The following is a 72,089-nucleotide window of genomic DNA, read 5'->3' on the forward strand; positions in this document are numbered from 1 at the left end:
CCTCGTGTGGTCGGTTCATCCGGATGGGTTGGGCTCAAAGTGTGCGCCAGCGGGTAAGGACGTAAGTGAAGCATATAAGCAAGAAACGTCCTGACCGCAAGTGTTCAGTGCCCTGAGAAAAAGTGGGGCAAGCAGAGGCCGTAAGGCCCTCAATTGACCCTGGATGTGTATGGTGACTCATAATTAACTATTGGGTTGCCCAAAAAGTAATTGCGGATTTTTTAAAAGAAAGTAAATACATTTTTAATAAAACTTAGAATGAACTTTAATCAAATATACATTTTTTACACTTTTTTTCTAAAGCACGCTAAAAGTAACAGCTGATAACTGACAGAAGAAAGAATGCAATTACAGAGTCACAAGCTGTGAAAAAATTTGTCAACACCGACTATATGAAAAAGCCGCAATTACTTTTTGGGCAACCCAATAGATCGAACGAATCTTGTATGGGTGAACTCCTGGTGAATACACTCAGAAGACGAGTCTAACTCTACAGTGTTGGAAATGCTGAACCCTGCTTATGATCCGGTTTCTGCAGTTAAATCTCTACCATTGCAAACCCGCTTCGGCGGCACTTAGGTTCTTCTGATGGTAGGAGGAATTGATGTTGTTCTTATTCAGTTACCATGCGTGTGTGGAGGATTGGGTCGGGGGCTAAGAATTCCTTGATTAAAACGGCTAAAGTTTACGGGGTGTGCGAGCCACAGAGCATGTATTCTTGCAAAGAATACTCTACAGTAGTAACCAGCCTTGAAATTAATAAGTCTCATAACTTGCTGGCTTTCCTATATATGGCACACGATTCAGAGATGTTGGTTAAAGCCACTTTGCTGCGAAAAAAAACATCATTTGAAAGGTGATTCTAATGCATCTCACCAGACATAGGTTAGGCTAGGTTTTAGTGGCAGTCATATGCGTAGAAAGTCCTCTGGGAGGTGGGCTAAGCACCCACCCCAGAAAAATAATAAAATTTTAAAAAATGTCATTGTTTTGGGCAAAATTTGCTCATTTTATTGCTATTCAAGGAGTTTTAGCCACCTCCGCGCAGAAAGCTGGATTGGCTTCGCTTAAAGTTTTCGTCCTTTGTGGTACCACAGGAAAAGGAGAAGGAAGCTACCTTCTACATAGCTTTAAAAAGGCCAACAACTTGCGAATGTTCACATCCGCTAAATCAGATATGTTATCAAAGAAATGAGAACTTAAAGAGAAACTCCTTCTGACAACCAGTGCGGGTCTCACCCACAGCAGATGTCCTATGGACACTTTTTCTTCGACGTCCTCACAGCTTCGGCAAAAGTCGTTATTGACAACCTTCAGTCTGACAGCATGTTTTCCGATCAGTCATACACCTGTCACGACGGACACAATGACTGAGATGTCTGTCTAGCCAGTGACAGCAAAGCAGTAGATCTATGCAAGTCTAGATTAGGCCACATAATTTTGAAATGTTTACAACCAACACTTTGTTTTATTGGTTGTCCTTCGTGCCTTATCCTGAACACAGAGAACTACAACCGGTGGGTTTTTTTTTACGTATATATGTGAGTCGTAAATGCAACAACAACACACACTACTAGTATTGGTGGTGATGAGTTGCGATGTTCAACCAGCCAACAATGCATGACCGCACGGTGTTCAAAAAAAACGAGTCTCGCCGAATACAAAGACCGGGTAAGATTGCAATCACAATCGAAAATATCAAAGCTGACAACACTCGTGTCTATAGGTGTATTTGGCGATTTATTTATACCAATGCACATTTTTAACTATTAAGGCAATATGGCTATTAATTGGAAGGGTGTAAAAGTAGAGTAAGATTTTGATGCAGAACTTTGTCCCTTGCATCAGGAGGGTCGCCCCACCTCCAAAAATACTTCCAAAACACATTTTTACCGCTTACGGCAATATGGATATCAAATGAAAGGTGTGTAAAAGAAGAGTAAGATTCTGACAGATACAGTGGCTCCAAGTGTGGTGGTTGCCCCACTCCCAAAAGTACCCCCCCAAACCCCATTTTTACCGACCAGGACAATAAGGGTATCAAATGAAAGGTGTGCTAACGTAGAGTAAAATTTGTAGGCCCCTATCGTCGGGGGTGTCGCCCCACCCCCAAATCAATTTCTACCGTGCACAATCTAAACATTTGGAAAGCGTTGCCATAGAAACCTAAAATTTAAAAAGCGTTGCCATAGAAACCTGTGCCGGAAATTGTTTATTTTAATTGTCCACCTCCTTCATTACTCTGTGTGCCTGGTATCTTAAAAATTCTCGCGACAACAATTGCGCCTGGAATTGTCGCGAGAATTTTTAGATACCAGGCGCACAGAATCACAATGTAAAAATTTGAAAAGCGTTGCCATAGAAACCTAAAATTTGGAAGGCGTTGCAATAGAAACCTTAAATTTTAAATGTTTAGCTGTGGAAACCTGCAATTTGAAAAGCGTTGCCATAGAAACCTAAAATTTGAAAAGCGTTGCTATGGAAACCTGTGCCGGAATTTTTTTTATTTTAATTGTCCACCTCCTTTATGATTCTGTGCGCCTAGTATCTAAAAATTCTCGCAACATTTCCGGGCGCAATTGTTGTCGCGAGAATGTTTTTTTTTTTAACGGCCAACGATCCACATCAATAAGAAGTATCAATGAAAAATTTCATGCGGATAGCCTTATACGTTCGAACGCTATCTTGATTTCGGCTATTGAACGGATGCACGAATATGGATGAACTGATTTATGCCATTAACTTCGAATGGGTAGAAAAATAACCTAGAATTCTAGTTCGGTTTAGGAAAGAGAAATTCTAATGAAATTTGGATAGCGTAAAGAAAGCGAACGAAATTAGTAACAAAAAAAAAATTATCCCATCATATAAGGTCATGTTTTTTTTTGGGGGAAAATTGGATTGTCGAAAGTCGGTAATCAATCAAACAAAAAATTTTCTCAAAATTCTTAGGAGTGAGATTTCTGGAAACCTTTTTAGAGTATTGTTGCATTTGATGGTTTCGGAATTAAAAAAATAAATTGATGACGATAAGCTTGCTACTTTTGAAAGTCGGAGCGGTTTTATGTCAAAGTCATAAAAATGCACTTCTCTTCGCTAAATGGTCAAAAATATTAAGAAAATATTTTTATACCCACCATCCTTCGGTGGTATAAAAAAATCATTCCGTTTGCTGCACATTGAAATATTCATTTCCAACCCTTTAAAGTATATATATTCTTGATCGTCGTAAAAATCTAAGACGATCTAGCCATATCCGTCCCTCTGTCTGATGAAATCACGCTACATTCTTTAAAAATAGAGATATTGAGCTGAAACTTGGCACATATTCTTTTTTTGCTCATGGGCAGGTTAAGTTCGAAGATGGGCTATATCGGACTTTATCTTGATATAGCCCCCATATAGACCAATCACTCCATTTAAGTTCTTGGGCCTATAGAAGGCGCACTTTTTGTCCAATTTTGCCTAAAATTGGGACAATGAGTTGTGTTAGTCGCCGTCACATATTTCTGCAATTTGGCGGAGATTGGTTCAGATTTGGATATAGCTGCCACACAGACCGATCTCTCAACTTAAGTCCATGGGCCATAAAAGGCGCATATATTGTCCGATTTTGTCGAATTGTGCGACAGTGAGTTGTGTCGGGCTATTCGACATTCTTCTTCAATTTGGCCCAGATCAATCCAGATTTAGATATAGCTTCAATATAGACCGTTCCTTCGATTTAAGGTCTTGGGACCATAAAAGGCGCATTTATTGTCCGATGCGGCCGCAATTTGGGACAGTGAGTTGCGTTAGGCCCTTCGACGTCCTTCTTCAATTTGACCCAGATTGTTCCAGATTTGAATATAGCTGTCATATAGACCGATGTCATACTGACCGATCTTTCGGGTTAAGGTCTTGGGCTCATACAAGGCGAATTTATTGTTCAATTTTGCCAAATTTTGAGACTGTGAGTTGTGCTAGGCCCTTCGATAGTCTTCTTCAAATTCACTCAGATCGGTCCAGATAGACCAATCTATCGATTTAAGGTCTGGCGCCCATAAAAGGCGCATTTATTGTCCGATGTCGCCGAAATTTGGGACAGGTAGTTAAGTTAGGCCCCTCGACATATTGCTGGAATATGGCACAGATCGGTCCAGATTAGGATATGGCTGCCAAATAGACCGATCTCTCGGTTTAAGTCCTTGGGGCCATAAAAGGCAAATTTATTGTCCGATGTGGCCGAAATTTGGGACAGTGAGTTGCGTTAGAAGTCCTTCTTCAATTTGATCCAAATCGGACCATATTTCGATGTAGCTGCTATGTGGGCATACATTTTGCATTTTTCACCAGATTATGATTGAAGAGTGGTTTACATAAATACCCGCGGTGGTGGGCATCCAAAGCTCGGCCCGGCCGAATTTAACGCCTTTTTGTCCGTCTGTATGTCTGTGTATCCGTCTGTCTGTCTGTCGGTCCGTCCGCCTGTCTGTCCGTCTGTCCATGGTAATTTGTGAACATACATAAATACCCGCGGTGGTGGGGATCCAAAGCTCGGCCCGGCCGAATTTAACGCCTTTTTACTTACCTGCATGTCTCTCCGTCTGTCTGTCCATCTATGTATCTGTCTGTTCGTCTGTATGTCTGTGTATCCGTCTGTCTGTCTGTCGGTCCGTCTGCCTGTCTGTCCCTCTGTCCATGGTAATTTGTAAACACAGTACAGGTCGCAATTTTCATCCTATCATTTTAAAATTTGGCACAGGCCTTTTTTTTAGCCAAGAGACGTAGCCTATTGAAATTGGGAAAAAATATGTGCAGATTTTGATATAGCTTCCATAGCTTCTTCCGATTTTCGTTTCTCTTGAAATTTGGCATATGACTCTCAGTATTACTCGTGAATTTCATAGAAATAGGTTCAGATTTGGATATAGCTCCCATATACATATATGTCGCCCGATTATGAATGCTTGAGTTACTGCAACGCATTCATTGAGCAATCATTCCAAAAATTGTGCACAAGGTTTTCCTTGACGTACCACAATGTGTTTGGAGTTTGATCGAAATCCGTCCATATATATGTTCGTCCGATTTTGAGAAATATTGCAATAAAGTTTGACATAGCTGCCATATGTGTATATCGCCCGATTTTCACTTCTAGAGCCACTGGAAGCCCATTTTCTTGACGAATCTTGCTAAAATTTTGTACAATGCTTTCCTCGACGGATTTAGATATAGCTCCAATATATATGTTGGTCCGATTTTGAGTAATTTGCAATAATGCTGTCATTTGTCAACCGATTATCACAAAAATTTGCATGTATTACATTTTTATTAGATTTTATTAAACCGCTTCCGATTGATTTTTAATTTCCAAATACGTACATGCAATTGCAAATTTGCCTATGAACATTCCATTAAGGAACAGGGACAAACTTCTCACATATCAATTGGTGCTGTCGGATTCAAGTTTAAAAACAATGATAAGGGACTCATTTTATATGCCCAGTTCGAATGGCGTGCTAAAGAGCGACACAAATGAGAACATATTTTTATTGATTTTTTTTTTTTTAATTTTACTTTTTTTTAAGTTTTGTTAAAAATATTTTAAAAATATTATGTGCTCGGAGTCGACTCCGGAGTCGGAGACAAGCAATATTACCGGAGCCGGAGTCGAGTCAAAATTGCTCGACACCGCAGCCCTGATGTAGTACATTATCTTTAATATATCTACGTTGGAAAAAAAAACCCTGTTGGTATCCAGAAAGGTACCCACGACCTACTCCTTCTATCGGTGAAACGCCTGGCCATTTCGAGTTGCAACTATAGTGAGGATATTGTGATGGTATCTTGAAAAATACATCTCGACCATAAATTCCATTAGGTCTTGGTTATTCTCGCTGAATGTTCTATTCTATTGGGTTGCCCAAAAAGTAATTGCGGATTTTTTAAAAGAAAGTAAATGCATTTTTAATAAGACTTAGAATGAACTTTAATCAAATATAAATTTTTTACACTTTTTTTTCTAAAGCAAGCTAAAAGTAACAGCTGATAACTGACAGAAGAAAGAATGCAGTTACAGAGTCACAAGCTGTGAAAAAATTTGTCAACGCCGACTATATAAAAAATCCGCAATTACTTTTTGGGCAATCCAATATATTCTTGTAGAGCTAGTATTACTGGGATCTTTAGACAGCAATTTTTACAACCCAGATGCTGCACTAGTGTCTACCATTTTCATTCTACATTGAATTTCTTCCAGGAACACCTCTTGCTTTTCTCGTCCCCGTTTCTCGCTCTCTCTCAGTCTCTAGCTTAGTAAAAAGTCAACTCTTCGTCCTGAGTACTTTCGGTTCCGGTTTCCCTGGACAAAATTCAAAGAAATTTAAATTTTTTTTTTTTAATCTTTTTATCTTTTCCTCTAATGTCAAACTGGCATTTCATTGATTTCTTATATTTAAAAATACATCTACCTAACCTATGTGTAGTTTAAATGTTTAAATTGCGAGAAACATCATAATTATAGAATTTCGCAAAAACACATCCACCAAACTGTTACCAAGTAATACATGGACAAACTTAAAAAATAAAGGAAACGGAAAAAAGGAATGTGTCACCATTACTACCAATGTTGTAATGTTGGAATCTCCTTATCCCCTTTCATTACTCACTCTCTGACTCGCTCTCCATCTCTCTTTTGCTATGATGGCCTGGTGTTTATTTAACAAGACTCGGTGAAAGGACTTTGCACGTCTTACCAATTCTATCAACAGCCACCACAAAATGTTAATTGTGTGGTTTGAGTTTGTTTACATTTTATCAACTGTTTCATAATACAACACTTGCTGGGATTAGTACTTGCACTGTACTTAATGCCACACTTTTAATAAAGGGTGATTTTTTTGAGGTTAGGATTTTCATGCATTAGTATTTGACAGATCACGTGGGATTTCAGACATGGTGTCAAAGAGAAAGATGCTCAGTATGCTTTGACATTTCATCATGAATAGACTTACTAACGAGCAACGCTTGCAAATCATTGAATTTTATTACCAAAATCAGTGTTCGGTTCGAAATGTGTTCATTCACCGTAACGTTGCGTCCAACAGCATCTTTGAAAAAATACGGTCCAATGATTCCACCAGCGTACAAACCACACCAAACAGTGCATTTTTCGGGATGCATGGGCAGTTCTTGAACGGCTTCTGGTTGCTCTTCACTCCAAATGCGGCAATTTTGCTTATTTACGTAGCCATTCAACCAGAAATGAGCCTCATCGCTGAACAAAATTTGTCAAAATTTGAACACATTTCGAACCGAACACTGATTTTGGTAATAAAATTCAATGATTTGCAAGCGTTGCTCGTTAGTAAGTCTATTCATGATGAAATGTCAAAGCATACTGAGCATCTTTCTCTTTGACACAATGTCTGAAATCCCACGTGATCTGTCAAATACTAATGCATGAAAATCCTAACCTCAAAAAAATCACCCTTTAGATTGAATGGCAGAGCCAATGAGAGTGAGTATAAAATTTTAAAAGCAAATAACATATGAGATATAACAAACACCTGTTATGTTGCTTGAAATGCTCTTAGCTCAACTGTTATTAAAATTTTTCTCTCTTGGATTGCATTAACATTCAGTTTCTAGTATGGCCCATGGTGCGCATGTGGAATATTAACAGTTCTGTTACTTATACGTCTCGTTGTACTCACCGACCATGGTATGCTGAGTACGGTTGCTTCCATTTATAACAGCTGTACCAAACGGCGTCATCCTATATGGGTGTAAACATCATTATATTTGTTATAAGGTGTGTGTGTGTGCGCGCGTTTATAAAAGGTGGGAAATGTGTTTGCGTGTGTACCATTTAAAAGGGAGCTTAGATCAAATCAAAGCATTGTCAGTAATGATGTTTATTTTATATATGAAAAAGCATTTGATTCACAGAAAATATTCTCATTAAGGAAATTTAATACAGCAACGGTAATTTTGGTTTAATCAAAAGTCATATGAGGCATAAAAAGAGAAAAAGGTGGTTTATAGACATTAAATTGTGTTTCAATTTAAAACGAATAATACTTCAAGTTGAGTCTTACAGTTAGCATTAAATGAGGTTTTTAGATAAATTATGTAATTTTCAAGGTTGTACTTATGTACATAGGATAGGGGGTATATTCATTTAGTCATTCCGTTTGCAACACATCGAAACATCCATTTCCGAACCTAAAAATTATATATTTTTCTGATCGTCGTAAAATTATAAGACGATTTAATGGTGCCCGTGTGTCTGTCCGCCTGTTGTAATCACACTACAGTCTTTGAAATTGAGATATTGAGTTGAAATTTTGCACAGTCTCGTTGGTGTTGTTGTTGTAGCCGCAATTGCATGTGGAGGTCGCGGTCCTCGTCAAGCTCTTGTAGGTGAGTAAGCTCGTTTCGGTCCCAAGGACCGATCGCCGCGGGATGAATGTGGCCATTGGTTATTTAAAGACGTCAACAACTCGTCTTGTCATATCGAGCATCATAGCCACTCAATATTTGTGCAAGAGCCGGTGCTGCTCGGCCTCTCACTGAGACCCTATCCGCAACCCATGGACACGCCCCGCAATGAACATACAGATTGGACCTTACGGTTCCAGTCTTTGTAGTGCTCGCAGCGATTCCGTGCTGGGATTTTGCTGTGAGCACTACTCGTATTTCTTATATACGCAGGTAAAGTTCTTGAATGGGGCAAATCGGATTATATTTGGATATAGCTCCCCTAAATACCGATCTGGTGATTTAGGATCTTTAGACCGCAAAAGCCTCATATTTTGTTCGATTTACCGTGCCGGGATTTCCCTGTGAGCACTACTCGTATTTCTTATATACGCAGATAAAGTTCATGAATGAGGCAAATCGGACTATATTTGGATATAGCTGCCCTAAAGACCGATCTGGCGATTTAGCATCTTAAGCCCGCAAAAGTCTCATATTTTGTTCGATTTCGCTGAAATTTGAAACAGGAAGTTGTACTAGGGGCCCCCATATTTAAACCGAATATGGCCCATATCGCATATACCGGTTTAGGGTCTTCAGTCCGTAACAGGCGCAAAAGCCTAATATTTTGTTCGATTTCGCTAAAATTTGAAACAGGAAGTTGTACTAGGGGGCCCCCATATTTAAACCGAATATGGCCCATATCGCATATACCGGTTTAGGGTCTTCAGTCCGTAACAGGCACATTTATTATCCGATTTCGATGAAATTAGAGACACTGAGTTGTATTAAGCCTCTCGATATCCGACTCAAATATGGTTCAGTTCGGACCATCTGCTGATTTAGGATCTTAAACCCACAAAAGCCTTAATTATTGAAATAGGGAGTCAATAAAAGCCTCCCGATATCCGACTCCAATGTATTCAGATATAGCTGACATATGGAACGATCTGTCGCTTAAGGATCTTGAGCCTATAAAAGCGGCATTTATAATGCGATTTTTAAGCCTTCTGTCATCACACCTAAATATTGTCCGATTTGGACCATGTTTAGATATAGCTGCCATATAGACCGATCTGGCGATTGAGGGTCTTAAGCCCACAAAAGACCCAATTATTATCCGATTTTATTAAGCATCCCGTCATCCAACCAGCATAAGGTTCAGATCAGACTATATTTAGATATAGTTGCCATATAGACCGACCTTCTGATTTATGGTCTTAATTTGTTGCCACATTTCTCTACGAATTTATGACTTGTATAAGAATTCTCGGTACCTGACGCAAATATGATCCAGATTAATCCCCTTTTGCATACTACTATGGATTTGGTAGTGGAGTTGGTTAATTTACCCATGATGGTGGGTATCCAAAGTATTTTTTTTTTATATTTAAATGACTTATCTGTTACATCCAAATTAATTTCAAAAAGACTTTTTTTTATACCCTCCACCATAGGATGGGGGTGTACCAATTTCGTCATTCTGTTTGTAACATCTCGAAATATGCGTCTGTCTGTCGAAAGCACGCTAACTTTCAAAGGAGTAAAGTTAGCCGCTTGAAATTTTACACAAATACTTCTTATTAGTGTAGGTCAGTTGGTATTGTAAATGGGCCAAATCGGTCCATGTTTTGATATAGCTGCCATATAAACCGATCTTGGGTCTTGACTTCTTGAGCCTCTAGAGAGCGCAATTCTTATCCAAATTTAATTAAAATTTTGCACGTAGTGTTTTGGTAGCACTTCCAACAACTACGCTAGGTATGGTTTACATCGGTCCATGTTTTGATATAGCTGACATATAAACCGATCTTGGGTCTTGACTTCTTGAGCCTCTAGAGGGCGCAATTCTCGTCCGATTTCACTGTGCACGTAGTGTTTTGGTATCACTTCCAACAACTGTGCTAAGTATGATTCAAATCGGTTCATAATCTTGTATAGCTGTCATATAAACCGATCTGGGATCTTGACTTCTTGAGCCAATAGAGGGCGCAATTCTCAACCGATTTGGCTGAAATTTTGCACGTAGTGTTTTGGTATCACTTCCAATAACTCTGCTGAGTTAGGCGTAAATCGGTATATAACCTGTTATAGCTGCCATACAAACCGATCTGGGTCTTGACTTCCTGAACCTCTAGAGGTTGCAATTTCCATCCGATTTGTCTGAAATTTTGTACATCGGATTCTCCCATGACCTTCAGCATACGTGTCAAATATTGTGTGAATCGGTCTACAACCTGATATAGCTCCTGTATAAACCGATATCCCAATTGACTGAAATTTTGTACATCGGCTTCTCCCATGACCTTCAGCACACGTGTCAAATATTGTGTGAATCGATCTATAACCTAATATAGCTCCTGTATAAACCGATTTCCCAATTGGCTGAAATTTTGTACATCGGCTTCTCCCATGACCTTCAGCATACGTATTAAATATGGTGAGAATTGGTCTATAACCTGATACAGCTCCCATATAAACCGATCTCCCAATTGGCTAAAATTTTGTACATCGGCTTCTTTCATGACCTTCAGCATATGTGTCAAACATTGTGTGAATCGGTCTATGACCTGATACAGCTCCCATATAAACCGATCTCCCAATTGGCTGAAATTTTGTACATCGGCTTCTCCCATGACCTTCAGCATACATATAAAATATGGTGTGAATCGGTCTATAACCTGTTACAGCTCCCATATAAATCGATCTCCCAATTGGCTGAAGTTTTACACAATGACTTCTACTACGGTCATGGCCTAGTAATTCTTATCCATATACCGGGCAAAAAATTCTACAAATGCGATACACAGTGGAGGGTATATAAGATTCGACCCGGCTGAACTTAGAACGCTTTTATTTGTTGCTTATTCATTTTGAATTATTGTTTGAGCTTCAACATCTATACCGAAATAAGCACAAAATGGTTCATAAAATGGTATTGCTTCTATAGAAACCGATCTCCCAGAATCTAGGAATCGCACATATCTCATTTGCCTAAAATTTTGCACATTGATGTCCGTTATGACTTTCATACTCTAGACCTTGTATGGCTTGAAGCGATCATATAGAAACCGTTCTTCAAGAATCTAGGGGTCGCACTTATCTCATTTGCCTTTACCTTTGCTCAGTGATTTCCGTTATGACCTTCAAAATCTTAACCCAGTATGAGTTGAAGCGATTCATAACCTGATATAGCTCCCATACATATGTAACCAATACGGTTCGCTTTCTTCAACCTAGGGTAATTAGACTTTGATATCTCTAGTGTTCGCAGCTTTCCGTTGTCCAACTTCTTGCAGTGTCATGTCGTACTTTTCTTCTTACCCCCAGCCAAGGCTGTAACAAGGTAATTATCTGAATCGATGTTCCCTTATCGTATTCAACGTTCGTCTAATACCCTGATTCAGTGCCTTTCATCTATTACAACGTGATGAATATGCTTTCTTTTTGATGATGTTGAAATCTGTTGCTACCAACTATCATTACTGAGGATTGGGACTTGTTTTTTCCTCAAAGATAATCCCAAACCTTTAAACAACAATTTCATTAGCACTTGAATTTTTTTTCTGAGAATTTTTTCTACCTTTATCACAGGTCTCACTTTACAGCAAAAAAAAAAAAAAAAATGTTAATTGAATTCAATAACAAGCTACTCACAAAAATATTTACGCAATAAACATTTCTTAGGAATTGCCCGTTTTCGTTTTTTTTTCTTTGGGTCTTATGAAATCAAATGAATCAATCATTGTTTGTATACGTAATAAATTTATAAGGATTCTTAAGTTCCAGCAATTTTTCAGATTTCATGCACACATACATCTGCTCTGTCTGGGTGCAAAGCAACAAGACAAGAGGTAAATTATGATGAAAGACATATGCGTATTATCACCACTCGTTTCGTTACGCACCTTTTCTACTTTCCTTTGCTTTCCTTGCCTTATCACAACTCATCACTTCCCACAGTTGTGTCCACCGTGCCATTACCTTTATTTACTTGGGGCTATCACTTTCAATATTGTGTTCGACATAAAGGTGACAACAAATCAATTAGAAGACATCCAATCTTGGCTATTGTTCGACAACAATACAACAATGTACAAATACAAGTATCATTCAGTCATCTATTCATGCACTCATTCGGTTTGATCATCGTCTTGCTCTTCTCGTCCTCCTCATCATCATCATCATCATTGTTCTGTTCTTCTTCTGAGAAAATGTAAGGTAGACATAGCATTTCTGGCAATCCTGCACATGGTGAATGAGTGAAAGACTAATTGAATTACATGACCAACATTTCTATTAAAATGCAAAAAGGGGTTTGATGGTTTTCCTGCATTATATCCCGCTTTGCAATGGGTATTGTGGTCTTATGTGGCTATGTGTATGGTCACAACAAGACATACATGGTGAAAATGAATTTTGAACTTTCTGGATTTATGTCCGATTTTGGAAGATGGAGACTTCTTAGATCAACCACCAATGAAAGGTCATAGTACTAGGCTTCATAGAAACCGATCCTCATCAGTTAATAATAATTTGCCAATATGACTCTTTGGGGTCATTCATTCTGTCATCCATTTTCTGAAAATTTTTAATATTTAAATTTTTTTCCGTGTACAAACTGTAGTCCTTGACCTAAAGCCTAGTGTCATATAACTTTGCCCACAAATTAGTTCGTGACAAATGCTTGCACACATTTACCCATAAATCAATATTTAATTGCATTTCTATGCAAAATCACTCAGATATTGATTACAATTTCAATTTCAAACGAATGACAATTTACAAAGGATTCGACAAGTAATTTACAAAGGATTTGAAAATGATGGCATTTAGAAGATATTTATCAAGAATCTTACCACTGATTTTACAATATAACCAATTTGCTTAAAGAGTGTAAAGAGGAGAAACATTAGAGAATACTAAATAAAAGAAAGCAACATTTACTATGAAAAATAAGTCTAACATGTGAACACCTGTAGGCAACAGGGTGTAAGTATGTATTTTAAAAGCAAAAGGGATTCTCAAAAATATTTGAAACCATTGTTTCAGTGAAACAGTTATTTTTAGATGCTTTTTGAACAATTTTGACAAAATACCCAAGAATAGAGCCGCCTTAGAAAAGTTCTAGCTCGAGTTAGAAAAAAGGTATTGTAATGCAATTTGGATTAGCGCAAAGAAGACGACTCAAGCTAGTCACAACAATTTTTCCCGCCATGTTTTGGGGAAATATTGGCTTGTCGAAAGTCGGCATTTTTTATATCCCAAAAAACAAACGGAAAAATGTATCAAACTTCCTGGAGGTGAGATTTCCAGGTTTCTTCGCTAAATAGTCATAGAATAGTAAGAAAATGATTTTCTGTTGTATTGGAATGGGAAATAAAAATTTTTAAATTCAAAATATTAAACAAATAAAAGCGTGCTAAGTTCGGCCGGGCCGAATCTTATATACCCTCCACCATGGATCCCATTTGTCGAGTTCTTTTCCCGGCATCTCTTCTTAGGCTAAAAAGGATATAAGAAAAGAGTTGCTCTGCTATTAAAACGATATCAGGATATGGTCCGGTTCGGACCACAATTAAATTATATGTTGGAGACCTGTGTAAAATTTCAGCCAATTCGTATAAGAATTGCGCCCATTGAGGCTCACGAAGTAAAATAGAGAGAACGATTTATATGGGATCTGTATCGGGCTATAGACCGATTCAGACCATTATAAACACGTTTGTTGATGGTCATGAGAGAACCCGTCGTACAAAATTTCAGGCATATCGGATAATAATTGCGACCTCTAGGGGTCAAGAAGTCAAGATCCCAGATCGGTTTATATGGCAGCTATATCAGGTTATGAACCGATTTGAACCTTATTTGATACAGTTGTTGGATATCATAACGAAATACTTCGTGCAAAAATTCATTCCATTCGGATAAGAATTGCGCCCTCTATAGGCTCAAGAAGTCAAGACCAAAGATCGGTTTATATGGCAGCTATATCAGGTTATGGACCGATTTAAACCATACTTGGCACAGTTGTTGGATATCATAACGAAATACTTCGTGCAAAAATTCATTCCATATGGATAAGAATTGCGCCCTCTAGAGGCTCAAGAAGTCAAGACCCAAGATCGGTTTATATGGCAGCTATATCAGGTTATGAACCGACTTATATTTTATTTGACATAGTGGTTGAAAGTAAAAATAAAATACGTCGTGCAAAATTTCAGCCAAATCGGATAGGAATTGCGCCCTCTAGAGGCTCAAGAAGTCAAGACCCAAGATCGGTTTATATTTCAGCTATATCAGGTTATGGACCGATTTGAACCATACTTAGCACAGTTGTTGGATATAATAACAAAACACGTCGTGCAAAATTTCATTTCAATCAGATAAGAATTGCGCACTCTAGAGGCTCAAGAAGTCAAGACCCAAGATCGGTTTATATGGCAGCTATATCAGGTTGTGGACCGAATTGAACCATACTTGGCACAGTTGTTGGATATAATAACAAAGCACGTCGTGCAAAATTTCATTCTGATCGGATAAGAATTGCGCACGCTAGAGGCTCAAGAAGTCAAGACCCAAGATCGGTTTATATGGCAGCTATATTAGGTTATGGACCGATTTAAACTATACTTGGCGCAGTTGTTGAATATCATAACAAAACACGTCGTGCAAAATTTCATTCCAATCGAATAAGAATTGCGCACTCTAGAGGCTCAAGAAGTCAAGACCCAAGATCGGTTTATATGGCAGCTATATCAAAACACGGACCGATATGGCCCATTTACAATACCAACCGACCTACACTAATAAGAAGTATTTGTGCAAAATTTCAAGCGGCTAGCTTTACTCCTTCGGAAGTTAGCGTGCTTTCGACAGACAGACGGACGGACGGACAGACGGACGGACATGGCGAGATCGACATAAAATGTCACGACGATCAATAATATATATACTTTATGGGGTCTCAGACGAATATTTCGAGTAGTTACAAACAGAATGACGAAATTAGTATACCCCCCATCTTATGGTGGAGGGTATAAAAAATGCTACGTCATATAAATTCTCTAAATTATGAATGTATAAAATGTAATCAAAATCGGACAGTGGAATTTATTGAAATTTGTCTATTAAACAAATTTTAGGAAAATGTTGTTTGGGACAGATAAGCATAATAAAAAGTCTTTAAAATGTTTATGCAAAATGTAGTGTCACAAAATGCAAAATTTTATGGAAATTTTGGCTTTAAAAAATAATCTTGAGGCGAGGTTGTCTCTAGAGAGATTTACGCTGAAATCTAGTCCCTAAAAAATTTCATTAAAATTTAATCTTTAGAAGAAATTTTTTTGAATTTTTTTTATATAAATTTTGTTTTTAGAATAAATTGTAATCAAATGTTGACTTTAGAAAAAAATTTAGAGAAATATTATCTTTAAAAAATAATTTCGAGGGGGTCCGGCCCATGCTGAAGTTTTGTCATTACAGAATGTTACGCCTCAACAAAATCAGTTTAAAAACAATTTCATTAAAATTTTGTTAAACACACCACCGAAGGATGGGGGTATATTCATTTTGTCATTCCGTTTGCAACACATCGAAATATCCATTTCCGACCCTATAAACTATATATATTCTTGATCAGCATAAAAATCTAAGTCAATCTAAAAATCTAGTCATGTCCGTCCGTCTGTCAGTTGAAATCACACTACAGTCTTTAAAAATAGAGATATTGAGCTGAAACTTTGCACAGATTCTGTTTTTTTTTGTCCATAAGCAGGTTAAGTTAGAAGATGGGCTATATCGGACTATATCTTGATATAGCCCCATATAGACCGATCCGCCGATTTAGGGTCTTAGGCCCATAAAAGCCACATTTTATCCGATTTCGCTGAAATTTGGGACAGTGAGTTGTGTTGGCCCATTCGAAATCCTTCGTTAATTTGGAACAGATGGGCTCAGAATTGGTTATAGCTGTCATATAGACGCATATCTCGGTTTTAGGTTTTGGGCCCATTTATTGTCCGATGTCGCTGAAATTTGAGACAGTGAGTTGTGTTAGGTCCTTCGACATATTTCTGCAATTTGGCCCAGATCGGTCCAGATTTCGATATAGCTGCCATATAGACCGATCCTCCGATTTGCGGTCTTAGGCCCATAAAAGCCACATTTATTATTCGATTTTGCCGAAATTTGGGACAGTGAGTTGTCTCAGGCCCTTCGACATCTTTCTTCAATTTGGCCCTGATCGATTCAGATTTGGATATAACTGCCATATAGACCGATTTCAGTGAGTTGTCTCAGGCCCTTCGACATATTTCTTCAATTTGGCCCTGATCGGTTCAGATTTGGATATAACTGCCATATAGACCGATTTCTCGATTTAAGGTTTTGAGTATTGTCCGATGTCGCCGAAATTTCGGGTCAGTGAGTTAAGTTAAGCCCCTTGACATACTTCTGCAATATGGCACAGATCGGTCCAGACTTGGATATAGACGCATCTCTCGGTTTTAGGTTTTCGGCCCATAAAAAAGACCCATTTATTGTCCGATGTCGCTGAAATTTGAGACAGTGAGTTAAGTTAGGCTCTTCGACGTCCTTCTTCAATTTGGCCCAAATCAGTCCAGATTTGGATATAGCTGCCATGTAGACTGATGTCTCGATTCAAAGTCTTGGCCCCATAAAAGCCGCATTTATAATCCGATTTCACTGAAATTTGACACAGTGACTTGTTAGGCTTTTCGACATCTGTGTCGTATATGGTTCAGATCGGTTTATTTTTAGATATGGCTACTGTACTTATTAATATTTGGTCCAAATCGGAACATATTTCGATATAACTGCTATGGGACATAAGGTATGCAATTTTCACCGGATTTTGAAGAAAGGTGGTTTACATATATACCCGAGGCGGTGGGTATTCAAAGTTCGGCCCGGCCAAACTTAACGCCTTTTCACTTGTTTTTACCAAAAATTTCATTAAAATTTCGTCCTTAAGAAAAATAATTTTTAGGCGTCCCTGGCCTCAATAAAATTTGGTTTTTGTAGAATATTATAAATATGAAATTTTCGCTTTTCGAAAACCTTTTCATATCTACATTGGAATGTCTACTTGAATCAAATTTCTATATAGTAAGAGAAACCTCAGGTGATATCGAGGGCTTCCAGGCTACGTCCCTGATGGGAGCTATATCTACATCTGAACCGATATGGCGCATTTGCAGTCCCCAAACAATGTCTTATATCTGTGCAAAATTTCAAGGTGCTAGCCTTACGCGTTCGACCACTATGGTGATTTCGACAGACGGACTGACATAGCTAGATCGATTCAGGATGTCGAGTCGATCAAGAATATATGGACAGATTTGGACCTTACTTGGCACAGTTGTTGAAAGTCATAATAAAACACTACATGCTCAATTTTGGCCAAATCGGACAAATATTGCGGCTTGTAAGGGCTCAAGATATCAAATCGGGAGATCGGTTTATATGGGACCTATATCTGGTTATAAGCCGATTCGGACCGTATTTGGCACAGTTGTTAGAAATCATAACGGAACACCACATGCAAATTCAGCCAAATCGGACGATAATTGCGGCTAATAAGGGCTCAAGAAGTCAAATCGGAAGTTCGGTTCAAACGGTAGCTATGTCAGGTTATAGACCGATTTAAACCATACTTGGCACACATGTTGGAAGTCATAACAGAACGGCGCATGTAAAAATGTCAGCCAAATCGGACAAAAATTGCAAATTTCAGGGGCTCAAGAATTCAAATCTTCAGATAGGTTGTGGTGGGTATAAAAATCAATAAAATTTGCTCAAAACGTGCATCTTAAAAATGAACATTTCTAAAAACAATTAAAAGTAAAATAAAATGTTTAATACACAAGTTTTTCAAGAATTTGTGACATGTTGAGTTAACAGTCTACATTTTACCATCTGAAAACAGCAAATCTCGGTGATGTTATAGCTAAAAATTACTGTTTCCCATTTCAATTTTTTTTAGCAAACATTTTTGCTGTTTTAACTAACAACAACAAATTTCTCTGAGTGTAGGAGCTGCATTTAAATGATTACGCATTATAGCTCACATATGAAGTATTTGCTCACTCATTTCTTCTTCTACTTCCTTTTATTTCAGAAAACTAATTTTTGCCGTACCTGAGTATTTGGCAGCTAATTGTAAGGTAAGTAGGAAAAGAAAATCTGATATTAATTAGGATAGAAGTTCTATTGTAATTAGTTCCAGAAATTCTAAAATTAAATAGCAATACAAAAATGAAAGGGCTTCCTAGCAATTAACAAAATTTTTCATGCTTTTCCCCTCAACGTTTAATGCCTGTTCAAAGGTTTTTATTGGGATTTACGATTGCCTTAGTGCATTGATTTATGCCAATATGGACGTGTTGTACGCATACAACGCATTGTGGTCTTCGCACAGCCCACAATAATTTGGTCAAGTATTCAAACTTTCATCGCAATCGTCTTATGGGAGGCGTTAACCTCAATTGCGTGTAAAGTTTTTCTGCTGACCACAATGCCAAGAGATTTAAAAACAAAAGCTGGAACTAAAGAGACGGGGAGTTTTGAGGCTATTTACTGAAAACACAATGACCATAAGCTTGCAATGCTATGATGAGGAGTGTTTTGGTTTTATTTTTGCGAAATGCATGTTTCGTTTGAAATGAGAAGGCTTTTTCATAAAGGCTTATTCATAATTCACTTTTTTTCTTTTTAAAATTTGTTTAAGCTTTTTTGTTGTTCCAAAAATGTAAGAATTTTCCAATTTTTTTGTATAACACTGCTGTGCCTGTGGCACCTGTTTTTGCAGTTTTTTTTTAGGGAAACCACAATACAGAATATTTGCAAGGATTTCGTGATAGCTTGGAAAGGCAAACATCACACAGTGAAACCAAACAAATTTTGAAATGATGAATGAATAATGCTGCTCGATTAGTTTACATCAATTCTGGGAAAAAAGCTATAACAATGTGTGTCGGTATGGCTGGAATGGGTCAGTTTGAGCAAGGTAATAGCAAACAGTGTTGCCATAGAAATAAATTTGTTTTCGTGTGATAGTTTTGTTTAAAAAAAGATGTGGAAGGTTCCGTGGGAACTTTAGTAGAAAGATCGGTGGGAGATTCCCGTTGAAGGATTAGTGTAGGGATCTGGTAGAGCTTCAGTGGAAGTATACGTGGGAGTTCTAGTGAAAGGATCCGTGAGATATTTAATGGAGAAATCGGTGGGAGCTGAAATGAAAGGATTCGTTGGAGCTTCAGTGGAAGATTCTTTGGAAACTTTAGTAGAAAGATCGGTGAGAGCATTAGAGCTCCAGGGAAATTCCGTGGAAGAATCGATGGGAGATTCAATGGATGGATCCGAGGGAGATTCAGTGAAAGCATCCGCGGGAGCTGCAGTGGAGAGATCCACAGCAGTTTTAGTGGAATCATTGGTGGAAGATTTCTGTGGAAGTATCCGCGGGAGCTTCAGTAGAAATATCCGTAGGAGCTTCAATGGAATTATCTGTGGGAGCGTTAGTGAAAGAATCAGTGGATGAATAACATCCGGAGGAACAATAGTGCGGCTTTAGTGAAAGGATCCGTGGAAGCTTCAGTAGAATGATACATGGGAATTTGAGTGGAATGTTCCATAGAAGCTCTTGTAAAAGGATCCGTGGGATATTCAGTGGAGAAATTGGTAGGAGTTGAAATGAAAGGATTCATAGAAGCGTCAGTGGAAGATTCCGTGGGAACTATAGTGGAAGGATTGGTGGAGATTTCAGTGTATAAGTATCTGTGGGAGCTCTAGTGAAAGGATCCGTGAGTGTTTCAATGGAAGGTTTCTTGGGAACTTTTCTAGAAGAATCGGTGGATGATTCTTGTTGAAGAATCGATGTAAGGATCTGCTGGTGCTTCAGTGGCAGTATACGTGGGAGCTTTAGTGAAAGGATCCGTGGGAGTTTCTGTGGGATAATCCATGGGAATTTCAGTGAAATTATTCGTTGGAGCTTCAGTGAAAGAATCCGTTGAATATTCATCGGAGAAATTGGTGGGAGCTGAAATGAAAGGATTCTTTAAAGCTTCAGTGAAAGATTCCGCGGGAACTATAGTGGAAGGATTGGTGGAGATTTCAGTGGAACGATCCGTGGGTTCTTCAGTACAAGAATCCGAGTGAGCTTCAGTGGAAGTATCTGTGGGAACATAAGTGAAATAATCAGAGGGAGAAGAACATCCGGAGGAATAGTTGAGCGGCTTTGGTGGAAGTATCCGTTAGAAAAAGTATCCGACAGTGGAATGATCCATGGAATTTCAGTGGAAGGATCTTAGGAGCTCCAGTTAAAGGATTCGTAAGATATTCAGTGGAGAAATTGGAAGGAGTTGAAATAAAATGATTCCTGGAAGCTTCAGTGAAAGATTCTGTGGGAATTATAGTTAAAGGATAGGTGGAGATTTCAGTGGAAGGATTCGTGGGTGCTTCAGTAGAAGGATCCGCGGGTGCTTCGGTGGAAGGATCCGCGGGTGCTTCAGTGTAAGGTTCCTTGGGAACTCTAGTAGAAGGATCGATGGGAGATTCTCGTTGAAGGATTGGTTGAAGGATCGGTGTAAGAATCTGGTGGAGCTTCAGTGGAAGTATACGTAGGAGCTCTAGTGAAAGGATCCGTGCGTTTTTTAATAGAGAAATCGGTGTGAGCTGAAATAAAAGGATTCGTGGGAGTATCAGTGGAGGATTCCTTGAAAACTTTAGTGGAAGGATCAGTGGGAGATTTCAGTGGAAGTATTTGTGGGAGCTTCTGTGGAAATATCTGTGGGATCTCTAATAAAAGATTCCTTGGAAGATTCAGTGGAAGGAAATATGGGAGATTCAATGGATGGTACCCAGAGAGATTCAGTGAAAGCATCGGTGAGAGCTGCAGGGGAGATATCCAAAGAAGCTTTAGTAGAAGTATTGATGGAAGATTCCAGTTTAAGTATCAGAAGGAGCTGCACTTGATATATCCGTGGAAGCTTCAGTGGAAGTATCTGGGAGAAGAACATCCGGAGGAACAAAAGTGCGGCTTTAGTGAAAGGATCCATGAGAGCTTCAGTTGAATGATCCATGGGAATTTCAGTGGAAGGATGGGATATTCAGTGGAAAAATTGGTGGGAGCTGAAATGATAGGATTCGTGGAAGCTTCAGTGGAAAATTCCGCGGGAACCATAGTGGAAGGATCGTTGGAGATATCAGTGGAAGGATCCGTGGGTGCTTCAGTGAAAGGTTGTTTGGGAACTTTAGGATTGGTTGAAGTATCAGTGTAAGGATCTGGTGGAGCTTCATACGAGGGAGCTTGAATAAAAGGATCCGTGGGAGCTTCAGTAGTATGACCAGTGCGAATATCGGTAGAAGGATCTTTCAGAGCTCTAGTGACAGGATCCGTAGGACAAGAAGAAAGAAGAAATCGGTGAGAGCTTAAATGAATGCATTCGTGGGAGCTTCAATGGAAGATTCCGTGGGAACTTTAGTGGAAAGATCGGTGGGAGATTTAAGGGGAAGGATATGTGAAAGCTGCAGTGGAAGTATCTGTTAGAGCTGTAATGAAAGGCTCCGTGAGAGATTCAGTGGAAGGATCGATGGGAGATACAATGGAAGGTTCCGAGGGAGATTCAGTAGAAGCATCTGCTGGGGCTGGAGTGAAAGGATCCACGGGAGCGTTAGTGGAAGCATCGGTGAAATATTTCGTTGTAAGTATCCATGGGAGGTTCAATCGAAATATCCGTGAGAGCTTCAGTGGAAGTGTCTGCGGGAGCTTTAGTGAAAGGATCAGTAGGAGATTCAGTAGAAGCATCGGGAAGAACAACAGTTGAATGATCCGTTGGAGATTTAGCGAAAGGATCTTTCAGAGATTTCAGTGTAAGGATATATGGAAATTTCAGTGGAAGTTTCCGTGGGAACTTTTCTGGAAGTATCAGTGGGAGATTTCAGTGAATTTATATGTGGAGGCTTCAGTGGTAGTATCTTTGGGAGCTCTAATAAAAGGCTCCTTGGGAGATTCAGTGGAGGGATCAATGGTGGGAGCTGATATGAAAGGATTCTTCGAAACTTCACTAGAAGATTCCTTAAAACTTTAGTAGAAGCTAGAAGGGTCAGTGGGAGATTTCCATTGAAGGTTTGGTTGAAGGATCGGTGGTAGGATCTGGTGGAGCTTCAGTGGAAGTAGCAGTGGGAGTTTTAGTGAATGGAGCATTGGGAGATTTCAGTGGAAAGATATGTGGAAGCTTCAGTGGAAGGGTCCGTTGGAACTTTTGTGGAAGGATCGGTGGAAGATTTTAGTGATAGCATTGAAGCAGCGGCAGTAGAGGAATTCGTTGGAACTCTAGTGGAAGATCAGAAAAATATGTGAAAACTTTATTAAAAGTTTCCGGTTGGAGTTTTAGTGGAAGGATCCGTAAAATCTTCTAGGGAATGATCCAGCTCCAATGGTAGGATCTGTGACAGCTACAGTGGAATGATCCATGAGCACTGCAGTATAAGAATCAAAATGGAGCTTTAATTGAAAATTCGTAGTGAGTTTCGATAGAAGGAATGATGATGGGAGACCAGTGTTAGGATCAGTGATAGCTTCAGTGGAATGATTTGTAGGAAATTCCACGATAGGATCGGTCGAAACTTGAGTGGCATAGTATGTAAAAATTTCAGTGGAAGATTAGTGGGAGCTTCTGGTAAGATCGGTAACAGTTTCAGTGGAAACATTCGTGGTAACTTCGGTGGAAAAATTAGAGGGACCTTCAGAGTAAGAAACATTGAGTTTCTGTAGAATGAACGGTGGGACACTGGAGCTCCCTATGGATCGGCAGTAGATTCGGTGGAAATAGCTGTGGGAGCTTAGGTAAGTGTGCTCATGAGTTTTGAGTAGTGGTGTCACCCGTGAGTCGCGTGATCCTTGAGTGAGATCCAAATGTAATCACGTGATCGTGCGTAAGCGTGATTGAATTCACATTTTTCGTGAATGAGCTTGAATCTCGACTCGACCCGATGAATTACGAGAAACTACAACTCATGAGAAAATCACGAATTAGTGTTGGTATTCTATTCAGCTTTCGGAAAAGTCACTAACATTTTTAATTGTTTCGCGAGCGAAATTTAACTGCAATGAAATGTGTTTGTTTTCATACCAAAACACGTTTTCCTTTAAATATTTAGTTTTTTTTCGAAAATAAATAAGGAGCAATGGTAGCCATAATGGTTTCAAGGGTTGCCACTAGAACTTTTTGCCATTTTTTTTCACTATAGCAGAATACTACTTGTTCGTTTATTTTGTTTATATCGTACCTGTGAGTGGAAAATTACTCACGTGAAAAATTTTAGCGGTGGTTAGCCCCTCCTAAAGCTGGGACATCTGTGAGGGACCATGCCATGCAAAGAAGCCATGTTAAAACTTCTTTCCAAAAAGTTTGCCTCTGTTCCTCTAAAGAATGTTCATGGGCAACTTTTTGCTTTAGTGGAAGAATCAATCTGAGCTTCAGTAATGGGTCACGTGGGCGATTCAGTGTAAGAATCATTGGGAGCTACCGAAGACATTTTTATATATTGGGATGATATGGGTATTAAATAAGAGGTGTTTATAAGTAGTGCGCGATTGTGATTTCAAAATTTGGTCCATCTACCAGGGGGCCACCCCAACTCCAAAAAAAACCCCCAAAAAGGATATGTAGGTCTATTGAGATAATATGAGACTCAAATGAAAGATCTAGGGGAGTAAAAATGAATCTGATATCCAATTTAGGGAAAATACCATTCCCTCAAAAATCCTAAAAGGACATGTAGGCTGTTTGGAAAACAAGGGTCTACAATTAAATAAAATAAAGGGATCCGAGGACCTTTCCCTCTGAATGTCTTGATACTCTGGGTGCAAAATATTTATGAACAATATAAAATGTAGAACATGTAGAAAAAACTTTAAACTTCTAAATCTTCTTTGCAAACAATGGCCTACAAGATTTTATAGTATTATTAAAATAAGGCAACCTTGACGCTTTTCAAATCCTTACTGATTAGAATGCAAATAGTTGATTTCAGCATTCACCACCAGTGGTGCAGTTGCCGCTGATGATACTGATACTCCTGCTGCATCATCCTTGCTAGACAAGGCCCACCTCAAATGAATCAGATTTTACCATACTATCAGAGCATAAACGCTAATGGGACGGACATGGAGGCAGCAGTTACATGATTGCCGTATGACCCAATTACATGCAAACAGTCAGCCCAACAGTCAGACAGGCGGGCAGTTAGTTGGCTTGGACTGTGGCCATGCAGCCTGCCAATTTAATTTAAAGCCAAATATATTAGCCAACATTACCGACTGCTCTCCATACATGTCTATCGAGTGCTGTTGAATAGACGAGAATTTTGTTATTGCTTTCCCCAAAATGTTAGCTTCCCTCAATTTTTGGGCAATGTTATGTTGTGCTACACAACAGCCTTTTGCAACGATTATTGCCACTAAAATGATCGATCAGCTTTCATGATTGAATGACTTTCATAACGCTCACATGGCCATGGTATTGATGTTGGTGCTGGTGTCTATGTCGTTGGTACTATGCCTGTCCATAACGATAATGCAAATTTGTATTGAAAGCAAATTTTAATCCTTATTTTGCATGCAATTCATATAGACAATAGCATTAAATTGCAACATTATATCAAATTATTGTCAATAAATTATTTTGTTGTGCAAAATTTTGTCGAATAATTATGCAATCCTGTATGAATTTGACACAATTGAGTGACGCAACTTAATGGTATGGGAAATTTAAATTGTATAGAGTGGTATAATGTCAGTCAGGAAAGTAGAAGAAGATCGAACCGTGAGTTTTTCTTAAAATCCTTTACATTGGAGAGATTCCGAATAGAGCTGTAGTAGAAATATCCGTGGGAGCTTCAGTTGAAGTATCGCTGGGAGCTGTAGTGAAAAGAACAGTGAGTGATTCAGTAAACGCATCGGGAGGAACAGCAGTTAAACGATGCGTGGTAAATTTAGCGAAAGGATCCGTCGGAGATATCAGTGGAAGCTTGAGGTAAAGGGTCCACGAGAACTTTTCTGGAAGGATCGGTGAAAGATTTCAGTGAAAGGATTTATGGAAGGTTCTGTGTGAGCTTTAATAAAAGGATCTTTGAAAGATTTTTGTAGAAGCATTGGATGGATTCGTGGGTAGGATTAGTGAAAGGGATCAGAAGAATATGTGAAAGCTCCAGTGGAAGTGTTTTAGTGAAAGGATCCGAAAAAGCTTCTGGGGAAGGATTCATGGGAGCTCCAATGGTAGGATCTGTGGCAGCTACAGTGGAATGATCCATGAAAACACTGGTAGTATCTGTGGGAGCTTCAGTGGAAGTATCTGTGGAAGCTTTAGTGAAGCGATCAGTGGGAGATTAAGTAGAAGCATCGGGAGGAATAGCAGTTGAACGATCCGTGGTAGATTAAGCGAAAGGATCTGTCGGAGATATCAGTGGAAGGATATTTGGAGGCTTCAGTGGAAGTTTCCATGGGAACTTTTCTGGATGAATGGGTGAAAGATTTTAGTAGAAGGATTTGTGGAAGGTTCCGTGGGAGTTTTAATAAAAAGTTTGGGTGGGAGATTTTAGTGGAAGCATTGGAGGAATTCTTGGGAACCGTGGGAAGGAACAGTGGAAGGGATCAGAAGGATTTGTGAGAGCTTCAATTGAAGTTTCTGGTTGAAGTTTAAGTGAAAGGATCCGCAAAAGCTTCTGGAGAAGGATCTGTGAAGCTCCAGAGGTAGGATCCATGGCAGCTACAGTGGAATTAATCCATGACAACTGCAGTATAATAATCAAAAGGAGCTTTAATGGAAGATTCGGAGTGAGTTTCGATAGAAGGAATGGTGGGACTAATGAATATGAATATAGCTGGCATATATGTACGTATGAGTTGTTCTAGGCCCTCACATAGCCGAACCGAAAACAGTTCACTCCATATTTAGATATAGCTGTCATAAAGACCGACCTGCAGATATAGGTCATATGTCCATAACAGTAGCATTTATTGCCAGATTAAGCCGACATTTGGAACAGTACATTGCTGCAGGCTATCCCTTGTCTGATTTTAATATGTGGTCCATGTGGACCATATATAGTTACCGGTGCCATATATACTAATCTACCGATTTTACGCATATAAAAGGCATTTTATCACCCAATTTCGTTGTAATTTCGAACATTGAACTGCTTTAGGCCCTCACACCATAGCATGTCCGCCAATGACGATGAACGCCTGGATTCGAATCTTGGCCATAATAAAAATTTTGAACGATGGTTTTTCCCTCCTAAATCTGGCGACATTTGTGAATCACTATGCCATGAATAGAAACCATGTAAAAAAACTTCTCCCTAAAGAGGTGTCGCACTGCTACACGCCATTCGGACTCTACACCACCACTGTGGTACAGGGTATTATAGATTTGTGCATTTGTTTGCAACGCTAAGAAGGAGAAGAGCTAGACCCATCGATAAGTATACGGATCGGCTTAGTATACGGATCACTTTCTGATTCGATTTAGCTATGTCCGTCTGTCTGTCTGTCCATGTATTTTTGTAATCAAGGTACAGTTTGCATTTGTTGTCCGATTAGCACAAAATGTTGCATAAGTCTCTTTTTTGGTCTAAAGACGAACGCTATTGATTTGGAAAAAAATCGCTCCAGATTTAGATATAGCTCCCATATATATCTTTCGTCCGATGTACCCTTTGGTCCGATCCTTACAAAATTTGGCAGAGAGTACTTTTATTGACGTCCCAATATGTGTGCAAAATTTCATTGAAATCGGTATAGATTTAGATATAGCTCTCATATATATCTTTCATCCCATATGTCTTCTTAAAGCTGTAGGAGCCACAATTTTGGTCCAATCTATACCAAATATAGCATGATTTGTTTCGTGTGAGACCCCATATATGTGTGCAATAATTTATTGAAATCGGTTCAGATTTAGATATAGCTCCCATATATAACTTTTATCCGATTTGACCTATTAAAGCTTTAGAAGCCACAATTTTGGTCCGATCTTTACCAAATTAGACACGAAGTGCTCTTTGTGACGTGTGCAAAATTTCATCAGAATCGGATCAGATATATATATATATATAGCTCCCACATATATCTTTCATTCGATATGACCTTTTAAAGCTGTGGTGGCCACAATTTTTTTTGTGATTCCCAACTTGCTCCATAACCTTATATATTGGGTTGCCCAAAAAGTAATTGCGGATTTTTTAAAAGAAAGTAAATGCATTTTTAATAAAACTTAGAATGAACTTTAATCAAATATACTTTTTTTACACTTTTTTTCTAAAGCAAGCGAAAAGTAACAGCTGATAACTGACTGAAGAAAGAATGCAATTACAGAGTCACAAGCTGTGAAAAAAAATTTTCAACGCCGACTATATGAAAAATCCGCAATTACTTTTTGGGCAACCCAATAGTTGCCATATAAACCCATCTGTTGTTTTGACTTCTTTATTGTCTAGAGGGTATAATTCTTATCCGAATTGTCTGAAATTTTGCACGACGTGTTTCGTTATAACTTCCAACTCCTGTGCTAAATTTGGTTTACATCGGTCCATAACCTCATACAGCTGCCATATAAACCGATCTTGAATCTTGACTTTTTGAGCCACTAGAGGGCGCATTTCTTTTCCGATTTGGCTGAAATTTCACAGGAGGTGTTTTGATATGACTTTCAACAACTGTGCTGAGTATGATTCAAATCGGTACATGGCCTGATATAGCTGCCTTATAAACCGATCTGGGATTTTGACTTCTTGAGCCTCTAGAGGGCGCAATTATTATCCGATTTGACTGAAATTTTCTATGAATTGTTTTGTTATGATTTCTAACAACTTTGCTAAAAATGGTTTAAATCGGTTCATAACCTGATATATCTGCTATATAAACCGATATTGAATATTGACTTTTTGAGCCACTAGAGGGCGCATTTCTTTTCCGATTTGGCTGAAATTTCACATGAGGTGTTCTGATATGACTTTCAACAACTGTGCTTTGTATGTTTTAAATCGGTTCATAACCTGATATAGCTGCCATATAAACCGATCTGGGATTTTGACTTCTTGAGCCTCTAGAGGGCGCAATTATTATCCGATTTGACTGAAATTTTGCAAGAAGTGTTTTGTTACGATTTTCAACAACTGTGCTAAATATGGTTAAAATCGGTTCATAACCTGATATAGCTGCCATATAAACCGATCTTGAATCTTGACTTTTTGAGCCTCTAGAGGGCGCAATTTTTATCCGATTTGGCTGAAATTTCACATGAAGTGTTTTGTTATAATTTCCAACAACTGTGCTGAGTATGATTCAAATCGGTACATGGCTTGATATAGCTGCCATATAAACCGATCTGGGATTTTGACTTCTTGAGCCTCTAGAGGGCGCAATTATTATCCGATTTGACTGAAATTTCACATGAATTGTTTTGTTATGATTTCTAACAACTTTGCTGAAAATGGTTTAAATCGGTTCATAACCTGATATATCTGCTATATAAACCGATATTGAATATTGACTTTTTGAGCCACTAGAGGGCGCATTTCTTTTCCGATTTGGCTGAAATTTCACATGAGGTGTTCTGATATGACTTTCAACAACTGTGTTGAGTATGATTCAAATCGGTACATGGCCTGATATAGCTGCCTTATATTCCGATCTGGGATTTTGACTTCTTGAGCCTCTGGAGGGCGCAATTATAATCCGATTTTACTGAAATTTTGTATGAAGTGTTTTGTTATGATTTCCAACAACTGTGCTTTGTATGTTTTAAATCGGTTCATAACCTGATATAGCTGCCATATAAACCGATCTGGGATTTTGACTTCTTGAGCCTCTAGAGGGCGCAATTATTATCCGATTTGAGTGAAATTTTGCAAGAAGTGTTTTGTTACGATTTTCAACAACTGTGCTAAATATGGTTAAAATCGGTTCATAACCTGATATAGCTGCCATATAAACCGATCTTGAATCTTGACTTTTTGAGCCTCTGGAGGGCGCAATTTTTATCCGATTTGGCTGAAATTTCACATGAAGTGTTTTGTTATAATTTCCAACAACTGTGCTGAGTATGATTCAAATCGGTACATGGCCTGATATAGCTGCCATATAAACCGATCTGGGATTTTGACTTCTTGAGCCTCTAGAGGGCGCAATTATTATCCGATTTGACTGAAATTTTCTATGAAGTGTTTTGTTATGATTTCTATCTACTTTGCTAAAAATGGTTTAAATCGGTTCATAACCTGATATATCTGCTATATAAACCGATATTGAATCTTGACTTTTTGAGCCACTAGAGGGCGCAATTATTATCCGATTTGGCTGAAATTTTCTACAACGGCTTCTGCCATGACCTCCAACATACGTGTCAAATTTGGTCTAAATCGGTCTATAGCCTGATACAGCTCCCCTATAAACCGATCTCCCTATTTTACTTCCCGATCCCCTAAAGAGAGCAATTCTTATTCGATTTTGATTTTATACAATGATTTCTACTATGGTCTCCAACATTTAACTCAATTAGCATAGCAAATCTTTTCGTTTATCCTTTTTTTGCCTGAAATGAGAAAGCGGGAAAAGAACTCATCAAATGCGATCCATGGTGGAGGGTATATAAGATTCGGCTCGGCCGAACTTAGCACCCTTTTACTTGTTCTTTCTTTCATCTGTCGCTTTTTCTGCTCTGAGAGTTTTTCAAAAGTATTGCTCGCCTTATTAAAATTCATGGTCACCGTGTTGCATATGCCAAACCAGCGTGCGAAACTCTTAGGGATTGACAAGAACAACAAATTATTAGACATTGCTTCTTTGCAATAACTTAGTGAGTGTTTTATTTGAAATGACCGTATACAAGATTTCGATGTGTTGCATTCGTTCGCAACAAAAAGTCTCTTATTTAAGATTAACTTTAATCGCCTCATCCTCTTTGATATCAGTGACATTCTTCCCCGTTCCTTAATGGCCTGTTGGAGGGATCTATGTAGGAATATTTAGGTTTTATATAGGATTCCTCATTATGTTGCTTAATAAAAAAAGAAAAGTTGAATGTGACTTTGTGACTTATTCGTTTGTTATGATGTAGATATTCTTGTATTACAACGAACTTCAAATTTCAATTTTGTATGAAATTTCTAGTACTTGCTCTTATGTTTTCCGAAATGTTCTCCTGGGACATCAACCTCGCTTAAATGTATCAGGTTTAGGTGAATGGTAATCTCTGTATTAAAGTAGAATGTTTTGCTTTATCCCTAAACAGGATCAATGTAATGTACTATGTCAGTTTGCGAGTAAATGGATATGGCTTGTCATCGGTGTTAACGCCTCCCCCCAGTAAATGTGGTCTTCTTAAATTACATACATATCTAATGTTTCTTGTTGGTACCACCTCTGGAAAGCTTAGAAATGTCAGAGGTAGAACATATTTGAAATAAATTCATTAAAATTCATTTAAACAAGAGAATAGCCAGCCCGCAGAGACCTATGGTCGGTCTTTTGCTTTTTCTTCTACATTTTTTTTTGTGTTTTGTGTTGGTGTTTTGTTTCTGTCTTTTTACTTACTTTTGCTATCTTGGCAGCATTTGTACCTTCATTATCGTTAGGACGATGATATACCGATAATCGCAGCAGTATGCAATGAAGAAAAGTAGAAGTAGTAGAAAAAAAAAAATGAAAACACACACACACAACCATACTCCCAAATGGAAAGTTAATTCAACATCTTAAACAGACTTTACACTGCTCCAATATGGTGGCAGTCATTTTTCATGGATACCCATAGACCTGGCGGGTGCTAGGGAGCACAAGAGCCGGTTTTCATTACTGTCACCCAACAGCCTCTATGTGGATAATAGAAGACAACGAAGCAGCTAAAGAAAAAGGCGTTCCTTTCTGGTCATGTACCCAATGTCCTTCCTGCACACGGACATTTCGCCATGCAAACTTTCAACTCTTAGTGGTAGCGGTGTTAACTAAGTTTTAATGACTTTTGAAACATATTGCTGCGCTTTTTGTTGCGAGACGCCTGAATTGCCTTGTGCGCAGCGGCATTTAGGAAGGTAAATTAAGTGCATGCCAATACTGGAGAATTAAATTAAATTTTTAAATTGAAATTTTAAATGTCTGATTATTGGTAAGGGGGAAATGAAAATGAAATTTCCCTTTTATGGTCGTTTTCGAAATGCTAACAAAACTGGTTTCAATAATCAAGTCGAATATGAATCGGATATTTATATTAGAGACCAAGTATCTGTGGGCCGCTTGATCGCCAAACGGACATGCAGCCGACCTGAACAATATGGGACTCAAATGAGAGGAATGTATGTAGACAGTAAAGTGCAAAAGTGTGTGTGCGTATTTGCCCATCACTGGTGTAGTTATACAGATTCCAAGCCTGCCGTATTTTATTGGGTTGCCCAAAAAGTAATTGCGGATTTTTCATATAGTCGGCGTTGACAAATTTTTTTCACAGCTTCTGACTCTGTAATTGCATTCTTTCTTCTGTCAGTTATCAGCTGTTACTTTTAGCTTGCTTTAGAAAAAAGTGTAAAAAAAAGTATTAAAGTTCATTCTAAGTTTTATTAAAAATGCATTTACTTTCTTTTAAAAAATCCGCAATTACTTTTTGGGCAACCCAATAGTAAGACTCCTCTCTTTCATAATGGACGTCGTTTTTACATTAATGAAGGCACCCTTAATGCCAAAAAATCTACTCTTGCAGAGTAATTTAATTTCAAAGAAAAAAATTCCATTTATTCAGATAAGTGATCGGATGTCTATTTCTTACTAAAGAGGATGGTATACCGTTTAATAGTTAAAAAAGAATATTAGCCAAGTGGCCGCCACGCTTACAGAACCATATATTTTTCATTAAATTTTCAAAGAGTCCTCGAAAGCCTCACGAAATCTTTCTTTGAGGTCGTATATCGACGCTGGCCTGTTGGCGTACTCGCTCTACCCCAAAAAATGAAGTCGTAAGGAGTCAAATCACAAGATCTCGGTGGCCAGTTGTGATCACATCTTCCAGAGATAATAGGGCCCGGAAACCTTTGCCTTAGAAGAACAATAGTTTTGTTGCCTGTGTGGCACGTAACGCTGTCTTGTTGAAAGTAACCCTTGCCCAGATCAATACCATCTAACTCTGATCATTTATCAACTCTCAATTGCGTAATCCAAAAACACCGCTGGACCTTATCTTTCGCTCGGCCCAAAGGCAGAAGTCGCATGGTGTTAGATCACAAAATCTCGGTGCCCACATTGTGGGGTCAAAGGGCCCCATTATCTCTTCCAGAGATAATAGGGCCCGGTCACTTTTCCAGTAAAAGAGTAACCGTTTTGGTGCTTATATGGCAAGTAGTGCCGTCCTTATTGAAAGTAAACGTTTTCCAGATCAATACCATCTCCGACCATAGAAATCATGTATCATCTCTCGAACCCCGCTGGATCATAAAGCTCATCAAAGAGCGCATCCATCGATGAGGATCGAGATTCTTCTAAACAATAACTCTTGGGTCCTTCGAGCCCCAGACGCGACTTTTTTGAATGTTGACGTAGCCACTTGAGGTGAAAATGGGCCTAATACGCCAAGATGATTTTACAAATTTCATCAGTATCAATGATTTCACCATTTGTATACCCAGCACCATAGGATGGGAATGTACTAATCTAGTCAGATTTAGATATAGCTCCCATATAAACCGATCTCACGATTTGACTTCTTAAGCCCCTGGAAGCTGCAATTTTTGTCCGATCAGGCTGAAATTTTGCATGTGTTCTGTGGTGACTTCCAACAACCGTGCCAAGTACAAGCCAGATATTACAGCCTTAAGGCAGTGCGATGGATTGGGAAAGCCGTCGCAACGACACAAAACGGTGACGAACTACGTAGCTGTCATGAGACGAGGCATGAATTTGGCTTTGGATTTGTGTTTCGTCGGAGACTAAAACACCTAGACTTTACTCCGAAGGACAAGAGGCTAGCCACAATCCGCACAAAAACCAAATTTTTCAATATCAGCTTTATTTGTGTCCATGCCTTGACGGAAGACAAGGACGAGCAGACCAAGGATATTTTCTACGAGCGCCTAGAGAGAGAATAGGACCGCTGCCCAGCCCATGATATAAAAATCGTTCTGGGAGATTTCAATGCAAAGATAGTGAAGGAAAATATATCTGGTCCAACAGTCGGAAAATGTTACCTGGTTGTACTCAGAACAAGAAGTAAGGAACCAAATTGATCACGTTGTAATAGATGGAAGGCATTAATCTAGTGTGGTAGATGTTTGATCGATCCGAGGAGGGATTATAGATTTGGATAATTACCTTTTTGCAGCAAAAATTTGCGCACCCGATTGAGCGTGGCGAGAGAAGTACGAAGCTGGATATTGAAAAGATGCAAATGCAACAGATGGCTTAAGCATACTCCACTCGGCTTACCCGGCTGCTTGATAAAAGCACTTCTTGCACCGATGATATAAAGGCGCAGTGGCAACCCGCTCAATGGAAAATGCCGCTAAATTTTGTACTCGGAAACACACGGTACGATCAAGAGTATTGAAATGCTACTGAAGCCAATAATGCGACATACAGAGCAACCCCGAAATTCACCAGATGGTGGAAAGGTATCGGGAGAAAATGAAGAGGAGAAATGTATATTCCGCAGAAAAACAGGGAATGGAATGATGTGAGTGTAAACAAATTGAGATGTGCAGGAGTCCGAATTAAACTGAAAATTTTACCAAATAACCGAACATGAAACCGATGCCTTTGGTGCAGGCTTATCGTCCTGCAGAGATAAAGAAGGAAGGCTGTTAACTGATAAAATAGTGTGCTTGGGATATGGAAAGAACATTTTTTCCAGCTCTAGAGTCCGACGATGGCGGCGACGAGGATTCCGCAGATATTGATTGTATATATCCTAGTCAAATTGAAGTCCAGGTAGCAGTGATCTGACTGAAAAACAACTAAAAAGGCTTTAAGTTCGGCCGGGCTGAACTTTGGATAACCACCACCTCGGGTATATATGTAAACTACTTTTCGTCAAAATCCGGTGAAAAATGCATACCTTATGCCTCATAGCAGCTATATCGATTCGTGTTACAACATATTGGTATTTTTAGTAGCTATATCTAAAAATAAACCGATTTGACACGGATACGACACGGATGTCGAAAAGCCTAACAAGTCACTGTGTCAAATTTAGGCGACATCGGACAATCAATGCGCCTTTTATGAGTCCGAAACCTTAAATCGAGAGATCAGTCTATATGGCAGCTATAGCCAAATCTGGATCGATCTGTGCCATATTGCAGAAGTATGTCGATGGGTTTAACTTAACTCACAGTCCTAAATTTCTGCGACATTGGATAAAAAATGCATCTTTTATGGGCCCAAAACCTTAAATCGAGAGATTGGTCAATATGGCAGCTATATCCAAATCTGGACCGATCTGGGCCAAATTGTAGAAGGTTGCCGGAGGGCCTAACACAACTCACTGTTCCAAATTTCAGCAAAATCGGATAATAAATGTGGCTTTTATGGTCCTTATACCCTAAATCGTCGGATCGGTCCATATGGCAGCTATATCCACAGCCGGACCGATCGGGTATAAATTGAAAAAGGATGTTGGGTAGCCTTACACAACTCACTGTCCCAAATTTCAGCAAAAGCGGATAATAAATGTGGCTTTTATGGGCCTAAGACCTTAAATCTGCAGATTGGTCTGTGTGGGGGCTATATCAAGATATAATCCGATATAGGCCATCTGCGAATTTAACCTGCCTATGGACAATAGAAGAATCTATGCAAAGTTTCAGCTCAATATCTCTATTTTCAAAGACTGTAGCGTGATTTCAACTGACGGTCAGACGAACAAATTCGTCATACTAATTACCAATCGTCATATAAACCAAGTGAGATTTCTGCATAAGTGTTGTAGAAATTGTCCACTAGAAAGAAAAAGTCATATAGCATAATTCAATACAAGCCCTAAACCCACCAATCATAAAATGAAAACTATCGCCAAAAGTAAACTCAGTGGACTTATAAGCATATCTTCAGGACGATTATATCATAATGAGTTGCGTAAAAATCCTTGCTGAACGCCTGGGTTGGTTTTCCCCTCCTAATAGTTGGTTTTCCCCTCCTAATGCTGCCAACATTTGTGAGGTACTATGGCATGTAATACTTCTCTCGAATGAGGTGTCGCACTGCGGCACGCCGTTCGGACTCGGCTATAAAAAGGAGTCCCCTTATCATTGAGCTTAAAACTTGAATCAGACCGAAGTCATTGATATGTCAGAAGTTTTCCCCTGTTCCTTAGTGGAATGGTCATGGGCAAAATTTGTTGTTGTTGTAGGCTAGGTTAGGTAAGGTTAAAAAAGGGTGCATATATTAATTCGCCCCATGCCACTTCATACTAAAAAGTAACATCGAAAAAGAAAATCTAAGTCAGGAATTCCGTGCTGCTTACAAAATCTCAAATTGTTTTGGTTCATGTCTGGAATTCCAACGCCTTATCAACATCCCCACATGCCCTACACTTGGTATCATTGCCACACCGATTTTGCATAAGTGAGCTCATAGTCCTATGTGTCCTGTAATGATACCGAAAGCTATACTAACTTCCTGCTTACTTCCTTTCAGTAATAACCACGTTTTCTTACAATCTGGATTTCCCCATAGGATTTTCGTCGTCCTACCGACCCTTTCGCTGTTCCACAGGGTTACATGCGCGTTCGTAGCTCACTCCATTAACTCGGACTTAGTCGACCCGAAAGGTTTCAGCATTCCACTGGCCTTTACTGCCAATTCGTCTGCTTTTTCCCCCTTACTCTGCTATAGCCCGGCAAACCTACGATTCGGATCGTGTCATCCTCTGGGAAGGCGTTAATCTCGTTCTTACACTCCAAGACTGTTCGTAACCTTACCTGGTAGCCAGTTGACTGCCCGCAAAGATGTTAATACTCAACGTCTTCGCGTTAACACCACATCACCTTAGGCAATCCTTGATCGCACGTATCTCCGCCCGTATCTCCGCCCGTATCTCCGCCCGTATCTCCGCCCTTATCTCCGCCCTTATCTCCGCCCGTATCTCCGCCCTTATCTCCACCCGTATCCCCGTCTGCAGGACCGTATTATGGTCAGACAGTCTAAAACAGTTTTCAATCCCTGGGTTCTCAATGTAAACCCCCAAACCCTCTTTGTCCTCTAGCTTTGATCCATCGCTGCAGCATGATCTTCCAGATGGCAATGCCAGAGTTTTCGTGCAGAATTTTTGAGTCGAAACCTTAAAGCGTTGCGCAGAATGTAAAAATGTCCAAACGGGCCGAACTGTATAATATAAAGTTCAGGTGACAAGAAAATTTTGTAATACAAGTCACGTTTCATATTTCAGTGAAATAGGGCATGAAATTCACTATTTAGTAGTTTCGAAGTGTTTGGGGTCAAACTAAGGGTTTTGCCTTTCGAAATAAAACATAGGAAGTTTTATGTTTAAAATTCAAATGTGGTGGTGATTGTTTATTGTGATGTTCTTTTCTATGTTATTTAAATTCATTAGTTATAAGTAGATCGTAGTGTTTAAGTAGCAAATATTTAGGTTTAGATAGCACAATTCATAGATTTAAGTAGCAGTAGTAAGTAGATTAAAATTTAAATTATGAGTATAGTTGATTGTAGTAGATAGACATTGTATTTAACAGGTGGGGGGTTTGCAATATTAGAATTAGTTGGTGTTGTATGTTGTGTCCCGCACTTATGGTTGTTGTGATGTTGCAATTGTGGGTCGAGTGTAGATTTGGTTTTTGAGTCGGTTGTTATTGTGTCACTTTGTATCTAAAATGTTAAATATATTAGTTCACTGTTTCAAAGTTTATTGTTGCAATGTTCACTCTAGTTATATATGTTTGTATGTATGTTCACTTTTTACTTTTCACTTCACTTGGGTTTTCACTTTGAGGGGGAGAGAATACGATGCGCGGGTTTGAGATTTAAAACGAGACTGATCTTTTTCTGGTTGTTGCTTGTCACTTGGACCCCGCGAAAACGGTCAACTTTCCAAGCTACAAGCAACAATTCCAGGTAAACAAATATGAAGTCAAGGCGGAATCAGCGATTAAGAACTTACTTCAATGTACCGTTATGCACAGTGGGTCATGTGCATACGTGAACGCATGTCTGCACATGGGTGCACATGACTTCATGTTCAAACGTACTTTGAACATTCTCCCCCTCCAAGTGACGAAGTGACATCTTACCTTTTTAATCCTGGTTTCTTGCCTGTGAGGTGACTGGGCCGACGAACACGTATCCCCAATCTGTCTCCTGGGCGAAGACGGCTCCCAATCCGGGTTGTACAACACCACTCCTCCGGAGGTGGGCGTAGGCATCGGCCCCTACCTCTACATCGATTGGTTCGTTGCCTCTAGGGTCAGCATCTGCCAAAGAAAGGGATCTTAGGCTGCTTGTGGGGTCGGGAATGATGGGATCTGAATAGGGTCGTCGCGGCAAATCCCGGGTCACCACTGCCCGGATGGTATACATGGTCCTCCTCGACGCATGCCTTGACCGAAGTCTTATTGTTGCCAGACGGTGCCCTCTGCGCTCTCTCGTTGGTATCCCCAGGCGAGTTACTGTGGCTGCCGCGATTCGGGTGATGGTCGATGCCTGGCACAAAAGTACCCGTACCCCAGCCCAATCGTCCTGCTCCTCGGGTGCCAATTCCACCATCGCCGTGGGTACAAAAACAGTGGCCCGGCTGTAAGGTATCTCGACCGGGGGAGGGCCTTGGACGATGGGCATCTGGTTGGCTGGTTCGATTGCAAGTTGCCGTGGGTTGGCAATCTCCATTGGGGGCGGGCTGTAGCTGCCGTATGTCTCCCTAAGCTGTGGGGCTCCATGCAGCATTGTGTGATGGCGGTAGTCGCATGTTCGGCAGGCAGTGACCACGGGGCAGTCTGGGGCCAGATGGCTGCGCGCCAGACAGTTCCGACAGTAACTCCGTCTCTCAACTGTCTCGTATCTCTGATACGGTGTCATTTGCCGGAACCGCGGGCATGACCGTATGGCGTGGTCCTCCTGGCAGAGGCCACAGGCATACTGCCAAGATGCGGGGCGATACCTGGGTTCCCGTGGGTCGAAGCGAGGGCGTGTGGGTCTGGCGGGTCGTGGGGACTCTGGGCGAGGTAAATATCCGGCCATTATCTGTAACCAAAATCTCGTGAGTACCGTGTTTTGATGTGATTATGAATTGCTAGGGGTGTCTGAGAATAATTTGACAATCTTAGTTATGGGTCGACTGACTATGCCATTGGAAGTTCGAATATCTACAACTCGAGTGTTCTGATCAACACCGGGGTATGTTTTAAAAACTCGTCCTAACTTCCACTCGGTGGGATATCTCTCATCCCTGATGACAACTAAATCATTGACCTGTATGTTATCTTGCTGATACTTCCATTTGTATCTACGGTGAAGCTCATTTAAGTACTCTGACTTCCACCTCTGACAAAAGTTTTGGGATATAATCTTTAATCTCTTCCACCGATTTGCAAGCGTTATGTCCTCCTCTGAGATGTCGGGTTCTGCCGGGGTCAAAAGGGAAGAGCCTATAAGGAAGTGAGCTGGGGTCAAGGGTGCTAAATCGTTAGGGTCTTCAGAAGCTGGACTAAGGGGTCGTGAATTGAGGCAGGCCTCGATACGTGCCAATATGGTTGACAGTTCTTCGAACGTGAAGTTCATTTTGGGCATAGACTTCTTAAGGTGTATCTTGAATGATTTAACTCCTGCCTCCCACAATCCCCCCATATGGGGAGCTCCTGGAGGAATAAATTTCCACTCTAAATTCTGATGAGCATGTTGCTGAATGGCGCTGCTCTGTAAACTTTTCATAAACTCTTTCTGATCTTTCTTGAGCATTTCTGCTGCGCCTATAAAATTCTTTCCATTGTCGGAATATATCTTTTCTGGGCACCCTCTCCTTCCTATGAAACGAGCTAATGCCGCCAGAAATGATTGAGTCGATAAATCACTTGTTGCTTCTAAGTGGATGGCTTTTGTCGCACAACAAACAAATATGCAGATATAACCCTTGGTTATTAAACACGCTCGTGCTGTTAAGCTTTTGATTCCGAAGGGTCCTGCAAAATCTACCCCTGTATTCGTAAAGGGTCTGGATAAAGTAGTACGCTCGGGTGGAAGAGATGACATAATTTGGGTCTGAGTCTTTAATCGATATAGGGTACAAACTCTGCAATTGTGTATAACTTTCTTGATCAACTGTTTCAATCTGAATATCCAAAACTCCGTACGGATGAGCCGGGTCATAAGTTGATTGCCTCCGTGCATTGAGACTTTATGAACAAATTCCACTAGAAGGAGTGCAAATCGCGAATCATATGGGATTAAGATTGGATGACGTTCGCTGTACGTCAAAGCTGGCGATTGAACTAAACGACCATTGGATCTAATTACTCCTTTTCTATCTATGAAGGGGTTGAATGGTAAAAGACTACTTCTAGGTGAAAGCCTTTTCTTTTGGGTCAAAGAACTGTATTCCTCAACGAAGTAATGTTTCTGAGTTGCCACTATAAGACGCATCTTTGTGTCTATGAGCTCTGGGCTGGTTATTTCTTGCGATGAAATTTTAAGTGAGGATCTAGTTGAACCTGTGTTACGCCAGAACCTAACTGCGTAAGACAAAACACGATATGCTCTAGCTAAAGACGAAAATCGAGTCAAAGGGTCATCAAAAGTGCCTGTTGCGAATACTTTAACTTGTTTTGCTTCAAGATTAGTGTCTGTATTAACTCGGTCTTGCGGCCACTGATCATGCGGCAATTTGAGCCACTGGGGTCCCGTCCACCATAAATTATGAGCTATTAAGTCGTCAGGAGAACAGCCACGACTTGCTACATCTGCAGGATTATATTCTGAGTCAACATGTTTCCAATTCTCACCGCCGACGTTCTCTAATATCTCTGAAACCCTGTTACCAACGAAAGCGCTCCATGAGCATGGTGGCTTTTGTAGCCAGGCTAGAACGATTGTAGAGTCGGTCCAGAAATGGGTCGTAAACTTTGATAATTGAAGCTTAGGCACAATGGCATTTGTTAACTTTGACAACATAACTGCACCGCATAATTCTAACCTTGGCAGAGAGATTTTCTTAACTGGGGCTACTCGGGTCTTGGCTGCTAGAAGAAAAGTGTCTACAGTTTTATCGATGTGTTCAACGCGTATATAAATTGTGGCTGCATATGCGCTTTCTGACGCGTCGCAGAATCCATGTATTTCCACAATACTAGCAGGTGTAAACCGAACCCATCTTGGTATCGATACAGTGTCTATAGAATGGCTACCTCTCACAAAGTTATTCCAGTTCATTTGAGTCACTGGCTTCAACGAGTCGTCCCATTCTACCTTATCTAGCCAAACCTGTTGCATGATTAACTTGGCTACAACTATTACTGGCGCTAACCATCCACATGGGTCGAAAAACTTTGCTATCGTTGATAATACTTCTCGCTTGGTGCTCATTTGCTTTTCTTCAACTGTAGGGGCCGTAAAAGTGAAATTATCACCTGATATATTCCAACGAATTCCTAGGGTCTTTGTCGAAGAAGCTTCGGAAATATTTAACCAATCTATTGGAAGAAGCATGTCTTCATTTAAATCCTTTAACAAACGTGTGTCATTTGACGCCCATTTTCTTAGCTCGAAACCAGCTGATTCTAATGCGGAGGCTAATTCCTTCCTAGCTGCTGTAGCTTCTTCTATGGAGTGTCCGCCCGCTAATACATCATCGACATATAAATTTTCTTTAATAATTCTTGATCCTAACGGATGAGAATCTTTCACGTCTTCTGCTAACTGGAGAAGGGTCCTAATCGCTAAAAATGGGGCGCAATTTATGCCGAAGGTAACAGTTAAGAGTTCGTAATCCTCAATTGGGTGGTTTTCTGATTTACGAAAGAGAATTCTTTGAAAAGCTGTTTGATTGGGGTCTACTAAGATCTGACGATACATTTTTGTCACGTCTGCATTGAAGACGTACTTAAAAAATCTCCATTTCAACACTTGTAGCACAAGGTCTTGCTGAAGTATGGGTCCTGTATGTAAGATATCGTTAAGACTTTTCTTGTTTGATGTTGGGCTAGATGCGTTAAAAACCACTCTAAGTTTTGTGGTAACCCTATCTGGTTTGATAACTGCATGGTGAGGTAAGTAGTAGTGAGGGGTCTTGTATACGCTGTTTGGGTCTACCTTCCTCATGTGTCCTAATTCCAAATACTCTAATATGGCTGCATCATAATGTGCTTTAATATCTGGGGTCTTAGACAACTTTTTCTCCATTCTATGAAACTGTGCCAATGCGATGTTCCTAGATGAACCGATCTCTGAACAGCTTTTAAAAGGTAAAGTTACGATATATCTCCCCGCCTCATTACGTCGTGTTGTATTTTTGTAATTATTTTCGCAATAAATATCTTCTGCTGACCTCAAAACCTTTTTTGGGGTCTCTTCCACCTCCCAAAAGCGAGTGATTATCTTTTCTAATGATGATGCACTATAAAGTGTGATTTGTCTGTCGGATTTAGGGTCTTCCGTAATGGGTCCTCCTATGATCCACCCAAAAACGGTGTCCTGCGCTATAAGTGATCCAAAGGATTTCATAGTACCGCCTTTTGTGAATATAAGGGGTCCAATATCTAATCCGATTAACATGTCCACGGGTCGACTTTCAAAGAATCGGGGGTCCGCGAGACTAAGGTGTGCAAAATCTCCAAATTGATTTTGCCTTAAATTGTGTGTTGGTAAATGAGAAGGTAGGGTCTTTAAGACTGGTGCCCAAACCTCCAGCTCAAAACTAGGATTTACTCGTGAGCAAAGATTGAAGACGCAAGCTTTTGTCGATGTTTCAGAAACTGCGTCGCTTAAACCTGTGACGTGAATTAAATTCTTAACTGTTGGAAGTTGCAATTTGTTTCTAATTTTTTGTGATATGAAAGTTGATTGTGACCCAGGATCGATGATTGCCCTGGCATCATATCTATGTCCTCTAGATTTGATTTGAACTATTGCTGTGAACAAAAGTGTCTCTTTGGGTTGCGGAGTGGGTCTGATTTCCTGAAGTGTCAAAGTCGTTGAACAAGGTGCTTCTAAACAAGGTGTGGACTGTATATTTGGCGATACCGATGGTTGTACTAGGGTGGTTAAAGCGGCAGCACTGGTACTAGGGCGTGCGTATTCGCTAACCGGTTGAGCTAGGGTGGTAGGATCAGTAGCACTGGTGCTAGGTCGTGCTTCCTGTCTACCGGGTTGAACTAAAGTGTTGAGAGCGGCAGCACTGGTGCTAGGTCGTGCTCCGCCTCGTTGGTGTGTGCCTGTTGTAGGGTACTGGCTCTGGTTGCCTTTATGTATCAAACTGTGGTGTCGTTGACTACATTCCCTACAACTAAAACGACTTTTACACTCCCTGACTCCATGATCCGAAGAAAGGCAGTTATAGCAAAGATGACCTGTCTTAACAATGTTTATTCGATCGTTGATCGACCTTTCTAGAAATTGAGGACATTCTCGCAAAGAATGATTGGATTTACAAAGTTGACAAACCGGTTTGTTATTCTGAGCATTATAGTGTGATTGTGTGTTGTTGCTGGGTCTTGAGCCCGTGTTCTTGAAATTGGGATTTACATTTGTTTGAAAACTATTAACTCGCTTTTCCCGCTTATCGTACTCCGATCTGGGTTGATTATATCTCGAATATTGTGGCTTGATATTGCCGACTGATTCTAGGGTCTTGAATTTATGGGTCAAAAATACATCTAGTTGATTCCACGATGGAAGAGACGAACAATCTGCTAGGCTGCTTTCGAATTCTTCTAAAAATATTCTTGGTAGTTTGGTTGACACAAGATAAACTAAGATTGGGTCCCATCCCCCCGTTTCTACTTCAAGGGTCTGTAAAGTTTGGGTACAACTACCTATAGTGCGCTGTAATTTCTGGATTGTTGACGCGTTATCAACGGAAACCGAAGGTAAATTAAAAAGAGCTCGCAATTGCTCATTTACCTGCATGCGTTTATTTTCGTACCTATGAACGAGATTTCTCCACGCTATGTCGAAACCCTCATGGGTCAGTGGAACATTGGAAATTATTTCGCGGGCTTCTCCTGCTGTTTTCTGGGTTAAGTGAAACAACTTCTCGACTTTACTTAATTTTGAATTGTTAATGTAAATTGCTGAAAATAAGTCCCTAAAGGTAGGCCATTCGCGATATCCCCCTTTAAAAACATCTGTGTCACAGGGCGGCAATCTTAGAGCTGGTGAAAAAATCATTAGTGTCTCGCTGTTGGGTCATCGATATTCTCTCCTGTTTTTCTTGATCTTGTTGCTCGTTAAGGGCCAAAATTTCTCCGTTAAGAGAGCTTAAACACCGTTTATAAGTTTCTAGTGCCTGTTTGTAGCTATTTCGAAGCTTAGTTTTATCTATAGGTGTCTCATCCTTTTCCGGAATGCGATCCCTACAATCTAAGTATGCCTTCTTGATTTGATCCCATAAAGAATTGAGTTCTACCCGCGTGATTTCTAACGAATGTATATTATCATCCGACTTAGCCGCGGAGTAAACGGTCTCAAAATCCACTAAATCATCCACACAGTTTACAAATCTTTCGCGTAAATTCTTATCCATTTTGTAATTGGCTTGTATATGTTTTAAATAGGGTCAAAAAACTATAAAACCAAGGAAAATTTTACAACAAAATGTCCAAAAAAAAAAACTGGTTATTTGTAGAAATCAAATCTATTTCAAAAAAACCTAATGCGAGAAAAAAAAATGTGTGTCTTGATGATGGGTCAAATTCACTTGGATCAAATTAATTTGGGTCAAAATTAATTGGGTCAAAATTTATCAGACAACCGAATTAGCGATTCATAATCAGAAAACGATCAAAAACAATATTAAAGTACGCTGGGTAAATGTATGAACTTTTCCTTTTTTGAAAAAAAGGTTATGTATGACGTAATACCCAAGCGCACTTTAATAGAAAAACAAAATGGTACTCACTTTGAAGCTTCTTTTTTGATGTGTGTGTATGTGTGTGTGTGTGTAGGTGGGCGCTTGGCTTGGGTCCAGAATTGTGTGTTGGCGCCTTTTGCAATTTTTGTAGCTTTGTGTCGTTAGAGTTTTGGATTTTGTTGTTTTAGTGTTTTTGATGTGATGAAGTTTTGGGAATTTAACCGTTGTAGCGGGTTTTTCCGTTTTTATCCCAGAGCGTAGATTTTTTGTTTTTGTGTTTTTACACGGAACGCACGAATTTGATTTTGTTGGGGTTTTTTGAAAATGCACAATATTTTATGTTTGATAGAAAAAGAAAGAATTAGTTTGGGATAAAATTTACAAATTTATCGAGCAACCCATAATTCTGTTTTAACACTCTAATTTGTTTTTTAAGTTAAAATACTGAAAAATTTATGATTTTTAGAGAAAAAAAAATTTTTCAAAATATGTAGAAAAAAATTAACATAAATTTTGGGTTGGACGATAAATTGTTAAATTTTTCAATTTTTTAGCTCTTTTTTTTCAATTTAACACAAAGAAACTTCTTTAAACAATTTAAAAATTTTTTGATTTTTATAATTTTTTTTGAAATTCCACTTTTTTCCACTTCTGTTCCACTGTGCGGGTCACTTTACGTTTTTTGGGTCTTTTGCACACTTCTTTTTTGATTTACCACAACTTCTAATGATTTTGGGGTCAATTTTTTGCACATTAAAATTTAATTAATTATTTTTATTTTTACACGGGTCACCCTGTTAATTTAATTAGTTTTTGTTTTATTTGAGTCTTTATGTACTTTAATTGTCACTTTGCAATTTGGTTATTATTTTCTTTTGTTATTTCGTTTTGATCTTCATTTGGTTGGAATATTTTATCAAATTTTCAATAAAATAAATGCCACAACCAAACGAAGAACACTGAGAGCCGCTATGTATTTTTTAATTTGTGATTTGTGTATTATTTTGTTTTTAATAAATTGCCAAAACTGATCTTTTATGTGTTTTGATATTTTTGTGTTGGCCGTCCGTCCATACGTGTATGTATGTACGGTTGTGTGTAACCAATCCTTTTTTCGCACCTTTTCTATTTCATTTGCTTTTAATTGTTGGGTCACTGCACTTTTGTTGTTGCGAATTTTTTTGTGTTTCGGTCACTGGGTCTTTTGAAATGAAAATGAATTATTTTTGGGCACAAAACAGAAAAATTTTTTTTTGATTTTTGGTTTTTTAATTATTTAAAAAAACCACTTATCCGGTTCGCAATGGACCAAATGTTTGGGGTCAAACTAAGGGTTTTGCCTTTCGAAATAAAACATAGGAAGTTTTATGTTTAAAATTCAAATGTGGTGGTGATTGTTTATTGTGATGTTCTTTTCTATGTTATTTAAATTCATTAGTTATAAGTAGATCGTAGTGTTTAAGTAGCAAATATTTAGGTTTAGATAGCACAATTCATAGATTTAAGTAGCAGTAGTAAGTAGATTAAAATTTAAATTATGAGTATAGTTGATTGTAGTAGATAGACATTGTATTTAACAGGTGGGGGGTTTGCAATATTAGAATTAGTTGGTGTTGTATGTTGTGTCCCGCACTTATGGTTGTTGTGATGTTGCAATTGTGGGTCGAGTGTAGATTTGGTTTTTGAGTCGGTTGTTATTGTGTCACTTTGTATCTAAAATGTTAAATATATTAGTTCACTGTTTCAAAGTTTATTGTTGCAATGTTCACTCTAGTTATATATGTTTGTATGTATGTTCACTTTTTACTTTTCACTTCACTTGGGTTTTCACTTTGAGGGGGAGAGAATACGATGCGCGGGTTTGAGATTTAAAACGAGACTGATCTTTTTCTGGTTGTTGCTTGTCACTTGGACCCCGCGAAAACGGTCAACTTTCCAAGCTACAAGCAACAATTCCAGGTAAACAAATATGAAGTCAAGGCGGAATCAGCGATTAAGAACTTACTTCAATGTACCGTTATGCACAGTGGGTCATGTGCATACGTGAACGCATGTCTGCACATGGGTGCACATGACTTCATGTTCAAACGTACTTTGAACACGAAGATAGATGTACATATATAGTAGCAAATTTCAGAGAAATCGGGTAATGAATTGGGTTTATTGTACCCACCTTCATAGGATAGATGGTATGCTAATCTAGACATTTTGTTTGTAACACCTCGAAATATTGATCTGCGTCCCCATAAAATGTATATATTCTTGATCGCCTCGATATTCTGGGTCGAACTGGAAATGTCCGTCCGTCCGTGCTCATATCCGTCCGTCTGTGGAAATTACGATAGTGGTCGAACGTGTGAAACTAGCCGCTTGAAATTTTGCACAGATACCTCTTATTGATGTAGGTCGTTGTTGGAATTCAGATTTGGATAAAGCTCCCACATAAAGTGGCACATCGACTTGACTTTTTGAAATTGCACTTAGTATTCTGTTAGAACTTCCTACACTTGTAAAGAGTAATTTTTTAGGAGCTATAGGAAAGTCCTTCCAAAAAAACAAAAAAAAAAAAAAATCAGAACAAGTAAAAGCGTGCTAAGTTCGGCCGGGACGAATATTATATACCCTCCACCATGGATCGCATTTGTCGAGTTCTTTTCCCGGCATCTCTTCTTAGGCAAAACAGGATATAAGAAAAGATTTCCTCTGCTATTAGAGCGATATCAAGATATGGTCCGCTTTGGACCACAATTAAATTATATGTTGGAGACCTGTGTAAAATGTCAGCCAATTCGAATAGGAATTGCTCTCTTTGGGGGCTCAAGAAGTAAAATAGAGAGATCGATTTATATGGGAGCTGTATCGAGCTATAGACTGATTCAGACCATAATAAACTCGTATGTTGATGGTCATGAGAGGATTCAGGCAAATCGGATAATAATTGCGAACTCTAGAGGCTCAAGAAGTCAAGATCCCAAATCGGTTTATATGGCAGCTATATCAGGTTATGCACCGAATTGAATCATACTTAGCGCAGTTGTTGGATATCATAACAAAATACGTCGTGCAAAATTTCATTCCAATCGGGAAAGAATTGCGCTCTCTAGAGGCTCAAGAAGTCAAGACCCAAGATCGGTTTATATGACAGCTATACCAGGTTATTGACCGATTTGAACCATACTTAGCACAGTTGTGAGAAGTGATGCTAAAACACTATGTGCAAAATTTCAGTCAAATCGGATGAGAATTGCGCCCTCTAGAGGCTCAAGAAGTCAAGACCCAATATCGGTTTATATGGCAGCTATATCAAAACATGGACCGATTTGGCCCATTTACAATACCAACTGACCTACACTAATAAAAAGTATTTGTGCAAAATTTCAAGGGGCTAGCTTTACTCCTTCGGAAGTTAGCGTGCTTTCGACAGACAGACGGACGGACGGACGGACATGGCTAGATCGACATAAAATGTCGCGACTATCAAGAATATATATATATGGTCTCAGATGAATATTTCGAGTAGTTACAAACAGAATGACGAAATTAGTATACCCCCCATCCTATCGTGGAGGGTATAAAAATGCATGAAATCTTATTTTGAATCGTTAGTACGGTCCATATAATTTAATGTTGACCGTGACTGCGTCTCAAACGATCCATCTGCTGAGTCCAATTTTGGCATAATTTTTCCATTTTTCCAACATGTCTGCCGGTATGTCACGAATAAATGCTTCAATGTTGTCTTTCAATGCGTTAATTGAAGCGGGCTTGACTGAATAGACATGAGCTTTAACATAGCCCATATAAAATAGTCTAAATGCGTTAAATCGCACGATCTAGGCGGTCAATTTACCGGTGCTGAAGGTGAAATAAAATGTTCACCGAACTCACCTCTCAACAAGTCCATTGTTACGCGTGTTGTGTGGCACCGTCTTGCTGAAACCACGTGTCATGCAAGTCAAGCTCTTACATTTTGGTTAAAAAAATAGTTGGATATCATCCGACGGTAGCGCTCACTATTCACATTTACGTTGCGATTCGCATAATCTTTGAAGAAGTACGGTCCAATGATGCCACCAGCCCATAAACCGCACCAAACTGTGATATTTTCTGGATGCACTGGTAGCTCTTGCAAAGCTTCTAGCTGATCTTTACTCCAAAATCGAAAATTCTGCTTGTTAACGTACCCATTGAGCCAAAAATGAGTTTCGAAATGAAATGAGCGCGATGTACTTTCTTCACAGAGCACGCATTTTGATAATAAAATTTAATAATTTGCAAGCGTTGTTCGTTTGTGAGACGATTCATGGTTTAATTATAGAGCAAACTGAAGATGTTTGGTAGTGAAACAAAACACGAAATGTGCGTGAGCTGTTTAAACCAGAGTTGCAAAAAAGAGAATAGCTAGAAAATCACCCTCTACATTCATGGGCTGCGATGTAATACAAATTTCATGCAGAATTTTTTAAACAATATCGTGAAATATTGGTGAAATGTTCTGAAATGTAGCCAAGATTTTATAGTAGATAGTTTGCCCAATAATATACCATGAGGCGCTCATCATTGCAGTGGCTTCCACAGCTATGCCGAAAGTGATTTGGCTCTTTTCCAGTCCAAGATATCAGATCAATATCTATAACAGCCTCAAACGTACAAAAGGATCAAATCAAAATTAGCAAAACCTCCTATCCTGGTATAGATTATCCCCCATCCTATTTAATATACCCCCCCCCCCCCATCCAACGGAAGTTATTATATTATAATAACAAAATGTTTTTGGCAAATATTCACCACAGAAATGTCACAACCTTTAATCCTGTACTGCATTATCCGCTTTGTGTTTCGTTTAAATCTTCTTAGCTACGCACTGAGGTTTATAAAAGAAATTTTCTATTTAGGTTTGAATATAAGCGAATGACTTCATTTTGAAACATTCGCTTAAAGACATCACGTGGCAGACATAAAATTATCCTCAAACACATTAAAAAGGCGAGACACGTTCAGGCAATTTTGTCACTAAGCGTCAGGCATAAGTCAGCGCAAACATATACACACACACAAACACACGCCTAACCGAGCTTATACACCCTCTCTGCATGCACACACACCCACACACACTTTTATTGTTCAACCAAATCTGTGGGCTTTAATCCTCAGAAAATGTTTGCGAAATGAATTGAAATAAATATAAAGTTTAAGTTCAAAGTTAATAATGGTTGGCTAGAAACAACTAATTCCATAGTAATGTTGACATCCGACCACAATCTAAAAAGATTAAAAACTAAAAGTGGAAAGGTTTTAGTTTACTACTGTAGAATGATAACGTTTTCATATGAAAATCCTAAAGACAAAATACGAACAAATTTTCTCATGAGACAGAATTTAAATCAAGTTTTTTTTAAAGGCAAAATTTTCATTAAATTTTCGCTAAAGGCAAAATTAGAGCAAAACGTCTAAAGACAAAATTTTAATGAAATTTCTTTGAAAAAAGGAAAACGATTTAGCCTATGGCATAGGTTTTGCAAGTCAAAACAAGCAATGCATACTAAAGCCAAATCTGAAATAAGACCTAAAATAACTGTCGAGATTCAGCCAAAACGGGTAAGCATTGCGACCACTGAAGAGTCAAGAAATCATTATCCGATATCGGCTAATATCGCAGCTGTATCAGGTTATATCCCGTTTAAGACCATGCTTGGCATAGTTGTTGGAAGTCAAAACAAAAACATTTCATATAAAATTTCAGCTAAATCTCAAAAGAATTGCGCACATTATAGATTCAAGAAGTCAAGATCCGATATCGATTTCTATGGCAGCTATATCATAACATGGACAAATATGTCCCATTTACAATCCCAACGTACACGAATAGGAAATATTTGTGTAACATATCAATTCACAGATGTTGGACACTATGGAGATGGGCCGCAGGCTCGAAATGGGGTCTGAATCCGAGGATAGTTCACTGGCTCTACAGGAGCGTAATTAGACTAATACTTACGCCTCAGTAGTTTGATGGACTGCTATGGAGAAAAAGTGCAACATAAGGACCATACAACAGGTTCAGAGAACATGTTGTCTTGGCATAGGCGGTGCGATGAGGACCACGCCCACTAGGGCACTGGAGACTATTCTAGATATCCGACCCATTGACATACAGATAAAGCGTGAGGCAGCCACTGCGGCTATGTGACTTAAGGCGATGGGAGAATGTACTGAGAATGGGAGCAGCTCATACCAACGCGGTCTAATCGAGGCGACGAAAGGGAACCTGGTAGGAAGGGCAGAGGTTTCCGATGGGATACCTGAGATAAACCTTGAAGTCGAGTGCGAGGCATTGCTGCCATCGACACAGTCTTGGATTGACGGAATCCTAGTGTTGTCATCTGGAAGATTATATTACACGGATGGATCAAAGCTAGAAGACAGAGTGGACCTGGGGGTCTACATTGAGAACCCAGGGACTGAAATCTGTTTTAAACTGCCTGATCATAATACGATCCTGCAGGCGGCGATTCGGGCGATCACGGAATGCGTGAAGTGGTGTGGTGCTAACGCGAGAACGTCGAGTGTGAACATCTTTACCGACAGTTAACTGGCCAAAAGGGCAATAACAACCAGGACGGTAAGGTCACGAACAGTCTTGCAGTGTAAGAAGGAGATTAACGCCTTCTCTGAGGATGGCAAAATCCGCATCGTTTGGGTGCCGGGCCATAACAGAATAAGGGGGAATGAGAGGGCAGATGATTTGGCGGTGAAGGTTAGAGGACTGTCGTCAATAAACTCGAAGCCTTTCGGGTCGACGACGACCATTGCTTGCTTAGGTGTATGTCCATAGTGGCATGGGGCGGATTAACATCTGCATCTTCTTTTCAACCTAACCTAACCTTACCTATAGTTCGGAAGACTACTAGAAGGAAGGCTTTGACAGGATTTATTAAGTGAATGGCTAAGTCAATAGGATTACGACTGCAATGGAGGGTATATTGAAGAAACTGGAAACTTTTCGTCGAACAACTCGATAAAATAAACAGCGCCGCCAGCATGATAAAAGTTTCCCTGAAATATCTGTGTCCAAACTCAGGCGTTAGTAAATGCGTGGAAGATTATAACGCATTTTCTACACGATACGACGGGGAGCACGAAGACACCGGAATTTAGGAACAATGAGCTTGTCATTACGGACACTATCATAAAGGAACCCTTGGGGGGCTCCATTTAAGTCACTAGCATCTAATGGAATATCTTTGGCATTACTACAGAGGAGACGGATATACTGGCGCTCCTCCTTCTTCTAGCAACTAATTTTAGAGCGTGGATATGCTTCGAAGGCCTGCCAGAAGGCAAAGCGTAGAAGTCATACGTCACCAAAAGCGAATAGACCTATAGTCCTTACGTCCCTTCAACACAAAATAATAAAGCATATAGTGGATACCTTGGTAAAGAGAAGGATACTCGTCGATTTGGTCAGACACAAGCAGCATTCTCATGTCAAGGGGCATTCGGTGGAGCCCTCCGCCGATAGAACATTGACAGTCTGTGTGGTCATAGGGGGCTTGAAAAAATGTGTGGACCGACACACTAATCCAAACCTTCGACCAGTATTGGGTGGACCGAGTTTTTAGAGACTGGATAAGACATATGCTAAGCAACGGGTGGATAAATTGGGAGTCACATGATATGAGCATAAGGAAAAGAATTGCGCAGGGCACGCCACTTGCACTTTATCGTCATTCCTATGAGTAATCACCAAAAATGGTCTAATACTCATGCTGACTGAAGATGTATTTGAACTTCTCTGCTACGCTTGGCGATATTATAATACTTCTAATGGGAAGAACGCCGAATCATCTATGCAATAAGGCCGAACGGATTTTGGGGGTGCTTACAAGTTTTCCCGACCTGGATGGATGAGCCACGTTTTCTCAGCAGAACGATTTCGATATCCGACAAGGTAAAATACTTTATATTGGGTTGCCCAAAAAGTAATTGCGGATTTTTCATAAAGTCGGCGTTGACAAATTTTTTCACAGCTTGTGACTCTGTAATTGCATTCATTCTTCCGTCAGTTATCAGCTGTTACTTTTAGCTTGCTTTAGAAAAAAGTGTAAAAAAGTATATTTGATTAAAGTTCATTCTAAGTTTTATTAAAAATGCATTTACTTTCTTTTAAAAAATCCGCAATTACTTTTTGGGCAACCCAATAGTTATCTTCGATATAAAACCTAACTGGAAGTGCCAAATCCAGGAGCGTACTGATAAGATTTAGCGATGCCTCCTAGGGCCCTTTGTAGGCGGGTTGTAGGTTTAATATGGGGCCTGACCCCAAAGATTGTTCGCTGGCTTTACAGAGGCGTGATCATACCATTACTAACTAACGCCTCGTTAGGATGGTGGACGGCTATGAAAGGAAGAGCAATATAAAGACATTACTACAGGTTTAGATAACGAGTTATCTTGGCATTTGCGCGGTGATGAGTGTGCCCTACAAATAGACATAGAGATTAATTATGGGTTAGCCACTGCCACTTTGAGACATAAGATGATGAGATAGTGAAATGAGCAGGTCACACCATCTTGGAATAATCGAGGCGAAGTACTGTGGGATAGAATTAAACAAAAAGCTGTAAAAAATCTGTCATTCGAGAACGGGAAGAGACAACTCTTTGAAATTTCGAACGGTTAAATCTGATGTGTAATCTAGATGAAGTGCAAGATTTCAAGGTCCAAGGTGGTACCGGCGCTTCACGGTAGACGTCTTAAATTGATATCCTCGTTATTTCGAAAATTCGCTCGGCTAGCCAAACCTAAGTTTCACGTCTGATTTAAAAATTTCGCTGGGTAGTGCTCAAAAGTCCCTAAAAAAAAGTCCAGTTGAAGTCTACAATGTGTCTTCTGGCTTAAGGGACATTCAACTTTCAATACTGTTTTTAAGACTTTTAGCCGCACAGTCTACGTATTTTGAGATTCCTAATGCATTTGGAAATCGATTTTCAGTTTGATTCATGATTTGGACTGCTAATTTCCAACGACCTTGCCGCAAAGAGTGTCTACCATACCATCCAATGTCAATGCTAAAAAGGATAACTTTTGTTTTGCAAATAAGTTTTATACCCTCCACCATAGGATGGAGGTATACTAGTTTCATCATTCCGTTTGTAACACATCGAAATATTGATCTGAGACCTCAAAAATCGAAATGAGTCGATTTAGCCATGTCCGTATGTCTGTCTGTCGAAAGCACGAGGGAGTTAAACTAGGCGCATGAAAATTTTCACGAATACTTCCTATAGGTTAGGTTAGGTTGAAAAGAGGTTGCAGATATTAATCCGCCCATGCCACTATGGACATACACCTAAGCCAGTAATCGGCTCTAAAGCTCAAAAAACTGTAAAGTAACCTCTAAAAAGAAAATTTTAAGTCAGGAATTCCGTGCTACTTACAAAATCCTTAATTGTTTTCTATACTCCCCTAAGTTTCAGTTGGGTTGTTTACCATACCATCCAATGTCAATGCTAAAAAGGATAACTTATGTTTTGCAAATAAGTTTTATACCCTCCACCATAGGATGGAGGTATACTAGTTTCATCATTCCGTTTGTAACACATCGAAATATTGATCTGAGACCTCAAAAATCGAAATGAGTCGATTTAGCCATGTCCGTATGTCTGTCTGTCGAAAGCACGAGGGAGTTAAACTAGGCGCATGAAAATTTTCACGAATACTTCCTATAGGTTAGGTTAGGTTGAAAAGAGGTTGCAGATATTAATCCGCCCATGCCACTATGGACATACACCTAAGCCAGTAATCGGCTCTAAAGCTCAAAAAACTGTAAAGTAACCTCTAAAAAGAAAATTTTAAGTCAGGAATTCCGTGCTACTTACAAAATCCTTAATTGTTTTCTATACTCCCCTAAGTTTCAGTTGGGTTGGGTCTGTTATTGTGTCCCCACTTAAGTACCGGTATCTGTAAGACGCGAAAATGCTCCAACGCTCATCATCTTCTCCGCATTCCCTACACATGCTACGCTCCTGAATGTGACACTTCCAATTCTATTTCCAAGATCGCACCTAAGTATTTGACCTTGTTAGATATCGAAATCGGCTTATTGAGGAAACGTGGTGCGTTAAATTGGCCCACCTTCGCCTTCCTCGTGAACAGGCATATTTCAGTCTTCTTTGGGTTAACATTGACACCCCTGGAATTAGCCCAATCGTGAGCAATCTGCAAGACCCTTTCGGCCCTTCTGCATAACCGGTTCGGATCCTTACCCCTAAGAAGTATTATAACATCGTCGTCATAGCTGACGGGTTCAAATCCCTCCTCAGTCAGCATCCGTTATTGGTTATTTATGGTGGTCACCCAAAACAGTGGTGATAAAATGCCCCACTGTGGCGTGCCCTGCACCACTTTCTCCCTTATATTTATGTCATGGGACCGGCCCATTCATATGGTTACCCAGTCCTTAGCACATGGTTAACCCAGTCTCTAAGGACCCGGTCCACCCGGTATTTGTCTAAAGATTGTATCAATGTGTCGGTCCGCACATTAAAGCGGCCCCTCGATGTCAATGCAAACCGCCAATGTGTACGTCTTGGCATTGAAGGATTCTTCCATTTTATGCACTATCTCGTGCAGGTCAGTCTTCACCGATCTTCCCTTGGCATAGGCATGCTGTTTGTATTTGAGCAATTCGCTGGATGTTCTACTCTTTGTCATGGTATCCACAATGCGCTCCATGGTTTTGAACAGAAAGGACGTAAGGCTTATAGGCCAGTAGGCTTTTGGTGTCGTATAACTTGCCTTGCCGGGCTTGGGTATAAACACCACCCTTGCCTCCTGCCCGGCTTTCGGAGTATATGAAAGTCCTACGCACTCTGTGAAAATAGTGGCCAGATTAGACGCCAGATAGTCGGCCTCCTTTTGCAGTAAAGCCGGAAATATTCCATCTGGTCCGGGTGACTTAAATGGTTTGGAGCTTTTCAAGGCTTGCTTGACCATAAATTCCGTTATGATAAACCTTCAATCAACCTCATTATTCCAAGATTCCGATGTCTTCGTGAGTCCCATCGTATCCTGTGCAAAATGCGTTTTCATCAAAAGCCTCCACATGCCCTCCTCTCCTTTGTCTCTGCTCTCACTCCCGTGTCGTCTACTAACGTTTCAGTTTGGACATGGGTTTTTGAGAGAAACTTTTTCATTTTGGCGGCGCCATTAACGCTATCGACTAGAAAAGCTTCCAGGAGACACGTTTTGCCGATCTGGTAATCTTATTGTATTGCTTGAGCAATGTGTAATACATATCCTAATATACTTCAGAGATGAGGCTTATTTCTTGCTGAATGGCTTCGTATATGCGTTATTAGTTAGACAGCAATCCACACGTACTTCATTAGTCATCATTGCATACTGAAAAAATTACGGTTTGGTGCGGTTTATGGGCCGGTGGCGTCATTGAGCCGTACTTCTTCCGTGATGGTCATGACCGGCACGTTACTGTGAATGGGAATCGCTATCGTTGAATGATAGCAAAAGATTTTTGGATGAAATGGACTTGGAGGACACGTGGTTCCAACAAGGCGGCGCCACAAGTCACGATTGATGGGCCAGCGGCATTATTGGGCCGTACTTCTTCCGAGATGATCAAGACCGGCATGTTACGGTGAATGGGAATCGCTATCGTTGAATGATAACAGAAGATTTTTGGATAAAATGGACTTGAAGGACATGCGATTCCAGCAGGGCGGCCCCAAAAGTCACGGTTTATGGGCCGGCGGCGTCATTGAGCCGTACTTCTTCCTTGATGATTAAGGCCGGCACGTTATTGTGAAAGGGAATTGCCACCGTTGAATGATAACAGAAGATTTTTGGATGGAATGGACTTGGAGGACACGTGCTTCCAACAAGGCGGCGCCACAAGTCACGATTGATGGGCCAGCGGCATTATTGGGCCGTACTTCTTCGGTGATGATCAAGACCGGCATGTTACGGTGAATGGGAATCGCTATCGTTGAATGATAACAGAAGATTTTGGATGAAAAGGACTTGGAGGACATGTGATTCCAACAGGGCGGGGCCACAAGCCACGGTTTATGGGCCGGCGTCGTCATTGAGCCGTACTTCTCCCATGATGACCAAGACCAGCACGTTACTGCGAAAGGGATTTGTACCGTTGAATGATAACAGAAGATTTTTGGATGAAATGGACTTAGAGGACATGTGGTTCCAACAGGACGGCACCACAAATCACGGTTGATGGGCCAGCGGCATTATTGGGCCGTACTTCTTCCGTGATGATCAAGACCGGCATGTTACGGTGAATGGGAATCGCTTTCGTTGAATAATAACATAATATTTTTGGCCTCGATTGGATGATATGAACTTGGAGGATATGTGGTACCAACAGTACGGTGCCACAAACCACACAGCGAGTGTCACAATCGATTTACTGAAGATTAAGTTTGGAAAACGTGTTTTCTCACGAAATGGCTGTACATTTGGACGTCTCGGTCGTGCGATCTGACACCGTTAGACTACTTTCTTTAGGGCTACGTCAAGTTTATGCTCTATGCCAACAAGCCAGTGACGATTGATGAACTTGGTACGAATACCGAACCCGAAGCAGCAGTATCGGCTGATTTATATTTCGAAACCGTCGAATATTGGGTGGGTGGTGGCCATGCAAAAGAAATCGAGTTCCACACATAATGGCATCGAACGTACTTTCACAGATATAAGGAATTTCATTGATACCCACAACCGTTTTGTTTCTTATTTAAAAAAATTCCTTTGCAGCGCTCTTATTGAAAATGTAAATCTGTACAGCACCTCGATCACAAAAATACATGAAAGTGATTGTATGTCAATTAGAATACTTAACAATGGTATACCTGCTCTTATCTTTCTTGGCATTGTATACAAATGCACCATGGTGGTTATAAGTTTTATCTTTCTCATGCCATTGTTGAATACCCCCTTACTCTCCACATACAATTTCCCCATCGCATAGAATAGAGAATAGTGAACACCGTTCAAATGCTCCATCTTAATTAGTTTCTTAAATAATTGCCACTTTGATTTTCCAAACGCTGACTTATTTATTAATTTTTCGATTTACACAACCCCACAACAACCAAACAACACACAAACAAAATAAATCACCAAAATATCTTTTGATGTTTTGCGTTAAACCGAAATTTTTGTTGTTTGGTAGCTCAGGTAAAGCGCCTTTCAGCTCCATGTGCTTTACACTTGTTTTGGAGTATTATCGTATCTCTGACTTCCTTAGAATATCCCCAAGGAAGTCAATTAGCATCAACTTGGTAAATCCTCAAATGAAGAACAAACTTTTCACTTTAGAAAACTCAAACAATGCGAACGAAGTATTGTACAACACAAAACGTAATCCTTATTATGTGGGGCGGCATGCAAAACTTCCTCCATGAACAGCAGCCGCAGCCGACCGCTGATCACCGCACACCGCCGGCAAATGTGTGGGTGAAAAATACATGGAAACTTTTGCTCTTGCCTCAGTGTTTACTTCAAGGAATTTCCACTTCTCAAAGTTAATCAAACATTATGCTAAAGCAGCCAAAGGATGAGGACGAACTGTGGAGGTTGCTGAAGTGGCAGCGAGGCAACAGAGGTTACCTGTAATTTGCACTCGTACAAATACGGCCCATGTTATGTTTCGTTAACCTAAGTGGACGACAGTATGGAGACATGAGGTTAGGCTACATATTTGCCCATTCGAGTGTGAGACAAGAACACCAGCCATCTGGTAGCTGTTACTAAAAGAATGGGTTGACGATAAGGGAGAAAACGATTTTGGGTATTAACATTGTAGATCTAGAGACCGAGTTATTATATCACTAGTCTGATCATAATACAGCGAAGCTGCTATAGTGCTTTACGAGTACTGCTCTATAGTCGAACACCGTTCTGGATTGCAGAAGAGCCAATAAGATTTGCGCTACATATGCCACAAAACCGAGTTCAAATGATTTGAATGCCGGGTCACATTGGCCAACCTGGCATTTCCAACTCATAACATTGCCAAACCTTACTAAGCTCCTTTTTTATGTTTCGTTTATAATTCTAATATTTGTTTCCTCTACTGTATGGACGAACCATTTCGATGTGTACATTTCCCTAAGTCGTTTTGTGTGCAATTCTTACGTTTTCCTATATGCCGCTTGTTGCCTTTTACCTTAGCAAGGAGCAAGGCGTTACGGTGTAATCAGCCATGCAATCAAACACTCACACACACACACAAACACACAGCCATTAATGAAATAAACCAAAGTTTAACAACATGAAGAATGATTAAATTAATTTGCCATATTATTTAATAGAAGTGGTAATCTCTTATCCAAAGGATGTACAAACATTTCGCGCAGGTTACAGTATGAGGAAAACTGTGGTTTTCCCGTTTTAATATACCATGAAATGTTTTTGTTATAGCAAATGTAAACGACGTCATAATGGGAACTGTGTAGTTCAAAGTGTGTACGTGTGTGTGTGTGTGTGGAGTCAAAAAGTGTTGGTGTCAAAAAGTCTATTGAAATTTGAAATATAGCAAATGTGTGTGAAATTCAATGAATGGTACGAAAAATATCCAATTAAGTCTGTTTTGATGGAGTAACTTTTTGCGTTTCATCGAACAGCGAATGAATGAATCATTTAATTTGATTTTCAATTTTCAGCTATGAAAAATATCAAAAAAAAAATAAATTGGGATTTAAAGTAGTGAGGTAATGTGTGTTGCTAAAAAAAGAGTGGACATCATTATTATTATACTCTCCACCATAGGATGGGGGTATACTACTTTCATCATTCTCTAGTCTCAAATACAGTTCATTTAAACCCATATTGTCATTATTGGTCTATATTTCTGTTTAGCCGGCATTGAAGGTGGGGCGGCTCCCCTAGATTTCCCGCCATAAATAAGGATACCAAATTTCTGTTTTTGATTTATTATAAACAAACCAAATTTCGCTTAAATCGCCACACTCCGAGATCTGTTGTTTTTGAAAATAGGATAAGGGGAGGGTCCGCCCATTAAAATTTGAATGTTAGATCTACTTCATTCTCTTGGTTTTGGTGGTCGATTGGAGGGTGGGCGGCTATCCTGATCGGCTTTTATATATTATTTTTGATTCCTTTTTATACCCTCCACCATAGGAGGGGGGTATACTTATTTCGTCATTCTGTTTGTAGCACCTCGAAATATGCGTCTGAGAACCCATAAAGTATATATATTCTTGATCGTCATGTCATTTAAAGTCGATCTAGCCATGTCCGTCCGTCGTCTATCCGTCCGTCTGTCGAAAGAACACTATCTTTCTAAGGAGTAAAGCTACCCGCTTAAAATTTTGCACAAATACTTTTTATTAGTGTAGGTCGGTTGGGATTGTAAATGGGCCAGATCGGTCCATGTTTTGATATAGCTGCCATATAAACCGATCTTGGGTTTTGACTTATTGAGCCTCTGGAGGGCGCAATTCTCGTCCGATTTGACTGAAATAGTGCACGTGGTGTTTGGGTATCACTTCCAACAACTGCGCTAAGAATGGTTCAAATCGGTCCATAACCTGATATAGCTGCCATATAAACCGATCTTGGCTTTTGACTTATTGAGCCTCTAGAGGGCGCAATTCTCGTCCGATTTGACTGAAATATTGCACGTGGTGTTTGGGTATCACTTCCAACAACTGCGCTAAGTATGATTCAAATCGGCTCATATCCTGATATAGCTGCCACATAAACCGATCTTGGATCTTGACTTCTTGAGTCTCTAGAGGGCGCAATTCTTATCCGATTGGAATGAAATTTTGCATGACGTATTTTGCTTTGACTTCCAACAACTGAGCTAAATTAGGTTCAAATCGGTCAATAACCTAATACAGCTGTCATATAAACCGATCTTGGGTCTTGACTTCTTGAGCCTCTAGAGGGTACCACTTCCAACAACTGTGTTAAGTATGATTCAAATCGGTTCAAAATCTGGTATTGCTGTCATATAAACCGATCTTGGATGTTGACTTGTTGAGTCAATATAGCGCGCAATTCTCATCCAATTTGGCTGAAATTTTGCATGAGGTGTTTTGTTATGACTTCCAATAATCGTATTAACTATGGCGCAAATCAGTGCATAACCTGATATAGCTGCCAATTAAACCGATCTGGGATCTTGACTTCTTGATCCTCTAGAGGGCGCAATTATCATCCGATTTGTAAGAAATTTTGTACAAAGTCTTCTTTCATGACCTTCAACATACATGTCTAATATGGTCTGAATCGATCAATAGCTTGATACAGCTCTCATATAAACCGGTCTCCCGATCTGTCCGAATTAATTATAATTAAGTCTTTTCGGGGGTGAGGTGGTCCCCAGAAACTGAGCCCTGAAAAAAATATCAGCATCGTCCTCTACTCTCAAATTCCATTTACCATATTGCCATCGGTTTAAGGGGAGTTTATGGGATGTCGTGTCCCCTTAATACTTGGCCCTAAAATTAGTAATCAAGTTTGTTTTCTAATCGCAAATACCTTTCATTAGAGCCACATACTGCCATGGTCGGAAAATTTTGTACTCTTTCTAAATATTTGCTGTTTGTGTGGTGTTTTGGGGAAGGGATTGGACCCCTAGAAATTGGTCCCACATTTGGTTATCAGATTCGTATTATACTCGCAAACACCTTTCGTTTGAGTCCCGTATTGCCATGGTCGGTAAATATTTTCGATTTATGGGTGTTTTGAGGGTTGGAGTTTTCTAATCTGAAATACCTTTCGTTTGAGTCCCATATTATCGTGATTGGTCTATATATATTTGATGGGTTTTGGAGGTGGGGCGGCCCCCCTAGGTACACCATCCAAAATTTTGATACAAAATTGTTGGTTGTAGGTTACTATAAGAGAGCACACCGCTTAAATTGCACGACCCGTCTCCGAAATCTGACCTTTTGGAGAATTAGGGTAAGGGGAGGGTGCGCCCCCCTTCAGATATCAAAAAATGTACTACCCTATTTTCATCACGGGATCATTATGCACCATTTGTGAAAATTTCAAGAAAATCGGTTCAGCTGACAAACAAACACAATTTGATTTATTATATGTGATGAAAGTGTTACTTACTTAAGAGTTAAAAAAAAAATAATAATAATAAAATAACATGATATACCTATCATATAAGCCAATCTATAGATATGACTTCTTGAGCCTCTACAAGGCGCAACTATTTGGCTGAAATCTTAAACGTGGTTATTTTTACCACTTACAATCATGACAAGTACGGTACAAGTGTACCAGAAGTTCTATCTCCTATATATATAAAAAGTCATTTAAAGAATGTGTCAAATGCGATCCATGGTGTGGGGTATATAACATTCGGCGCAGCCGAAATTAACGCGCTTTTACTTGTTAATGTCTAATGTCATCATTGTCAAATGACAGAAACATTTTGGATCTCTATCCATGGCAATAGAAAATCATGCTTTATCCGATGTCTTATTCATCGACTATGTTTCTTTACCACTAGCCTGTACCACTGTACGGCGAGGCGCAACAACAACAGCATCCTTAGAGAGCCTTTGTACTCACGAATTTGCTTTGCTTTCATGGGTATTTTTGGATGATTTCTTTGGAATGCCTGAAGCTACTGTTGCAAAAAGTTTTTCCTTTAAGCCACTCCATACGGCACTAAGTTTCCTATGAACTTCGTGTATCATTGCGTTGTGATTTGTTCGCTGAAATCGTTAGTGATTCTTTAACAAATTTCCAATAAATTTATTGTAATCTTGAACTTTCTGGCTTGACCTTATACATGTGAGAAAACTTTTTGCTTTGCCAAAGTGAAAATTAAATTAAATCAAAGCCTAAGTGATACGAATTGATTTCGTTAAGTAATTACAAGGGGATTGGTTTATATGTGTCTTCTTGAACAGGATGAAAATTTGTGGATATGAAAGATGTCTCTACACTGTTCCTTAAAGGAATGTCGTTGGGAAAACTTGGTGGCTGTTTTAAAAATGGAAATCGTCCAATTGGTTATGTCTTTTTGTTCAGTGGAGTACTGAAATCCCAATATTTTAAGCGTCCACTAAAATATTGAAAACTTTAGACAAAATAGAAAATTGTAGACTATCTACATTACACATTCCAGGGAAACTGGCATCTGATCGTACAAATCAAGCCACACATTTCTTTAAAGGGCAATGGATGTTTGATGTATACAAATTACCTACTGTAAACTCTCCTAAAGTACATGGCCCAACTAAAAGTCGACAATTTAGAGGTCTCATTCATAATGTCCTTTGTGACAGGTTACTGTTTGATTTGAAAGTGTACCCTAAAGCTGGCAAGTAATGGTTGGAATGATGACTGCATATCCGGAGTGTACATTTTCTACACAAATTTAGGTTAGGGTAGGTTGTCCGTTATGACAGGTCACTGTCTAATCGGAAAACATGCTGACAGACTGAAGGTTGCAGTAACTATTGCAGAAGCTGTGAGGACATCGAAGAAGAACAGACTATAGAACACTTTCTGTGTGTATGCCCCGCACTGGCAGTAAGAAGAATTTCCACTTTAGGCTTTAATTTCTTTGAGAACCTGTCTGATTTAGCGTATGTGAACATTTGCAAGCGATCTGGATGATTTAACGACAGGGACTAGAAGGCATCTTCCTTCATCTGTTCTTGTGGTATCACATTGGACGTAAACGTCTAAGTGAGTCTGATGGTAGACTGCCACTCACTTTACCTAACCTAACCTAACGCAATGACGAAATCATCCCCATCCTATGGTAGAAGGGATAATAACTAATATAATAATAGAGAAAATACCAATTTTCCATTCGTTGGCTGAAAGATTGCCTTTACATTCCCTTAGTCTTAGTCATTGGTCGAGAAGGAATGTCTTCCTTTTTGACTAATCTAATACTTGAAGGCCACCGTAGCGCAGAGGTTAGCATGTCCGCCTATGACGCTGAACGCCTGGGTTCGAATCCTGGCGAGATCATCAGAAAAAAAATTTCAGCGGTGGTTTTCCCCTCCTAATGCTGGCAACATTTGTGAGGTACTATGCCATGTAAAACTTCTCTCCAGAGAGGTGTCGCACTGCGGCACGCCGTTCGGACTTGGCTATAAAAGGGAGGGCCCTTGTCGTTGAGCTTAACCTTGAATCGGACTGCACTCATTGATATGTGACAAGTTTGCCACTGTTCCTTAGTGGAATGTTCATGGGCAAAATTTGCAATACTGCACCTGTTCAAATCTCACCAATCTTTTTTAGCGAACAACGATACATTTCAATTGAGCGTTGATCCCCGAAGGCAATTAATCTGTATCGGCCCCGATACCAGGCTGCATCGTCATAAACTGAAGGAGACCCAGAAAATTCCGCAAGGATCTCGGAGTATACTGATGACAATTCATTGATTATTCCACTCCAATTATTCCCAGGTATGTAGCCCTGTCTTCTCCCTTGTCGACAACTGCCATCTCCAAACTGTCCCCAGCGACATTAGAAAAGTTCTTGAACCCATCTTACTATTGTTCGCCCTAGTTTGGCATGGGATGCTCTCCAGGTCACCGCAGCCTTTTGGCTGACTGCGGTGCCGTTTTCGGATCAAGACGTGAAGTCTTTGAGGTAGACTGAGGAGCGAATCCCCGAGACCAATATAGAGAGTCTCTCTCCCTATTAGTGAGAGTCTTAGGCTCATACGCACTAAGTCTTGTAATAAACCTTAGAGCGATGCGTCTTCTATTATTCCAACCTCTTAAAGAGCATGTTGGTTTGCCGGGGAAGGCCGATGGCCTAGGCAAATTACAGGCATGCGAAGATAGAATAGGTTAGGTCTTGTTCTCAAGACTCGAATCAGGTGTCTTCGTCAAAAGAACCTGCTGACCAGTCGCCTCTCGGCTAGTGGAGCCTGGAATAGCCGCTACACCACTCAAGGTTTCAGTAGCATACAACATGCTACGGTCTGATACCACCACCGCAGCTGTTGTGTCTTTGGAGTCCATTCTAAGCCTACTGCCGGGCTCTATATCTGCCGCTTCACTGGAAACACACGAAGATCATCAACCGCCTAATGGATCCCACTATCGTAGCTATCCCGAAGTGACTTCAATTGTTCTACCAAAAATAATGACCTATTACGAGTTACAGAAAAAATTCTTGCGGAGGGAAATAACAAAACGTCAGCTCTTCTCAACGGTTCAAACAATCCGTTTGTAACACCTCGAAATATTCGTCTAAGACCCCTAAAGTATATGTATTTTTGATCGTCTTGACATTTTAAGTCGATCTAGCCATGTCCTTCCGTCTGTCTGTCTGTCGAAAGCATGCTAACTTTTAAAGCAGTAAAGCTGGGCGTTTGGAATTTTTAACAAATATTTCTTATCAGTGTGGGTCGGTTGGCATTGTAAATGGTAAATCCGGTCCATGTTTTGATATAGCTGCCATATAAACCGATCTGGCTTCTTGACTTCTTGAGCCACTAGAGGGCGCAATTCTCATCCGATTTGGCTGAAATTTTGCATCAGGTGTTTTGTTATGACTTTCAACAACTGTGCATAGTATGGTGCAAATCGGTATATAACCCGATATACCTGCCATATAAACCGATCTGGCTTCTTGACTTCTTGAGCCACTAGTAGGCGCAACTTCATCCGATTTGTCTGAAATTTTGCACGAAGTGTTTTGTTATGACTTCCAACAACCGTGCAATGTATGGTGGAAATCGGTATATAATCCGATATACCTGCCATATAAACCGATCTAGCTTCTTGACTTCTTGAGCCACTAGAGGGCGCAATTCTCATCCGATTTGGCTCAAATTTTGAATCCAGTGTTCTGTTATGACTTCCAAAACCTGTGCTTAGTATGGTGCAAATCGATATATAACCTGATATAGCTGCCATAGAATTCGTTCTGGGATCTTGACTTCTCAAGCCTCTAGAGGGCGCAATTCTTATCCAATTTGGCTGAAATTTTGCATGAAGTATTTTATTATGACTTTCAACAACTGAAAATTTGTACAACGGCTTCTCCTATGGCCTTCAACATACGTGTCCAATATGGTCTAATATAGCTCCCATTTAAACCGTTCTTCCAATTCTGCTTCTTGAGACCCTACAAGGCTCAATTCGTATTCGTATGGACTAAAATATTTCACAATGCCTTCTACCATGAGACCACTGTAGCGCAGAGGTTAGCGTGTCCTCCTATTACGCCCAATCCCGGCATGAACATTAGTAACATTTTCAGCGGTGGTTTTCCCCTCACTAATGCTGGCTATATTTGTAAGGTATCGTGCCATGTTAAATCTTCTCTACCAAGTGGTGTTGCTATGCGGCACACCGTTCGGACTCGGCATAAACGAGGAGGTCCCTTATCATCGAGCTTACACTTTAATCGGACTGCACTCATTGATGTGAGAGCAGTATCCCCTGTTCCTTAATGGATTGTTCTTAGAAATTTAGTTGGTTGAGTTGACTTCTTGCATGGTCTTCAACATTCAATTCATTTCTGGCCGGGTTCGGATTATAACTTGATATAGCTGCAAGAGCATAAAAATGTTTATCCATTATTCTTTGTTTGCCTAAAAAGAGATACCGCTCAAAGAAGTCAACAAATGCTATCCATGGTGGAGGGTATATAAGATTCGGCCCGGCCGAACTTAGAACGCTCTTACTTCTTAGGATTTTGAAACTGTTTAACAATACGAAGTATTGTATCGCTATAACCAAACCTGTCGCTAATTAAGAGAAATGAGAGATAAATCTTTCCACTGTCCTTAAAAGATGTTCCACTTAATGCCCAAAATGTCAGGTCTCTGTCAGGGAGTTTTAAGTTTTCTGCCAGATATTATAGAGAACTAGAAGACAGCATAAACATTCTTCTGCATTGACCTATTATCATACCTTAGGGGAAGAGGGCAGGGCTATTAAGACATTTCATTGATCCGTTCAATGTCTTACTTATCCAAACTTGAGTCTGTTTTTCCCAAGTCAACATAGCCACCTATTGGGTTGCCCAAAAAGTAATTGCGGATTTTTTAAAAGAAAGTAAATGCATTTTTAATAAAACTTAGAATGAACTTTAATCATATATACTTTTTTAACACTTTTTTTCTAAAGCAAGCTAAAAGTAACAGCTGACAACTGACAGAAGAAAGAATGCAATTACAGAGTCACAAGGCGTTGAAAAAATTTGTCAACGCCGACTATATGAAAAATCCGCAATTAATTTTTGGGCAAGCCAATATATAAAAGCGCTACAAAAATTTATTATTAGCAGTACAATTTCTTTTCGCAGCTAACTTTCACTCAAAAGTTGTCTGGAGCACCTTTTAATTTCGTATCTCATTTTTCGTTTCTTTGATTTTTTTTTTCTTAACATCCTATTTGATGTTTCTGCCAGGTACTTTAAGAACTCTCTGTCACTTTACAAAACTTTATCAACTTTACACATTCGAAAGCGTTTTATTTCATTAAGAAAATAAAAGTTGGTATTTCCCATTCATGTTTAACTGTCGTATGTTGAGGAGGGATTAATTTTGTAAATTAAATACTCTCACAACACAAACAGAAGAAATCTCGGTAACTGTTGAGAAAGCAAGCAAAAATATAGCAAATTGCTCTTTCAAGAGTTAACTTTCATGTTTGCTGATGTCGGTTGGTTTTTTGTTTGTCAACGCACTTTACACATCTTCGTATTGCAATAGGTGTACTATTTTGGGGTACTCCATATAACATGTGCAGATATAGATTTAAATGGATAGTAAAATTGGAAGGAAAAGCATGTGAATATATGTCGTTTGAGTTTGTAGGAGAAAAGTTGTAAATTATTTGCAAAATTAGAAGGAAAAAGATTTGAGTCCTACAAAATAGTGCAGTGGATGCATTTTTATATCCACCATCATGGGATAAGTCATTACAAAGTATATATATTTCTGATCGTCGTAAAATAATCAGACGATTTAACGATGTCCATGTGTCTATCCGTCCGTCTATTGTAATATTGCTAAAGCCTTCAGAAATTGAGACATTGAGAAATTTGGCACAGGTTCGTATTTGTACTCAGTACGCAGGTTATGTTTTTGAACCGATCTAATATGGCTATATTTACATGTAGCTGCCATATAGACCAATCTCCCGATCTGAGGTCTTAAGCCTATAAAACACGCATTTATAAGCCGATTTCTCTGAAATTCAAAACAGTGAGCTGATCTAATCCTCCTCTCATCTGACGCAATTCTTATCCGATTTGGGTGAAAGTTTGTCTAATTTCTCCTACGACCTCCAACATCTGAAATCCCAATTTTTCATCCTAAGCATCAAGGGGAGCATTTATTATTTGATTTGACCGAAATTTTGCATAATAATTTTTCCTACGACCTCCAGCATCCATGCCAAGTATGGTTTGAATTCATGTCTATGGCTTCTATATAAACAGATCGCCCTGCTTTACTTCCTAAGCATATACCGGAAGCAATTCCGGATACCCACCACCATGGATATATTTATCACCCATTTTTTATAATAAACCTATGGATATACCATATTAATGTCTAAGTATGGGTCATATTCGATTCTGGTACCGAGGAATTTATGTAAGTTACAGTTTAAAACTTCAAGAGATCAGCTTATAAATGAGGATTTTATGGCTTAAGATCATCAGATCTACACAATGATCCATACCGCAGCTATATCCAAATATGATCTGATTTGGACCATACGCGGTTCGGATTTCGGGTGGCCCAGTGCAACTCCATGTTCCAAATTTATATCAAAGTATGAACCAATATGGTCCAAATTTGGTTCGGACAACGGGATATCTAGTCCAAAATTTCAGCGAAAAAGGAAAATACGGCTTTTTAGGGGCTTAAGACTTTATATCGGTTGACCGGTCTTTATGGCAGCTATATCCAAATTTGATCCGATCAGTACTTTGTACAGTTCAGACAATGAGAGGCCCAGTGCAAATCACTGTTTAAAATTTCAGCGAAATTGGCTAACAAATGGGGCTTTTATGGGCTTAAAACACTAATTCGGCAGATCGGTCTATAATACACCTATATCTGAATATGGTTCGATCTAGACTTCATTCTGGTGATATCTAAATATTGTTCGATCTGGACCAAACTCGTTACGGATGTCGACAGGATGTCACTGTTCTAAATGTCAGAATACACGCCACATCCGCTAAATCAGACAGGTTCTCAAAGATATGAACTCCTTCTGACTGCCAGCTCGGGGCAAAAACAGAAGATGTTCTTTAGTCTCTTTCTCTTCGATGTCCCTACAGCTTCTGCAAAAGTCGTTGCTGGCAACCTTCAGTCTGTCAGCATGTTTTCCGATTAGAGAATGATCTTTCATGACGGACACAATGACTAAGACGTCTGTTCTAGCCTATGACAGTAAAGTGCTAGACCTCTACAAGTCTAGATTAGGCCAGCCCCCACTTTGTGACCATCTATCATTTGTTGTCCTGTCGCTAGAGGCATACCCACATTTTCCAGTATCCCTTGAATGTATAAGCTCGTCCGCTTTACAATTCCCTGGGATATCTGTGTGGTCCGGCACCCAGAACAGGTGAATTTTGAACTGTTCAGCCATCTCGTTGAGGGATCTGCGACAGTCGAAGGTGGATTTTGTGTTCAAAAATTTGTCTAGCCACAATGTCCAGAGGCATTAGATGTAGTATTAAATTCAGTGCATAAGAAAGTATCGTCCTCAGTGCGGCTGTGATGCACAAACAAACCATCCTTTGGATCCGGTTAATTATTGGGCAGTAGGCGGACTTTTGAAGCGCCGTCCACCAGACCACAACACCATATAACATTATAGGTTTGACAACTACAGTATATTCCCAATGCATGACGTGGGGTCGAAACCCCCAACTTTTTCCAGTGGCTCCCTTGCAGGTGTATAGGGCAAGAGTTGCCTTTCTCGCCCTTACCACAATGTTGGGTTTGAAGTTCAATTTCATGTCCAGCAAAATACCCAGGTATTTTTAACTTTTTGTAAATGGAACATTCTCTCTTCCGAAGGAGACAGGCGCCACTGTAGGCAACTTGTATCTCCTGCTGAAAAGAGCTACTTCTGTCTTGCATGGATTTATACCTAGACCACTTTCGGTAGCCCACTTCGTTGTTGTACGTAGAGCTTCCTGAAGTATATCTCTTAGAGTGCTGTGAAACTTTCCCCTTACCGCAATTGCCACGTCATCAGCATACGCGACCACTTTTACACCCTTTTCTTCCAGAGACAATAATATATTGTTAATGGTTATATTCCAAAGTTTTTTTTAGATCCACAGATCCCAAGCCTGCGGTAATGCATCTTTTAGTAAGTTAGTTATTAATAAATATTCTTATGGTAGATTTGATGCCTAGAAACTCCAACTCCTTAATGATTGACGTCGGTTTTACATTATTGAAAGCGCCTTCAATGGCAAGAAATGCTACCATTGTATATTCCTCTATATAGCCGACTAGGTTTCAGTGCACTTACCCTTACTATTGGGTTGCCCAAAAAGTAATTGCGGATTTTTCATATAGTCGGCGTTGACAAATTTTTTCACAGCTTGTGACTCTGGAATTGCATTCTTTCCTCTGTCAGTTATCAACTGTTACTTTTAGCTTGCTTTAGAAAAAAGTGTAAAAAAAATATATTTGATTAAAGTTCATTCTAAGTTTTATTAAAAATGCATTTACTTTCTTTTAAAAAATCCTCAATTACTTTTTGGGCAACCCAATATATGCTTGTTGCTTTCGCGCTCGGCGATCTCCAGTTGTCTTTGCCCTAAGATAAGTTTCTGTCCACCTCTCAAGGATGTCAGACTAATAGAACGAAAATCTTTTCCTTCGTGTGGTAAGATTTTCCTGTTTTTGGAATGAAAATTACCTTTGTGTCCTTCCATCTCACAGGTGTATGGGGCATGCTGATACAAGCAGAATAAATCTCCCTAAGCCTAGGAGGCGGACTGTCGGACACAGCTTGCAGTTCAATCGGTGATACAACATCGGGCCTGTCGACTTAAAGGAGTAGAAACTTTTTATCGCCCAAAGGATATTCGACTCAGACACAATTTCCCCAATAGCCTCCTCCGAAGAGTGCATACCAGTGCCAACGTTTTATGGCGCCACGTTGTTTGAAGAGTTTCCCAGGAAATGTGTATCAAAGAGTAGTTCTAGTGTTTCGTCACTAGACATTGTGCATACATTCTCTGACCTTTGAATGTATCCCACTGTAAGAGGTCTCGAGGACAAAATCTTCCTTAGCCTACAGGCCTCAGATGTATCCTTCACGAAGCTGCAGAATTCCACCCAGGATTTATTCTGAGCCTTTCTCAGCTCGCCCTTGTATTTTCTTAGCTCAGCCTCACGCCACAAGGGCATGTGGCGCCCAATCCGCCTTTTTGCTGTTTAGACGAGGGACAACTTCTGCAGTATTGTACTTTAATGCAAGATATCTTATATTTGAGTACCATATAGCCCCGATCGATCTACATGTATGTTCGTATGGGATTTTTAGTGTGGCTCCAAATTGTGGAAATACGGTTTTCACTTTACTCTCAAAGCTTTTTCAGACAGCAAACCATACACAGATCGAGATACATAAAAATACTTAGCTAGCCATACACAGATCGATGTACATATCAATGCATGGTAAGTCATACACACATCGAGCATATGCGTGGGTGAGTGGTTGGTTTATGATTAAAATGCAGTCTCTGCTTAGTTCTATGTGGTTGGTTTTGCTGATGGTATTTATTGCTTCTACTGGTGGTTCTACTGCTTTGACTGGCACAGTGGCTTTTCTGAACAGGCGGGTAGCTTCTCCCAGTCACTAGAACCTAAGTTTTTAGATCAGATTTGTTCTTGGCGCAAATTTTGATGTTGCTGTAGTCACATTGCCGTATGTAGAGGAAACCATCCTTTTCAAGCTCCAAGGTGAGCAAGATGGTTCAGGGCCATTTGTTATTTAACGGCGCCAATATCGAGTATCATAGGCACTCAATAGTTAGCCAATACCTCTTCATACTCTACTCTCTAAGACCTGTTATTTGAGTGCAATGTGGCCCCAATAGACCTACATGTTGGTTAGGATGTTCTTTTGCGGGTGGACCGTCGGTGGGATACTTGGATCAAGTTTGGTAATCAGATTCGTATCCAGCTCCCAAAGAGCTTTCATTTGAAACCCATATTCCATGATTGTTTGTATTCAAATTCTATCCACATTCTCCGAAATTGGAAGCCAATGCATTATAAATTCCTTTTTCATTGCATGGGTCGATCATCATCATCGATATACATGTTCAATATTGCAAATTGCAAGTTTGCCCATGAACATTCCATTAAGGAAGAGGGGCAAACTTCTCACATATCAATGAACGCTGTCCGATTCAAGTTTTAAGCTCAATTATAGGGGGCCTCCTTTTTATTGCCGAGTCCGAACGGCGTGCCGCAATGTGACACCTCTTGGTGGAGAAGTTTTGACATGGCTGCCATACCAAATGGAGGGGATAACCATCGCAGACAAT

General features: G+C 39.7%; 3 protein-coding genes across 7 annotated transcripts; all 3 read right to left on the minus strand.

Moving 5' to 3' along the window:
• Window positions 1-20,318: 20,318 nt before the first annotated feature.
• Window positions 20,319-25,051, minus strand: LOC131994825 (mucin-5AC-like). Its single transcript, XM_059361741.1, has 3 exons — window positions 24,993-25,051; window positions 24,699-24,757; window positions 20,319-20,653 (listed from the first exon to the last, which is right to left on the minus strand). Exons 1-3 carry the CDS (start codon window positions 25,049-25,051, stop codon window positions 20,319-20,321), a joined length of 453 nt encoding a protein of 150 aa, XP_059217724.1.
• Window positions 25,052-37,101: 12,050 nt separating this feature from the next.
• On the minus strand, window positions 37,102-46,634 carry LOC131995116 (uncharacterized). Of its 5 annotated transcripts, none has more exons than XM_059363105.1 (4): window positions 46,543-46,634; window positions 44,586-44,688; window positions 37,774-38,719; window positions 37,102-37,351 (listed from the first exon to the last, which is right to left on the minus strand). In XM_059363105.1, the coding sequence occupies exon 3, from the start codon at window positions 38,714-38,716 to the stop codon at window positions 37,778-37,780; it is 939 nt and encodes a 312-aa protein (XP_059219088.1). In that variant the 5' UTR covers window positions 38,717-38,719; window positions 44,586-44,688; window positions 46,543-46,634; the 3' UTR covers window positions 37,102-37,351; window positions 37,774-37,777. The 5 variants fall into 5 exon arrangements, with proteins under 5 accessions (XP_059219088.1, XP_059219085.1, XP_059219087.1 ...); XM_059363102.1 differs by having other exon boundaries at window positions 46,345-46,634; XM_059363104.1 differs by lacking the exon at window positions 46,543-46,634 and adding an exon at window positions 45,253-45,500.
• Window positions 38,759-43,594, minus strand: LOC131994826 (uncharacterized). Its single transcript, XM_059361742.1, has 3 exons — window positions 43,501-43,594; window positions 42,196-43,074; window positions 38,759-41,724 (listed from the first exon to the last, which is right to left on the minus strand). Exons 1-3 carry the CDS (start codon window positions 43,592-43,594, stop codon window positions 38,759-38,761), a joined length of 3,939 nt encoding a protein of 1,312 aa, XP_059217725.1.
• Window positions 46,635-72,089: the final 25,455 nt, after the last annotated feature.

Source organism: Stomoxys calcitrans, chromosome 2 (assembly GCF_963082655.1).
Source record: "Stomoxys calcitrans chromosome 2, idStoCalc2.1, whole genome shotgun sequence".
NCBI lineage: Eukaryota > Metazoa > Arthropoda > Insecta > Diptera > Muscidae > Stomoxys > Stomoxys calcitrans.

Excerpts from the sequence above, each read along its gene's own strand:
- LOC131994825 (XM_059361741.1), bottom strand. The coding sequence starts at position 25,051 with ATGGACAGGCATAGTACCAACGACATAGACACCAGCACCAACATCAAT. Across the intron at positions 24,758-24,992 it reads AACATCAATACCATGGCCAT|GCTGCATGGCCACAGTCCAA; the intron begins GTGAGCGTTATG and ends TTAAATTGGCAG. Across the intron at positions 20,654-24,698 it reads GTCTGACTGTTGGGCTGACT|ATACTTCCACTGAAGCTCAC; the intron begins GTTTGCATGTAA and ends ATGTTCCCACAG.
- LOC131995116 (XM_059363105.1), bottom strand. The coding sequence starts at position 38,716 with ATGGCCGGATATTTACCTCGCCCAGAGTCCCCACGACCCGCCAGACCC.
- LOC131994826 (XM_059361742.1), bottom strand. The coding sequence starts at position 43,594 with ATGCAGGTAAATGAGCAATTGCGAGCTCTTTTTAATTTACCTTCGGTT. Across the intron at positions 43,075-43,500 it reads GAAATTACAGCGCACTATAG|AAAGGTCGATCAACGATCGA; the intron begins GTAGTTGTACCC and ends CTCAATTTCTAG. Across the intron at positions 41,725-42,195 it reads CCTTATATTCACAAAAGGCG|TTATCAAACCAGATAGGGTT; the intron begins GTACTATGAAAT and ends CTCACCATGCAG.